This window comes from Phyllobates terribilis, unplaced genomic scaffold, assembly GCF_046119375.1.
Source record: "Phyllobates terribilis strain yellow unplaced genomic scaffold, ASM4611937v1 Scaffold_4419__1_contigs__length_61222, whole genome shotgun sequence".
Taxonomy (NCBI): domain Eukaryota; kingdom Metazoa; phylum Chordata; class Amphibia; order Anura; family Dendrobatidae; genus Phyllobates; species Phyllobates terribilis.
In genome coordinates this window covers 1-61,223 of record NW_027367170.1, presented here as the reverse complement: position 1 = coordinate 61,223, position 61,223 = coordinate 1, and the positions used below count along the sequence as shown (strand labels likewise).

Sequence of the window (61,223 nt, the reverse complement as noted above, 5' to 3'; positions counted from 1 at the left end):
CTTGATGCTCGTTCGAGAAGAAAGGAGAGAGCCATACCGATTGACGTTCAGCGAGAAAGATGTCAATGAATGGGCCACGTGGAGTGCTGACCCACTTGTAATCCATATTCAGCTTGGTACAAAGATGGTAAAGAGAGTGATGGTGGATACAGGTAGTGCGGTTGATATCCTATACTGGGACGCTTTCGAAAAGTTGGGGATCGACAAGAGCCAGTTAAGGCCAACAGAGTGTAACCTGATCGGCTTTACGGGAGATTCAGTAAAAGCTTCTGGTGTGATCAAGCTGAACATGATACTCGGAGATGAGGGTGGCCCGCGAAGGCAATTCTCGGTAGATTTCCTGGTCATCCCCATGACATCTTCGTATAATGTCATCATCGGACGCGATTTTCCTACGCGTTTCGAAGCAACGGTCTCGATAAGCCACTTCTGCGTGAAGTTCCCAACGGTGTGCGGCACGGGGACTGCACGAGGGAATCAAGAAGAGAGTCGAACTTGCTATCACTCAGCAGAAAAAGGCAAACAGAGGGCAGTACACACCAGCCAGGTATACGTGAATTCACCAGGTGACGAAGAAGAAGCGGAGTTAGACCCGCGAACGCCAGATCATTTAGAGAGACTACGCGAAGCGGCAGAGACCATCCCTTGTGACACCATCACGCTGTTCGGGTCAGAACACGAAAAGTTATTTGTCGGGCGCGGCCTGCAGCCGGCAGTTACAGAGGAGATAGTAAGGTTGTTATCAGGATCGCGGGACGTCTTCGCCTGGACCCCTCGCGATCTGAAGGGCATCCCACCAGAAGTTATGAGCCACTCCTTGGCCATCCAGCCAGATTCAGTACCCAGAAGACAACGCAAGAGGAAACAGGCAGGGCCCAAGAACGAGGCCGCATGCGTAGAATTGGCAAAGCTGCTCAAGGCAGGTTTCGTGGAACCTGTCCAGTACCCGAAGTGGCTAGCGAACGTGGTTATGGTACCAAAGAAAGACACGGGCAAGTGGCATATGTGTGTGGACTTCACGGACCTAAACAAGGCATGTCCCAAGGACAGTTACCCGCTGCCAGCCATAGACCAGCTCGTCGACTCTACAGCAAAGCATGAAGCTTTAAGTTTCCTCGACGCGTATTCAGGGTACAACCAAGTCCCCATGAATCCCGCGGATGCCGAGCACACTACATTTATCATGGACAAAGGCACCTTTTGATACAAGGTGATGCCATTCAGATTGAAAAACGCGGGAGCAACCTTCCAAAGGCTGGTAGACAAGATTTTTCAAGGCATGATGGGCGTAACGGTTGAGGCATGCGTGGACGATATTGTGGTAAAGAGTAAGAAACAAGAAAACCATGCGCGTGACTTGGCAGAGGTGTTTGACACGCTACGCAAGTACGGCATGAGCCTGAACCCGGAGTGTGTTTTCGGTGTAACGGAGGGGAAATTCCTGGGTTTTCAAATCAGCAACCGGGGGATTCAGGTAAACCCCGCGAAATTCAAAGCGGTCCTTGAATTGGCGCCACCACGCAGTATCAACGAGGTTCAACGATTTGTAGGGTCAGTGAATTACTTGGGGAGATTCTGCGCGAAGCTCGCTGAACGGAACCTGCCATTCTTTGATATCCTAAGAAGGCCAAAGAACTTCCAGTGGACAAATGAGTGTGAAGAGGCGTTCGCGAAATTGAAAGAACACCTAACCCAGCTACCAACGTTGTCCGCCGGGGGAGAGTTTGCAGTTGTATATCTCAGCCGGGGAAAGGGCGGTGAGCGTGGTCCTTACTCACGAAGCGCAAAGGCCTGTCTACTTCATAAGCAAGGCATTGCTCGCGACCGAAGAGCACTATTCCCCCGTAGAGAAAGCCGCCTTTGCGCTATTCGTAGTAGCACGGAGATTGAGACCATACTTCCACGCCCACACCATTCAGGTACTAACTAACTTACCTTTACACTCTCTCCTTCATAGGCCGACGGCTTCCGGCCGGCTCACGAAGTGGGTGGTTGAGTTATCCGAGTTCGACATCGAGTACAGACCAAGGCCGGCTATCAAAGCACAAGCGCTAGCGGACTTCGCGATCGAGACAAGCTTCCGCGAAGCTGTGAATACATCTGATGAGAAGGAGTGGCAGTTGTACGTTGATGGAGTTGTGAACGCAGAGGGTTGTGGGGCAGGTATAGCCCTCATTTCACCAGAAGGGGTAATTCATAAGCACGCTATCAATTTGAACTTTACCGCAACTAACAACGAGGCCCAGTATGAAGCACTAATAGCGGGAATGGAGATCGCATTAGCTAACTCCATAGAGAAAGTGGAGTGTTTCTGTGATTTTGAGGTCGTGGTATAACAGATGCATGGGCTATACGAAGCCAAAACAGGCAACCTGCCGAGATACCTCGCGAGAGCTGGCGCACTTCGTTCTCTGTTCAAGCAATTCCAACTCATAATCATCCCTCGAGAAAAGAACGACGAAGCTGACAACCGCGCGAAAATCGCGTCCCGCCTGAGAATAAAAGAAGAGAACAAAGGTTCCAAGCCCATCTGGACGCGAAGGAGTGATGAAAAGGCAATAAGGCAACTGTTTGAGATGATGGCCGTTGATATGGCTGTTGATGACTGGCGTAGCCCGATCATGAAATACCTAGCTGATGGCGTAGTACCAGAAAACCCTCGTGAGAAGAGGAAGTTAGAAGTACAAGCTACGCGGTTCTATATTAACCAGGGGGAGCTATACAAACGCGGGTTCATGACGCGGGAACTGCGTTGCCTCTCTGAGAAAGATGGTCAGAATATGATTGTGGAGTTGCACGCGGGGCTATGCGGAACGCATGCTGGATGGAGGGCCTTGGTGTATAAAGCACTACGGCAGGGGCACTACTGGATGACTATGAGGAAGGATGCGCTAAAGTTTGCACGCGAATGTCAGGCATGCCAACGCCACGCCCCGGCCTCCCATCAGCCGGGGGTGGGAATGCAGATCATGGCAGGTCCTTTCCCTTTCGCGATGTGGGGTCTGGATCTGTTAGGACCATTCTCGCCGAAGGCCCCTGGACAGTTGGAATTCATCATAGTGGCGATCGACTACTTCACGAAGTGGATCGAGGCCATACCACTAGCCAATACAACCGTCCCCAACGTAAAGAAATTTTTGTGGCAGAATATCATTTGCCGTTACGGTCTGCCGCAGGAAATCGTCACGGATAGAGGGCCGCAATTCAATACCCCGAAGTTGGTACAGTGGTGCGACGACCTCGGCATTCGCCTAAAGTTTGCGTCTGTTGCACACCCATATTGCAACGGTCAGGTAGAAGCGGCAAACAAAAGCATTGTTAATGACTTGAAGAAACGACTAGACGGAGCGCGAGGAAAGTGGGCAGAAATGCTCCCGTTAGTTCAATGGGCCAACCGAACTACCAGCAAAAAAGCAACAGGCGAGACTCCCTTTGCGTTGGCCTATGGGATTGAAGCAGTTGTCCCAGTAGAGCACCTCTTCCCCAACGATAGAATGCTTCACTTTGACAACAACACGAACAGCGAAAAATGCAGACAGAGCTCCAGCTACGCGAAGAGATCAGAGCCATGGCCGCCATCCGGGCTGCGAACTAAAAAGCTGGAGTCGCCAAGTACTACAACAAATCTATCAAAGCAAGAGGTTTTGCGAAGGCTGACCTCGTCCTCCGCAAAACCGAAGGTGGCAAACTGGACCCAAGCTGGGAACGCCCATACATTATAGACGAAGAAGTCGCCCCAGACGCATACAGGCTGAAGGACTTTACCGGCAACCGGTTCGCGAACTCTTGGAACGTGATGCGGTTGCGAAGGTATTATCCCTAAAGCCACAATCGCCAGGTATAAATTCTCATCTATCAGGTTAAGGAGCTAAAAGCGAGAAACACTTAAAAAGTACTAACCATAACATCATTATCAGAACACGAATAAACCCGTCGAAACGGAAGAATAAGCTAGCCCTAGCGTGCTCCGGTGCGTAGCACCAAGGTACGACACACCTACACTTACGTACACATAATATAATAAGGTGATAATTCTAACGTGGTAAATGTTGTCCTCAGAATAAAAAGCCTTCGCTACGCGAAGCATACTAAAGTCGTGTAAGCCTCCGGGGGAGCAACGCCAAGTAAGCCTCCTCGGCCTAGGAGCATTGCGGGTAAACCTTCGATGTGCGAAGCACCTTTGGAAAAGTCGTGTAAGCCTCCGGGGGAGCAACGCCAAGTAAGCCTCCTTGGCCTAGGAGCATTGTGGGTAAGCCTTCGATGTGCGAAGCACCTTTGAAAAAGTCGTGTAAGCCCCCAACCAAGTTCGAGCAACGCCAAGTAAGCCTCCATTAGGAGCATTGATCAAATAAGCCCTCAAAAGTGAAGCGCAAGTCTCAGTAGGAGCAAAGCTGCCCGGAGATAGCGAGAAAGGTAAACCGAACAATTCATCATTTTAACCCGCGAAGGTTTACGCCAATCTCCTTAAGTAACCAATTCACATACAGGAAGGAAGATAACACCACTCTTGTACGTGAAGTCGCTCGACGGCCAGAGAAAGCTCGAGCAGAAAGGTAAAACCCACGATTCAAAAGAAAAAGCCGATGAACGCGTACTTACCTATTTATCATGCAGAACACGAACGGACAAAGGGAAAAATAACACGAAGCACCTGGTGGCGCAACACCGAGAGTACACCGAGATATCGTGAAAATCAAGCAGAAAGCTAAGCAGGACACGCTTGAGTTAGAAGAAAGAGGAGTCGGGTTATTCATTGTATTTTTCCTTTCTTTTACGAGCAGTGTTTTAAGTCCAATGTAAGGAGTTTTAAGACGATATATATCCAAAGAGGTGCATAATACGTTAAAGGGTAAAAAGTGTTTGATCTTGCTATTTCGTGTGGGACACAGGAAAGAGCAAGGGGGGTGATAAGTACATCAAATAGAAGTGTCCCTTGACAAAATACAAAAACACAGACAAAACAAGCAAAAAACAACACTAGGTAGCCATCAGTCAACGGTTTGGAGGAGAAGCAGGGTCCGCATAGAAGGTAGTCGTGGGATTGGGCAGGCAGTGACTCTTCTCCGGAACCACTCCCTTATCAGAACTTAAGGCACAAACGTCCCAGGCTTCTAAGGGATCTTCGCCATCATCGACAAAAGTCCCAACGGGAGGAGCAATGTAAGGAGAAGGAGTCGGGTCAAAGCCAAGGCGGTCATTCTTATCCAGCACGAAGTCTGTGATCCCTCTACTCTCGAGCTGCGCTTTCGTCATGAGATGGTATAGGGCGAGACGATAGCTACCTTCGTAAGAGGCACGGCAGGCTCCGCGAAATCCACCCACGTAGTCGTTAACAGCCTTAAAGCGGGCATCACGTATTTCCCGCGCACGCTTCTCCTTTAATTCTGCTATATCTTTAGCATGTTGAGATCGCTCAGCCGCCCGCTGGGATCGCTCAGCCTCCAGCTGGGACCGCGCAGCCTCCAAATCCTTCTCAACGCGAACCCTCCTCTCCTTCTCCTCTTTAGCCTTGACAGCAGCCTTCTTCGCTTCTTCACGGAGAGCTTCAGACGCTCCCTGACTCTCCTCGTCAACATCATGAGAAGCCACAGTATAGATTAGTTGCATGGCCTGGAACAGAACGCGTCAGATAGCGAGTATCAGGAATAACATACTAAATAGAAATGAAGTCTTACCAAGAGCATGATCTATTCGCGAGAAACAACAGCGGCATCCAACTCCCCTTGGACTGGCAGAGGCAGAGGAGGAAGTAGCTCCGGAGTCGTAAGAGCTGCGGCGGCCTCAAGAGAAGGGAAGATGTCATCAAAAGAACTCTCTCGTTTGGAGCTAGAACCGGTCTCGCGAATTTTCTTCGGACGAGGAAGCCCCTTTTTAGGAGACGCTTATGTTTTCTTCCTTTTTCTTTCTCGCGAAATCCCGGCACCATCACCAGAAGGCCTAGGCTGGGACGAAGGATTAATGACAAGAGTGTCCCCGCGAGGAGTGTTGTGACCACCTTCAGATTCTACGCGACCAGCAGACTTCGCGGTGCTGGCGGTCTCTTTACCTCGCCTCGCGTCTACGTGAGGCAGAGAGTCAAGGAGGTCAAAATAGTCTGAGCCTGCAAGAGAAAGGAAAACGTGTTAGAAAAACAGTGATGAAGTCACATGAAAACAATTAAGTCAAGATTCAACCAGCAGGAGGATGGTGAGGGCTGAGCCCCCTCTCTTCACGAGGTTTAGGCGTGACCTCGCGTAAGAATACGCGGATGGAAGAAGAAGGATAATCGGTGTAACGAGCAATAAAGTTTGTCTTGAACTCCTTATCAGCAGTAAAGTCAGAAAGATAAACTTATGTTCGGATAACGTACGCGAAAGTGTCCTCGGGTGGAGGGCGGAATAGGAACCACTGCGTCTTCCAGATTGTCTCATTTGTAGGCAGCTTCCACGCCGACACCACCGAGGTTCGCATAGTAATAAGGCCGATGTTGCATGTAATCTTTCGAGGAGAATAAACAAAATTAAAGCGCGAGGCCAAAGGCTTCGACCCGATGTCTTGAGCTCTCATGGTATAAATGGAAACGGCTCGCCAGACCATTGGGTGAAGTTGAGTAGGGCTGAAGCGCGTAGCCCTGAGATAAATCTGAACCCAAGGAGGCAAAGGGAGACGAAAACCAGCTTCCAACGCTTGCTTGCTTATCGCATACCAACCATTGAAGTTGTAGGCCATCTTACAACCTTCTTCGGGAAGCGCTAGGATAGTACCCTTAGGAAAGGGATACTGGTTAGCGATTTTCTTGAGGTCCGCAAGGGAAAACGTAGAGCATCCCCCGGCAAAATCGCTTCCCATACCATTTAGGCGGAGGCCCGGAACGCGCCTCGTGTAAATCTTCACAGGAGGAAATGTGCCTCTGTAACTCTCCGGGATTATCACGCGGGGCTCCGCGAGCGTGGAGTTGCCGGGCCTCAGAGCCGTCAAAGCCTCTTCTCCTTGTGCGAAGACGGTTCGTATAGGGGAAGCTTCAAAATGAGTACTAGACGAAGAGGCGCTGGACGAAGACGTCGAACGCGAGTCACTGGAGGAGCTAGGACCTAGAATGGGCACAAGATAGTTCTTAGGATCATGATAGAAATAATGAATTCTCGCGAAATACGGTTTAGTAAAAAAACCAAAGGTACTCACGGAAAACATTATTGATCTCTCCCAAGAAAAACTGTACCCAGTGTAAAGAAAAGAGGAATTCGAAGGGACAGGGGTAAAAGGGGGTTGTCCTCAGTTGAACATCGAAAAGTGTGACGGAAGTTAAAAGGGCGGAATAGTTTATGTGACAAGGAAGGTGAAACGACGGCCTAGATGTGACATTAATTAAATGAGATACTAACCCAGAATATCAAACGACGAACAGCGGCGGAGGAAAAGACCCCACTCAGGCGGCCGGCGAGAAAGGGGAAGCACCCACCTATCACGCCGCCTCATTATAATGACCTGAGGATGCCTCCCACCGCCGCCCACACGCCGGAATAGTAAAAGCAACAAGCCCAGTTAAGAAAATAAACGACGCCGGAGAACAGAGGTTCTGACCTGACATGGAGGGCGGAGGAGGAAGTGCAAGGAGTTCGATGGATTCACTGAGGGTTAGGGTGCGCGCCAGTGCAATCAGAAAGATCGCCGGAAAACCGCCAAGAGCACCGGTGGACAGCAAAGATCGTCGGAGGTAGGGAGCGGTTGAAGAGAGAGAAGAAACAAGGAGAAAAGCAGAAGGAGGAAATGAGAAATCAGTGTTTCTTCCTCCTTTATATATCGGAAACGATGTCAGAAGAGGCCCAGTAAAATAGTGACACGTGGCAGAGGGTGAAAGGATGGTATAAGCTAAAAGGTAAGGTGAAGGGGCTCCAACGTAAGAGGTATGGTTTACGCGTAAGAACCACGCAAACCCTAAGGGGGTGGATGTTGGACCCCTTCTTACCCTTAGGCCCATATAAGGGTAAAAGGTGCGGCCCATCAGGAAAAAGGCCCAAGGTCCATTCTAAAATCCATCCTATAAATAAAGAATTGGGAAGTTGAAACCGGGTGATCACTGTTCATTCTCGCCACTTTTAGTAATATTGAGAGCTCTCTCTTCTCGCTACGTGTATACCTAATTCCACTCAATCCTCAAACGTCCCTTCGCGAACACACACTCTCTCTCTCTCTCTCTTTATTTAGCCTCACGCATATAAGACTTTTAACTCCGTATAGAAATTCTACACGAATGAATACTGACTTGATCGTCGAAGGATCAAATCCAGAGGCCTCCCTCCTCTGGGTTTGATATGCAGGTACACGAAGCTCATTCTAATAGCTACACAAAGAAGTTAGCGCGCAGGAAGCACTATCTACTACACGAAGAGAAGTCATCATCCCCCAGTCAGAGAACAAAAGTCCACGCGTAGAGTGTTGACTACGCGTTCTTTCCCGGGCTCCAACAATCTCCATCAATCATGGCATCAGTTCACACCTTATGAGCCCAGATCAAATGAATCTGTTGGATGAGGGTATCAAGTTTGGCTCAGAGTTTACGATCAAGCTTAATCAGTCCATTAAAATTGGAGTTGCATAAGCTACATTGAATCCCTTTAATTCATTCCAGAGCTTGTCCCAGCTAGAGAAAAGGTTACCAAAGATATTTTTATTCCACTCCTCAAGTTTAATTGAAAGGCTAGAATGGGCAGTTGAGATCGAAACACCATGCTTCCAATTATTAACCAAAAAGATTTGAAACTTCCAGTGTAAGATCCACGTAACTTGGAATTTGAAGGATTTAGCAGTAACTCTCCAATGGTCGAAGCCTTTAGTGTCAAGAAGAAGGGGAACATGGTCAGACTGAAGAACCAAAAAGTGTTTTATCGAGCCATTCGTGAATATGGATATCCATTCATAGTTGCATAATCCTCGATCAAGTCGGGCACATTTTCGGGTAGACGAGTCAAGCCACGGCTCCAGGTAAACCTTATTCCCGAGAAGCCAAGATCAATGAGGCACATATCATCGATCCATTTTCTGAATTTGGATCACCATCTTATGAGATTATCGGAGTCCCCAATTCTCTCATTACTGGAACTTGTCTCGTTAAAATCACCCATGAGTAGCCATGGAAGGGTTTTGTTGTTGCTAAAGTTCAGTAGACAGGCTGAAAGTTCCTCCCTAGTCGCTGGTTGTGGGATAGCATACACCGCGGACAAGAGGCACTTAGCCTCTTGATCCCTAGATGGACCGGGAGTGACTACCTGTTCATGGGTTTCAATGCGTTCAAGGTGGATTCTCTCTTGGTACTAGAGTACCCAAATACCACTTTTGAATCCAACAACTTCCAAGAAAATTATGCCATCAAATCCGAGATGCCGGTAGAACAAGTCCGTCTGGGCGTCACTAATAAGAGTCTCAAGAATGATAAGGATAGTGAGGTCATTAAGGCGAAAAACTTACGTAGGGAGTTTAGAAAAGCTTAGAAGCCCACACCTTGGGCGTTCCAAGAGATGAGACAAAGAGGGGAACTAATCATTGACAACATTTTTGGTAAGTAGGTTATCATGGGTAAAGCGGGAGGCGAAAGGATAAAGCATTCGACACCTCAATGTTGGTGTCAAAACCCTGACAGCCGGTATTGATTTCCTTCTCTGACTGATATTTTCCAAATATGAATTCTTCATTCGGATGTCCAGCTCTCAACCCAATGGGATATTAATTGTTTCTCCGGGATCAAGTGCCATTGCAGTGTCATCATTGTTGTGATATTGGGATTGATGAGTGATAAGGGGTGGTGTTTCAGTGAGGGAGTTAGTGTTTGGGTCTTGTTTGGATTGCTTAAGGGTTTTTTCTTTTAAAATACCATTTCTTTTAAAATTCATAGTGATTTCACTGGTGTTTCTTTGTTCTCCTTTATGGTCTTTTTCATATCATTTACAAAGATGCATAAATTGATCTTGACGGGAACCTTCTTGTTCATAACGGCTGATCCGGATCTTTCCTTGTTTTGTTGATTAGTTTTTTCATTCCCCTCGATTTTGTGATTTTTCTTCTTAAATTCCTCCGCAACGATCATTTTTGTCTGAGTTACCTTTTTCCCACCCTCTATTTCCATCGTTTTGTCCTCAGTTTCCTTCCTTGTAGATTGAATCATCGGGGGAGAATCCATGTCATTGTTATCTTTGTATCCAGCTGGCTAATTGGATGTGAAATCCGCAATATCTTTCATGTAAAGATTAGCATCCATATCTGGATCCCTAACCAAATTACCACGTGCATTTTGGGTTAGTATCCATATCCGGATTTTCCTCCATGTCCATGAATTTCTCTACTGAATCTTGGAGGATATGGAAACTGGAATCCGAAGAATTCGGGTTATTGTTTTGAATATCCTTTCTTGGCCCTTGAGGAGAGACGGTGGAGCGGTCTGTTTTTTTTTGTGAGCTTGGTTCATTCTTTTTCCTTCAGTTCACATCCTCCCATTCAGGTTTGAGCTTTCTGGATACCTGAGACATGGTTTCTGTTTTTATCGATCGTTGCACCTCCATTTTTCTAAATATGATGAATCGGGGGTGGTCTTTGTGTGGGATCTGTTATCATCCATCTTCCATGCATATGGTTCAAGCTTATCCGGGGGGATAGGTGGAGATGGTGGAAACACCTATTTCCACAGGATCATCAGGAATACATTGTTCCTTTGTGTGGCCTATTTTTCCGCACTTGAAACAAATCATGTGAATGGCTTTGCATTGTATCTTCCCGTCTTTGCCACGCATGTGAATTTCGCAAGTAACGGATTCTGGGTGTCAATTTTGACAGAAAGCCGAGAGTAACGTCCTCGCTCTGCTACGCACGTTCTTTTATCGATCATCTTGACATTCCCTATCTTTGATCCTATCTTTGATCCTATCTTTGCTAGTATCGAGGCATCGAAGTATTCCATGCAGGTATTGGGGATTCTTATCCAAGTTGTAGCGAACCTACTAGGGTTATCCGTGATTATGAAATTTGGCTTCCATCTCTTAATAGTGAGGTAGCTATCACCAATGATCCATGGCCTGACGATAAGTACGTGATTGAAATCGTCACTATTGCTAAACTTGATTACATAGTAGTCTTTGCTTTTATAACCATCATAACAAATTCACCTTCAAGATTCCATTTGAGGATCAAATTTTTCCGAAGGTACATGTATCTTGCCTAGTTTTCGTATTTACTTTGTCAATGCTTGGAAAACTTTCCGTGACTAAATCGAACTTTTTGCTAGAAACTCGTTTCATCTTCTTTATTGACCCCTAGAGCAAATCGGTTTCCTCTGCTGTCGCACAGAGATCAGAACCACGAGGAAGAGAGCGAAAGGAAGTGTTTGTCATGGGAGAACAGCCTAACCAGAATATACTTTTATGTTTTTAACGGCAATCTAAAGAAATAATTTATTGGAGGACTTTTGGCTAGTGATATAAGAGGCTATTACATGAATTATGCTTTATTTAACGGGTGGCTTTTTATAAAAATAAAATAAAATAAATTTTTAAATCCTAGATACAATATCTTAGTTGTATTTTTTGAACATAAATAATTGAGATATATTATTTTTTTAACAGATTGAAATGTATTATTAAGGGTGGTATTAATTTTAAGATATCCTAACCAAACGGATTATCATTATTATTATCTCAAATATTTTTCTCAGATTATATTTAAACATCAATCGGTGACTCTCTGTAGACAGAACTTCCTATAAAACCACCCAAATCTACTCTATGTTGACAAATCCATATTCTTTATCCGTCCTTTCAAGCTTATAGAGTAGAGATCAGATTTGTCGACCAACGATTGACTTTGCTCAAACCCATTTGGTCAAGGTGGGTAAGAGGTATAGAGAAGAGGACGCCATGGGCGTAGATTACTACAGAGTATTGGGGGTTGATAAGAACGCCACTGATGATGATCTCAAAAAGGCCTATAGGAAATTGGCGATGAAATGGCATCCTGATAAGAATCCTACTAATCAAGTGGGTGCTGCATCCAAATTCAAGCAGGTTTCTGAAGCCTATGAGGTACGTTCATTCTTATTCAATTCTCCGATTTGAATTGATCTCTTTCGTTTCAATTTGAGATTTTTTTTTGCTTGATGAGATTCTCCGATCTGAATGCAATCGCTGCTTCAAATACTAACCAGAGTTGATTGATCAATGCAGAAAAAATTGAAATTGAAATTGAAATTGAAACGAAACTCATTGATATAGTTTGACCTAATTTCGCAGGTTTTAAGCGATCCCCAAAAGAAGGCAGTCTATGACCAATATGGAGAAGAAGGTCTAAAAAGTGGTATACCGCCACCAGGAGCCAGCGGTGACGGTGGATTCTCCCACTTCTCCGGCGGTGACGGAAGGAGCTTTAGGTTCAATCCTCGAAACGCAGATGATATTTTTGCTGACTTCTTCCGATCATCAACTCCGTTTGAGGGAATGGGATTTGGTGCTGGTGGTCCTGGCGGAAGCAACAAGGGTGGTGTGTATGGTAATAACAATGGCATGTTCTCTTCATTTGGTAATGGTGGTTCAATGAACCATGGAGCTTCAAGAAAAGCTTCCCCAGTTCAGAGGAATTTGGCTTGTTCTCTTGAAGATCTGTATAAGGGTACAACGAAGAAACTGAAGATACATAGGGAGGTCATGGATTCCAGTGGGTAAGCTGCTAAACTCTATCATCTGATGCTCTGTATTCTGGGTCAATTAATTGAGGTTGATCTATATGGTTTATTACCTGATGCTCTGGATTTATGTGAGTTGAAGCTATATTAGGAAACAAAATAGGATTGCATTGAATGCATTCAGATCACTTTAGCAAGCAACCAGATTTATCCCTACTATATAATCTCATGTGATATTTAATTTCTATATATAATTAATGTAATAAATACCTTCTATGATCCCATTCATTATATGGTATTTACAGATTAATAACTTACTCATTTCAATAAGGGTAAAATAGTCCAAATTTTACTCCCTTAATCCAGATACAAACTTTTAAAAAATCATGTATTGATGAACCTAGAGAGTAGATTGCATAAATTCATCTCGTCCTGTTTTTGTTTTCTTACTAAAAATAGTAGTCTAATACTCCCTCTGTCCCAATTTATTCTTCCTATATTCCATATCGGGCGTCCCGAAATGTTCTTCCCATATTCCATTTTTTGGAAATAAATCACATCCACTTTTACATTTTCCAACCCACTTTCTCTTAACCCAATACAACTTTATCTTCACGCAACACATTCTTTCTCTTTCTCTTTCATCTCTTCTCTATCTCTCTCTTCTACAATCATTAATCTTCATTTTTCCTTAATTCCCGTGTAAATTCTCAAATAGGAAGAACATATTGGGACGGGGGAGTACTCAATAAGCAGATTTAGTATACATTATATCATCTATGCTACTAAGGATTGTTGTTATTCATTTTTTTTGTTGGCCTTTAATTAGATTTTACTGAAACAAATAATGATATCTGAATACTCCCTCCGAATACAAATACATGTCTTTAGACAAAACTTCAGCAAATTAAGGTAGAAATTTCTTTACCTAAATAACTCAAATAAAGTTGCATTGAAAATGTAAAAAACAATGTCTAGAGAAATGAAGTAGTTTTTAATGTAATAATTGCATAGAGATAAACGTGGTAAAAGTAAGGAAAAATTGATAAAATGACATGTGTCTGTATCCAAAAAAGTGACTCTAAAATGACATGTTTTTGTATCCAGAAGGAGTACATGTTTATACTATGCCCCCAAAGAATTAGGAATTAGGTTCTATGTTCACAATTTGAAGCGAAGTTTTCGCATTTTAAGGTCTAATTACAGTATAAACTTCTCATCATCATCATCGTTCTATGATTGCTATCAGGAGAAAAGTAACCGTTGAAGAGATCATAACGGTCGTTATAAAGCCGGGTTGGAAAAAGGGAACCAAAATCACGTTCCAAGAAAAAGGGAACGAAGAGCCCGGAATTACGCCCGCGGATCTCATCTTTATCATAGACGAAAAGCCTCACAAAGTATTCAGTCGCGAGGGTAGCGATTTGGTGACGACTCAGAAGATCACGTTGGCGGAGGCTTTAGTTGGATGCACTGTCGAGTTAACCACTCTGGACGGAAGGAATCTCGCGATTCCGGTTACCAATATCGCGAGCCCGGTGTACGAGGAAGTGGTCGCCAATGAAGGAATGCCGTTGTCTAAAGATCCGTCGAGGAAAGGAAATCTGAGGGTGAAGTTTGATATCAAGTTTCCTTCTAGATTGACTGATGAACAGAAGATGGGGTTTAAGCAGCTTTTGTGCTGATGAGATTTATGATTTGGTGGTATTTATTTGGCGATGTGTGTGTTGTTTATACCGTTCATGGCTTCTTGTCATAACATTTTTATGGGTGAGAATAAATTTGAAAGAGTAGTTAGTTTAAAAGTTTTGAATTCAATATACAGTATTTGTTCGGTTCGTCAATGATGTTAGATGTTGTTACTAGTGCTGGTGCTGATGCTTTTATTTAATACATGTTTATTGTCGATATATAGAAAATGGAGGTAAGTGTGAAATGATAAAAGAAAAAAAATACTTCTAATTTTTAGAAGCATCATTTTACTGTTTCTGTTTTGTAGGCATATAAGTACTTCAAAGTACTTTTAAAAGAAATTGGTTGGACAAATGAAACAAGTCAAATGAGTACTTATTTTCTAAAAAAGAAATGTAAGTACTTTTTACGACGAAACCTTGCATGCAGTTTCTGAATGTGGTAAATTTATGTGTTATATTCTTGTATGATAAGGCTAGTTTCCATATCCATCGATATCTAATACCTAAAGTTTGATTAGGTCACTTGTAAGTCACACAGTACCCTCAAATAATACAAATCAATTGACCAAATTGTTCAAGTAAATTTGTTATGATTTGTTCAGTTGAGGAATATGCTCTTGATTTATATTTGTAGTTAATGAAAAGTAAACTTTAAATTTTGATGCTTACGTATATGGTATCTGGGTGACAAATGTGGGGTCGGATGTGGAGAGTGTGGTTGTCGGCCAAATTTCTCCCGTGTTCGAATTCCGTAACCGTCCAGATGACGCTATTTCCGGATTTACTTTCTCCATTAAAGGGATAGGCTATTAAGGTGGAGGTGGTTTACGTACTCGGTTTGTGCGTAAAATTTAAATTTTTATTTGCTACAATTTTTGTCCCCTTAATATCATTCATGGTTTATTTAGTTTATCAATCCATCAAAATACCAAATCTTCACGTCATACATTATTTTAGATCTTAATAAATTTGTTGAGTCATATTTTCTTAGTTAATAAGACCTCATATACAAATTATTTAAATACCTAAATACCTTTTATTTACGTTCAAAGATGTTGTAACAACCAATGGAGGCCGAGTGCATGTGGAAGTGGACCTACCCTAGCGTTGTCATTTAGAGGCTTCTCTTTTTTATATTTGAATTTTATTTAGTGTAAATTTTTCATAGGATCTACAATTATCTCCCAACTTCCTATTGGTCCTCTTATTTTTTAATTATTAGATTTTTAAATAACTCATAAGACAATTAAATCTAATCTAATTAATCATTAAAATCTTAATTATTATCTAAAACTTAATTAATAATTATATTAATCAATATCTTTTATAAATTCATATTATTTTATATTTTCCAAATTATTTACTATATTAAACATAGATTTCAACATTAAATTCAAAAATTATAAATTATGTTATAACTAGAGATAAAATCATGCAATATTTATTTCATGATCTATTTTTACGCTATATTAAATTGTAATTGTAATTTTGATGTGTTTTTTAACAAAACCAAACAATGACATTAATATATTTTTTTGATATTAAATATATAAAAACAACAAACGATATAACTACATAAATGAAATTTAAATGATGAACTTCATTATTACGATTTAGAATTTATTCGGAATCTAAAAGATCAAAGTTCCATCTATGTCGAATTTGGCTTTCACATATTGTTACTATTATGTCTAACATATTTTAAATTATATTAGTTTTATACATTATTTGTCATAATTTTATATATATATAATCCTATTCACCATCTCCCTCATTAAATCAAATTTTGCCTTAACTTTAAATCTTTTATAAAAATATTATAATATATGCTCTATTTGGATACAAATACATGTCATTTTAGGATAACTTTATTGGATATAAATACATGTCATTTTACCAATTTTTTCCTTCCCTTATGCAATTATTACATTAATTCTACTGAATTTCTTTAGAAATTATTTTTTACATTTCCAACAACCTTTTAGTAGGGGTATTTAAGGAAAGAAAATTCTACCTTAATTTGTGTGAAATTTTTTCTAGTGACAAGTTTTTATATCCATGGATAGTATATTTAAATAATCATGTGTATGGCACGAGACATAGGCTAGTTAATTATTAATCAATTGACAATTATGGATAAAAGAAAGGAAATGTGGTGAACATACCTAAAACTGCAACTATTATTAGACAAAATTTAAAGACTAGAATACATCATTCTAAAAAGGCGAATATTTCTAACCATCTCCTCAAACATTAGTAATTTTATATTTTTTTAACGTATCATTCTACCACATACAATGTCTAGATATTTTATCATAATTGATTGAAAAATCAAGAAGATTTTTATCAATTGAAATTATTATTATGCCATAAGTTTAGACACTTAATTAAAAAATACATTTGCTATCTGTAGATATCTCTATTATAAAAAAAGTTATTTCCTGTTATTATATATCTGAATCAACGTCACATGATTAGAATGCAAATATATGTTTAAATGTCAATAAAAATAGAATAGCTGGTAACAATCTAATAAAATTTTATTTTTTTTCTTGATAAAAGTTTAACACTGAGAATTCTTCTAACCCGAAGGCAATACTGCATTATCACTACTGATAACGCTAACAAAAGAAAAAAGAAAACCAAGGAGAGAAGGCTAATAAACACTTAGTCTCTCTAGCAAAGTCGTGATATATACATCAGGTATATGAGAAATATTAAGAACTTCGATGACTTCTTTCAAGTCTGTTGTTGATGCTATATGAGTAGCAAAAAAAATAGTGCCCTTATTACTTTCAGAAAAGCGGTGATAAACTTGATCTCCGTAAATTTCATCAAATTTTCATCGATATCGGTAACAATAGTCTTTATACTCCAGGTAATGTGCCAAATTTTCTTTAATGCGTTGATGAGCACTAGATTATCTCCTTCAATTATAATTGTGAAAGATATAGAGCTGAAGCTGCTCGAATTGCATCCAACGTTGCCAATCCTTCTGTCTATACAGGGGAAGAGAAATATATTTTTTGAATATTTATAAAAATAATTTTACGTGATGCATTCCAAATAATATATCCAATAAAAGTTGCATCGTTAGGACGTAGTGATGCATCAAAATTTATTTTATACCATTCATCTCGTGGTTTCATCCATGAGGAATGGTTATTACGCTTTCTCTTGACCTATGAAGGAGCATGTGATTTTGAGATCGCGTTGAATTGAACAAAGCTTGTAAATATTGGAATTGAATAAATGCGGAATCAGTAGTAGATGCAGAAGACCTCTTATTTTGGAAGATCTCTCTATTTTTGTTACGCCAAAGTTCATGCCAAGGAAACACATTAATTCGGGATTTCAGTTTTTGACAAGAAATAATCAAAATCTTGATTAAAATAATTTATATCTTGAATATTAAAGATTATTCCAGTAAGGTTTTGTAAATTTTGAATCATAGAGACAGTAACATGACATTTAAAAAAGAAATGAGAAGTAATTTCGATAATGGCTATTAAAATGATGATAAGCGTTTTGTAGTAGTTAAACATTCTGATTATGCTTTTGAGAGAAAATTAAATATTTTTGGTGGAAGATTAAGCTTTTAAAGGATTAATTAATTAATTCTTAAATTTAAATAATTAATTATGTAGGATCAATTTGATAAAATTCTAATAATTATTCTCTATATATATTGGGACATCTCTATTACTAAAATGTGGAAGAACCACTTATGAACAGTAATGGATTTATTAGTGGATTGTATTTTTTGGGCTTACTTTTTCTATGGATTGGGCTTCAAATTAATCAGATATTCTGTTGCTTCTCCGACCATCGTCCCACTCCCTTTCCATCGGTGGTGGCCTTAATCTCCTCCAACTCCTAAGCTAGGTTATGTCCAATTTGGATTTTTTGCCAGCCATCGATTCTGAATTTTGTAGTCTCCTGAGGTAATTTGGCTTCCTAGTTCAAGTTCTTAATTTGATTTATGTGATTCGCACTTATTCATCCCAAATAATTTCTGTGGTTTAATGATGTGTGAATTACCTTCTGGATTTAGGTCGGAAATTCTTGCAGATTCAGTTGTGCATGCAACTCCTGATTCAGCAACCATAGCCAGATTCTCCACACTCATCGAACTCGTGTCATCTCTGATTCAAACCAATTCTTACATTCGACCTCGCTAATCTATACTACTCGCTTCCTCTTTGTCTTCCCCTTCTTTCCATTATTTTGATTTTGGAGATGGAAATGGAAGTACTTCGTTGTTAACAATTGATGAGGCGGTGCTTCAAATTGATCTCATCCTAAAGTATGTGCAGTGACCTCAAACTCGAAGCCTTGGCATCCCCAATCATTGCGCCGATTTCTCTCTTTTCTTCTATTTTCAGTTTTCTCCTCCATCTTCTTCACTTAGAGGTATACTCTACTGCATTCTAAGTATAACCTATTCCTAATAGACTTGATTCTATCTATTTTTTGTTTCAATTTTTTTGAACCCTCTTATTTTTTCGCACTTCTCTTCCCCGCTAAGTGATTCCATCCTTAATTTGTTCCTCGATTCACTGCTGGTGTCGGTATGGTGGTGTATCACTTCATCGTCTCCATCCATCTTCACCACCGTCTTCGTTGAACGCCCTGCTTCTCCTGGTGTCTCTAGAAACACACCATTCTTCGTCAGTTTAATCTCCTTGTTGGCATCCGTGGTACCGGAAGGTAAATTCGTTTTGTTAAGTAATTATTTTTTGAAACTTTTCTTATTGTAGGTCATTTCCATAGAAATTGTGTTGTTCTCTTCATTTCATCTCGGCCATAAGTTATTATAGTTGGAAAAAATCTGATTTTGACCTTCACTAACGCCACAAGTTTCTATAGGATAAGCTAAGATTGGTGATGTGATGAAGATCTTGGAAAGAAGTAAAGGCTCAGATCTGGGACACCGCCGGACAGGAGAGGTTCCGAGCTATCACCTCCGCCTACTACCGCGGCGTTGTGGGAGCACTGGTCGTATATGACATCTCCCGGAGCTCCACTTTTGATACCGTCTCCCGCTGGCTCGATGAGCTCAACTGTAAGAAATCTATTCTCTATCTCATACCATTCAGATCCACATGCCAATTTTGTTCATAAACATGACAAGTAATTAGATTTGAACTCAGATCTTACATGAATTTGGTGAGGTCATATGTCACCTGTTTTACTTAGATTAGAACAGTGTGGATTTGGACTAATTAAAGTTCAATTTCAGTGGGACTTGTACTTGAGCTGAAATTTGAGTATTTGACAGTATATGCGAGCAGAGTTTTCTATACCAAGTACAATATTTTTTGTTTTAACTGAAATCCAATTGCAGAGATGGTAGATCTCTATGATTATAAAATGTGCTCATTCAATCACTGTGGGTTTACTGACTACTTATATTCCGTGTCTCCTTCCTGAAACTTGGGCCACATTTTTGGTTAAAATTGTATATTTGCATAGCTCTATACTGCCTGAACTAAAATATCACCGAGATGTTGTTGGGCTCTAATACAAGAGATGTTACATGTTTGGCTACAGTTCTTGCAGAAGTGGATGCTTATTTTCTAGCCAAAGAAGATGGAGTTATTGCAGGTATTACTCTTGCAGAGATGGTATTTAAGGAAGTTGATACTTCTATAAAGGTACTGACACATTTCAGGTTAAGTATTTGAGGTAGACACTCTTTTATAAGTTCTTACAAACATGGAAGTGGGTGCTTATTTTCTAGCCAAAGAAAATGGAGTTATTGCAAGTATTGCTCTTGCAGAGATGGTATTTCAGGAAGTTCTGATTTTTTTCTCCTCTTCACCTTTGTTCCTTTATTTTACTTGAATTCTTTGGAGTGACGTCAAATAAGGTGATCCAATTTTTTGGAACTGTAGTGCAGTTCTGTACATATTAATTCATTATAGCTTTTAGCTAGAATTGGAAGCTTTTGTACTACTAGAATGTATGTGTATATGATGACATTAACTATGTAGGATTGGAGATGCAATGGGAAAGGATATGTAGCCTTCCGAAATTTCATAAATAAACCGCATAATTGGGAAAGCTTGTATTCTCGAAGCCTCACCAGTAGCACTCCCAATCAAAGGTGGTTGATTCTTTTTTTGCTTAAAACACAGACATAATACTTACACTAGATAAAAAATCCTCCCATTAAATTTACATATTTATTCTAGGTTGGGGAACTCCTAGTTTGAATTGTTCTGTCATGATGCCTCACACTGGTTTTCTGGTTTATGCTTAGTGAACGATGGATGTCATCAGTCATCTCATGCACAACTCTCTCTTTTTCTTGAGGTTGATAGCTTGGGTTCAAGCCGGGTATGTCAATATTATCTGTATGGAGCTATTCTTTCAGATTTCATAAAATTATTGGATTTTTTGTAGCTATTAAGCAACAATGATTATGTGTAAACTTCGATAGTCCATGCAGCAAAGATTGCTTTGGTATTTTGATTATGATCAATTCTTTTGAGATTGACACCCATTTTTTTCTCCAAATCTTTTGCTGGTTGCTTTATATAGGAACTTAGTTGAAGCAACCAAGCCAGAGCAAGTTTTAGCTCAAGTGCAAGTGGGAGTGAGCGATATGATAGGTATCGTAAGCAAGTTGAACCTGCATATTCCTTTGTTGGAATGCACTGCATCTTTGATCAGTGTAAAGTTTCAGGTATAATCTTATAGTTGGTTAATTCCAAGTTTTTTTGGCTCTTATAATGCTCAATTGTGAGTAAGCTGGTCAACTTTATATGCAGTTACGGTTGTTAAATTTGGGCATATGAGCTCAGATTTACTGGCATATGGAGCTGCAGATGGATCAATATAGACAATAATGCAAGCATCACAATCTCCTCATTGTTGTAGACAAATGCATATAACATATGTCACGAAAATATAGACATGATCAATGTTTTTTTTCTATTCAATGTTGCAGGGATCTCTTTCAGCCAAATTCCATGTCCACTTCCTCAGTCTTTTAGTTCCTTCATGGGTATAAAGTCAATGTAAGTATACAAGTACTTTGACCAGATTTTGTTGCTCACAGGTAATTCTTATAATTGCTATTTCTCTGAGCATATACTGAATATAATGCAGGTATCTACAGAACAACCAATTCACATGCACAATTGATGTCCTAGCCAGTCTACCCCTAGAAAACTGTTAGTACTTGTTGTCAAAATTTGATTATTTTTTTGGTCTGTTTTCTCTCATGTTCCTATTTTCGATGTGATATGTATTAAAAAATATTTGTCGTGCATACGCAGATCAAGTAAGCATCCAAAATTCAAAAATAAATACTTTGAGATACTCATTTTGTTATGAAATGCGTAACCAACCAGTATTTACATTTTTTCCACTTGTTCTAATTCAAAACAGTTGATAGAGGAGTTGGTGAAGAAAGAAAATATTTCTTTTGAAAATGGCCAATCAGCTGAGGTATTATTTGGCAGAGACACAAGTCCAAACGAGGAGGCTCTCCTTGAAACTGCAAAACAAGTATTCTTCTTTGCCTCAATTACCCTTATAATATAGTTCATGCACATTATTACTTGTATGAAAACTCATTCTGCTTGCTTTCTAAACTGTTCAATGGAATCAGCTCAGTTGTTGGGACAGTTTTCCATGATATGGGCAGTTTAACCTCACCTCAATTGCATTGGTTGGTTCATGCAAGAAATAAGGGCAGAAATGCAAGTGAACATGATTACTTACAACATTTATCATAATCTATAGGTTTGGATTCTGTATCCATTTTTTAAACAACTATACTCGTGAAAATGAGTTCATTTAGATTGGTACCCTGATATAAAGTTGTATTATTGTTTCAGATGCCTGGTGGGTTCGATCCCTTAAGGTATAGATAAGTAAGAGAATATGAGCATTACAGCTGATTGATAAAGCAGGTGACTTTGTTAGCGATGCCATATGATTCAGAGTGGTGCAATTTGTTACAAACAACGAAGACTTGCAGGTAATTGCTTTTTAAATATCTCTCTTGAAGGTCTATTTGGCAATCAATGTATCATTTCCTTTCTTCTGTATGTTTCAGCCCTATGCAGCAATGAAGGCCACGGAATATCTCGAAAAATCTGTTGTACATGAGACAATGATCAAAGTAAGTTCTTTTTCTTAGTCACTGCTAGATTTTCTTCCATTGAAAGATCTGTGTGCAGTAATTGCTATGACTGATAGGTCTGCTTTAGTCTTAGCTATCTCCATTTCTTTTACAGACCATGACTATGACCTCCTACATATGTGAATCGAATGGCAGGGTATTAAAGAGACTATTACTTAGATTTAGTAGATTACAATATAAACAAGATATAAGTGTGTTTATAAACATGTTCATGCTGTAAATTTTGCTCATACAATACCTGAGAAGATGATTGAAACATGCTGGATACATGTCTTGGACCCAATCCCGAATCATTGTAAATTGTACCTGATTAGCTTTTTTATTTCATATCTTCAATATATTTTCTTATTATCACAGGTGAGCGCTGATCTACTTGGAAAATTCAGACATCTTCTTGGAAGTCGCCATGGATACGGTCCAAGACAACTCTTTACTCTTATACACGAGAAGCTTCAAACAGTTTCGTAAGATCATATATACTAATTACGTTTTAATACCAATTGCATTACACAACTAGATACTCTGTAAAGAACCCTAATGGACTATAAACTTTTCAGGACTTCCACAATCCCTCTTTTCCTCTCCTCATATGCCAAGATATTAATCCATTCTCAGCCCGTTGACCAGGCGCTACAGAATAAAATCTGGGCAGTATTTCTATTTTACAGCTTGTTTATTTCCTATATGAATTCCTGATGAGATAATAGCTTCATGGTACTTTTTCTTCAAGGAAATTGGTAATTGTGATCACAATCATAGTGATAATTCATATATTTGGCTTGAAAGTGAGCATAGTGTATGAAAACAGATAGTGGGTCAGGAGAGATCTTGAACTTCAATCTTATGCAGTTGATATTTTAGGATAACATTGTTAGTGTGTTAGTTTGAGATCTTTGAGAGATTATGAGGTGTTCATGTGGTGTCATATTGCTCTCACTATATGATTGTATATTTCATTTAACTGATGGAGTGAGTTGGAAATGTTGGTGATAGTCATATGGCTAAAATTCTGGACCAGATAGAGGTGGTTTATGGCTTTTCAGTTGTGAGACTCAGAATTAACTTGGATAGCTTAAAATTTTCGGTGGTTTGTGGCTTGTGAGTTGTGAGACTTAGAATTAACTGGGCTAGCTTAAGGTTTTCGTAAATTATCAATGAGCTCAACATTGAGCTTTCCATTACTATATGATTGTATATTTTGATTGAACTGATGGAGTGAGTTGGAAATGTTGGTGATTACAGGTTGCAAGTTCATTTTGTTCTCTCATCATCTTGTCAACTTAGAACTAAAGTTGATGCTGCACAAAGGTGTTAACTTTTGAGATTGAAGCATTGTCAGCAAATTCAATATTTTTTTGGATGGGAGGAATGTCTGCTTTCTAAGATTACTGGTAAAGTATACATAGTCTGAATTCTGCAGAGGAAAAAGAGTTTCATTATTAGCCTCTACTTTGGCAGCTGAAATGTTATCAATGCATGGAGACTGAATCAATTCCCATTTCTCCCCCTCTTTGACCAAACACCGATACAATGTAAACTTAGGTTTCGCCAATTTCTACTACTGTGAGAATGTTATTTTTTTTGATTTGGTTTACCAAATACGAATATTATAAGAATATTCAGTTATATTTTGTTATGTTCTTCGACCACCTTCACACTCTTGCAAATATACTAACCATCAAATTCAGTAAAATAAAACAGTACATAAATAGTAGGAAAATACATCGAACAACACGTGGGCGCTTGCGCCCGCGCCTCACCTAGTTCTTCTAAAAAATGGAAGAATCGGTTGGTATCGTGCCTCCCATATCCCGATTAATGTATAATCAGAAATGTCTAGATGTTCTAAAAATCGGCTCTCCAGGCGGACTATGAGGGTCATAGGAGGGCTAGGTGTGGTCCAGACGGAATAGAATTAGGTCAAATTTATTTTTCCTTTAATTTTTACATATTTTTCAAATTTCCTCCCTTCTTACTTCAAAATTTTCAATTATGTAATCTCTTTCATTAAAGAGTTAATCCGCCTAAAACCTACTTAGGCTCTCGCGCTAGCCACCTAGCTAGGGTCACATCACGGCCCCAGCTTCTACCTAGCGTTTTCTAGAATATTGGATAGGACAATAAGAACCGGTGATACTACCGTGGACAAAATAGCAATGATCTATGCTATGTATGTAGAACGAACACGGAAAGAACATAACACGGAGACACGACAAATCCAAAATATAGAAAAATATAACACGACATAATAATTATATATTCTTGTAAAGGAAAAGTATCAAGTGAGAATGAATGAACTTTATGATGAGAAATGAGAATGAACATGCACCACCCAAATTTGTCACTGCTGACCAACCGTTGACCAGTGTTGACCAAGCATTGACCGACATTGACCATTGAATGTGCACTAATGCATAGAAATCATGCACTATGCAGGAAAAAAATCATACATTTTATCACAAAACTCATGTACTTTATGGTAAATTTAGAACTTTTAAAACACACTCATGCACTTTAAACACTAATTTCTGCACTTTTAACAAAAAGCATGCACTTTACGGTAAAATTTATGCACTTCTAACAAAATTTATGCACTTTTATTGTGAAATTCATGCACTTTTCAGCAAAACTCATGCACTATACATTAAAACTCATGCACTTTACACTAAAACTCGTGAACTTTTTAACAAAAGGCACGCATTTTTCGGTAAAACTTATGCTCTTTACTGTAAAACTCATGCATTTTATGATAAAACTCATGCACTTTTCAACAAAACTCATTCACTAATGCCCATCAACCATGCATTAATGCCAACACACCAATTATGTACTAAAGCAAATAAATCATGCACCAAATCAAAGAAATTATGAACTAATGCTAAAAACACCAACCATGCACTAAAAAACCATTTACTAATCTTAGCACACCAACCATGACCAATAGTGACAGGCGTTGACCGTTTACCATTGATCATGAGTATTGATTTTTTACCACATGCTCAATTCTAGCTATTGGATTAGAAAATGTAATGACTAGGATGTATTCTTATTTCTCATTTAAGTGTTCATTCTCATGTGAATCGGATCATTCTATAAATATATTACTAAAAATAGTATATATCAAACTAAATAAGAGAGAGAATAAGATAATATTCAGTTGTGTAAAAATGATTAATAGCAAACTCATAAATATATTCATACCATTGTACGGAGGGCACTTGTAACACTAAATCATGTCTCTATATTTATTTGGGTTTTTTATACAATCAAAATTCAGTAAATCAAACTGAATAAATAGTTTAATTGACTTTTAGTAAGTTGATGGTATATGAGAGAGGTTGGACGATGTTAACATATGGAACAAAAAGTGAGAAAAAAATATATTAGAAAAGTATAAGTAAAATGAATATCCTAATTTATAAATTCTAATACTTAAATATTCGGGTGTGTACAAAGGCGTGTCCAATATTTTACATGTGTTGGTCACGAAACGACTCTCTTCTAGATATGTCCATGTTTCAAAGACATGTACACATTTTTTAAGACAAAAAATGGAACAAATCGCTAAGAAATGTTAAGCTAACACGTTTAAAAATGTACTCCCTCCGTCCTCTTTTATAAATGACATTTCAAAACGCAACACTATTCATAGTTTATGGTTCATATCCCGATTACTCTCAATGTATAATATAACATAATAATGTGTGGTATAGTTTTATTCATCTCAATAAGCACTTTAATAATGTTAAAACTTTACAATTTTAAAAATTATATTATTTATTAAAAATATTAACAAAACAAAACACATAACTTTACAATTATAAAAATTATATTATTAAAAATATTAACAAAACAAAACACATATATAGAAAATGAGATCTATTACTGGAGTACTATTTTGAGCATGCGTGGTAAGCGAATTACAAAATGGATGATTAGTTAAGGATCCATTTCCAATTCCATAAGTTACTAATTACCAACACTAACAATAGAAAATTTCTACACAAAAGGCTTCGCTATGCAATCATCATATATCTCTACTAGATTACACACCTAAAACTCCTGCATCGTCAACTCTGCTCTCAACCCTAATCACTATATTCCGACGAGCTCGACGTCGACACCATTTCATCATCTTCACCCAAATTCCGGTTCCCAATCACACCTTCATCTTCTTCATCTTCCTCCTCCGAATCCGCATTCAAATAATCTTGATCTTGATCATGATCATACTGATATCCTTTAATCACATATCTATTCACATCCTCTTCCTCCTCCTCATCATCATCTTCTTCTTCCACCTCATCCATATTCTCACCATACCCACCAACATAAACATCTTCTTCATCTTCATCCTTGTCTCTGATCCAGTCTTCATCCTCCTCTGTCAATGGCGATTTACTGAAGCTGTTGACTGGCTCTTCCTCCTCCTCAACAACGGTCAATGTGGGTCCCGGTTTCTTGACTATTTTCTGCTTAGCTGTACCAATGGGTTTGCGGCTCCGTTTGCGGCCGCCGCGTCCACGGCCGCTTTTATTTTTCCAGCCGGTGACGACGGGGACCGCTTTCTGACTGGTGGACGCTGCTAATGCGCTCGGTCTTTTCTGGGATCTGCCACGGGAAGACGCGCTTCGGATTCCTCTTCCACGACCGGTTTTGGTTGGATCAATCCATTGGCTACCGCCTTCGTTCACTTGGGTCTTAACCGCTACGTTGAATTTCAAAGGAATATTCTGATCAAAGGATAGCAAATAAAGTTAGATTTAACTATGGGTGTTTCAAGTTCGTTCGGGTCATTTTCGAGGCAAACTTTTATCTGTTATACGGCTTGACTCGTACGAGTTTACAAGTCAGGGCATCAGCATCAATTCAATTCAGATAGAAGAATCATTTCCAACAGACTCGTAATAGACTTAGTCAAACTCATTGACTTTGAATCAGAAGTCCGCTAAATCGTCCAATTTTGTCAATTCCGGTCCATTTTTTTAATTTTTGAAGGAGGTCCAATTGTTTTCTTTGGTTTTGGAGCTCATATTTGAGTCTAAAACCACAATTCTTATGTTAAGAAGCTTTGTAAAGAAAAATTCATAATTAATTCATTGAAAAACGAGAAAATTGAAATAAACACTATAATAGCTTATTTAATAATTACGCATAGCTAGGAAGATTTTATTAGGTCTTTATTATATACTTTTATATCTTATATTTATATATTTTGTATTTATTTATTAATTTACTATTTCAATAGACTCCTACGAGTCAACGAGTCGAGTTAGGGGGGTCCCTCCGAGTCAATAATAGACTCTCGAGTTTAATAACCTAGGTCACTCCAACAGGTTAGTTGACTTAGGATTGTTCTAGGAAAAAAAGTAATAAAAGCACATTCATATCCTTTATGATTATATTTTTGCCGGGTCTGGGTGTAATATAAGTTTAGAGAATAGGGATACTCACCGAAAACTCTTGCCCTGCTTCAGCTTGTTTCTTGAACTCTTCTTTCTGATGCAAAGTATACGAAATCGCAGAGTCAAGATCCATGAGGCGCAGTGCGACTGCAGCTGTCGTTTGAGGTATCCACGGAAGGACAGGTACGTCCCTTAGGGTTAAGGGACCATGCTTCAGTTTCAATGTATTACTTGACGCCAACAACTCGTTTGTAGTTTGATATTTTGGTGACAAGAAATCCTTTTTAATAGCGCCTTCGAGAGTAGTTACCGCCTGAAGAAGATCATCAGCTGTTGATGACATATGAAGCTGCATTCCCCATGATCTTCTATATCCATTTGACCAATAAGGTTGGAGCCCATCACTTGGAACCGAAACCTGCACAATAAGAAAGTCAGTTAAAATGGTTTCGGATCAGGTAAAAACATATGTTACAATGTGAAATGCGAACAGACTTTAACTGTCAACATTAGTATCTTATATGTGAATGTAGATCTTTGATCCGAATCTATTAAAATCTATTCGTGTCAAAATCTTACCATGGAACTTATTGGGTCTCATAATTTCAGTAGGGTTTTACAATTTTACGATCCATGTACGATCCTAACGTTGAATTTTATGAGACACTAACGCCTATTTAAAAGTCCAATTACTTTAAATTTTACCTTTTGCATGACTCAAATCTCTCTATATGTGCATCTCGCATACAATTATATTAGATCAAAATCCTAATTTTTAGGCATGTGACTCAACAACTAAAACAACCGTAATTGTGATTGTTTATAATACCAAGTCTCATCTATAAATGTCCCGAATCTAGATTTTTTTATATAATTTAGTATACATGACTTGATACTCAAAGAATAATGTCCCTTTGAACCCAATGATTGTAATTTTATTTGTTAAACTTCAAATTTTAATAGATTTTTCATAACACTTTTTATAATTGAACATCAGACAGTCTATTACTAATTGTTAAAATCTTACGACTCTACGATCTGATCACTAATTCGTGAACAAAGAATAATGACTAAGGTTGAAAACCGCTACATTAGACCTAAAAAACGTTACAATAGACCTAATATAGCAGTTTAGGTTCACAAATTAGTAGGTTCACATATAAGATAGTAAAATTCGTAGTTAAAGTTTTGCATCTTTGCAGAAGAAGCATATACCTCGAGAAGTGCCAAGAGAAGCTTGAGCAATCGTATCCTAACGGGAGCTAACGAATCCAAACCCTTAACTTTCCAAACAGGATTGAACTTCAACATCTCATTGCATCGAGCCATGTGTTCTGGAAAATTAATATTGAGATCTGAATCAGGGAAGGTATTATGGCAAGTGGGGCAATGATGATCTTCGACGAAGAACAAATCATGGCAGCACTCACATACACCTAGCAATTCTTCACATCTCTTCTCACCGTACTTTTTGGCACGTAACGATGAAGAAAATGAATACTGTTTCCACATCCATTCCTCAAAGTCTTTGTATCTCTCAACAATATTCTTCAGCTCTGTTTCATTCCTTCCCAACTCGATCTGGAAAGATGATGAAGTTTCTGGTGGTTTTGAGTTTGGAGTGTAAATGATGCTGTTAGGACTGTTTACCACCACAGATGACTCTGTTTTTACAGCGCTTTCATTGGGCTTCGTTGTTTTATTATTGGCTAACCGCCTTCTCTCTAAAGATTCCTTAAACAAAGATTCTACTCTTTGTAGAAGTCCGTACAAATGGGATTCCCTAACACCGCGCACGTCCAACGAGGATAACAGGGCATCAAAATCCTGTAAAGTAGTACCACATAAGTGGTATAGTATAGATTATTAAACAAAACAAAACAAAACAAAAGAAAGAACAAATCTCATTTGGTTAGAGTATGAAAAGGCATCTCCAATGGTAAGTTAAATATAACATGTCACCTAAAAGATTTTAACAACTCTAGTAATTTTCGGCATTAGTCATTTTTAGCAAGTGCAAACCCAACAACAAAATTAAATAGTTTTGCTATTTTAGATTATATTTTTTAAGTAATGCCCAACTACTTCTACAAAATCTCAATAGAAAGTCATTTCGGGTTTGTTTGGTGGAGTGTATTTATATAAAGATTTTTTCATTTATAAAGAGGTTTTTTGTTTGAAAGTGTGTTAGGTTAAAAAAGATTTTTTTATAAAAATCTGTGCATTTTTCTAAAAAAGGTAAAGAGTGTGGAAGAAAAGATAATAGTTAATTTTTTACACGTTTATCAAAAACAAGATAAATATTTATTTGAAAAAAAACTTTATAAGTAATAAAGAGTGCTTGCCAAACAGGACCTTCATCTTTCTAATACTCAAGTTTAAATTTTTGGGCTAATATTAAGTTTGAGGTGAAATATCGAGTTTGAAAGTTTTACTTGGTATCAATACCATGTTAATCATCTAAAGTCCAACTATACTATTTATCCATTTTCGTTCTTCTATAAATGGCTCTAAATCTACATTAATCATTTAATGTTGTGCTTTTTCGCCACCTTAAACCTAGCAAAATACTATTTGAATTGTTAAAATCAAGGAATCTCTTTTACTATTTTTACCATACCAGTGGGGTTGTTTTTTCCTAGAAAAATGCTACAGCTATCTTAAACCTAACTAAGTAAAGGGGAAAAATCATAACATATGAAAGGGAAGAATTTTTACCTCGACAGAATCAATAAGTCTCCAGCCGCCATTGTTCAATTCAACAAATATTCTCCCGGATCCCGGATCATTACACGAAGCAGAAGCAACATACTGCCAATATCTATTACGGCGACGGTCCATTCCAAGAGGCAAAGATCTATAAACATAAATCTGCTCAGCTTTATACCCAATATAAGACTTATACTGAGCGCGCGATCTCTCAGCAGCTGCATACGTGGATTGTTGAAGCGCCGCACTGTCAGCGCCAACAATTTCCTGATCTTGATCATTAACAACAAAAGGGCTTTGATTTCCTCTATTCACAGCAGAAGTCGTATACTTAATCTGTTCCTCCTTTAATCGCCGTTTGTCCAGCTGTGCTTCAGCCCACATTTGCTTTTTCAAACACGTCGCTGCCTCTAGCCGTTCTTCTAGAACATTCCGGATTGAGTTTCCTTCTATAGCCACGCCGATTAATGCAACCAGCGCGTTAACTCGCTCTTCAACGCTAATATCTGAATAATCGCCGTCTACTAGCCCTTGGACCCACGCTTCACAACTTGAGCTTTCGTCGATGTCATTTTCTTCTTCGCTATTATTACTAGTACTCTTTCCATTCTCCATGGACTTTTCCACGTCAGCAGGCTTGGAAGCCAGATCATCAACCTCGGGATCGTCAGCTGTGTCACTCTCTGACTCATCGTCCTTGTCAGCATCGTCAACTTCCACCTCATCCACAACACCACTTTTGAAAACGCGGATTTTTTCTCTCGCGTCGGAAAGTATCGATTCAGCTTCGGCTGGATCTTTTCTGTAAGGTGTTCTTAAACAGTATGTTGAAGGTGCAACTCTTTCGAAAAGTTTAGTGTCTCTTGACAGAGCCGCAGCTATCGAAGCTTCAGGGGTCTTGCTTGTAGTTAGATCGCGCAGTCCAGATTTCTGAAATCAAGAATTAGGTTTTAGAAAGTGTTAAGAAGAAACAAAAGTCAGGTATTAATGCAGCATTAGAAGAAATTCTTACTTGGATTCTATCTGCAACGTCCAATATATTTAAACCGCGGCTACCTTCAAGAGACAAGACATGAAAAGCCGCAAATTTGACAGTGCCAGGTGTCAATCGATGCCTGGATTTGCGAGGATTTCCATAGCCCCTCTCTTTCATAATAGCAACTGCATTTACAGCCGCTGATCCATTTCGTAAGTTTGATATTACAGACCTTCCATCATTTCCCTACACCCATATATAACAAAAATTATTACTTAAACACAATCCATACTTACCCATTTTCACAAATCTTAAGTGTCATCACTTTTTGTAACCATTGATTGTAACTAAATGTGTCAAAACCATCATCTATATATATTTTTAAAGGCTCTTCAAGCTATATATAGTTCCGAAAAATCTCCCTAAATCCAATGAAGAAGATGAGATTCCGTACCTCATTATCATCACACGTATAAATTGGATCAATATTTCTCTTCTTGAGTTTAGGACCAAACCCAGCGGACAAAGCGAACTGCCGTAATATTTCAGGCCACGTGAGAGGACCTAAGTGTTGCTGCCAACTCCTTATGTCAAAACCCCAAGCATATGCCTGTTATAAAAAATAAATAAAAAAATGAATCACATGACATAATAAACTACAATAGAATATTATCGTGCCATATAAACCCACCCCTTCAACTATATGAGGATGACCCCCTCCATGATTGATGGAACTGCTCTGATTTGCACCTAATGCAGTAGGTGTTCGAGCAACATCTTCAATATCCTTAATTACTGTTCTTAAGAGAGCGATGTGTATTTCCCCCAATAATCGAGGTTCCTATAAGAAATACAGATAAAAAGTTTTAGGATTCAGATAGCGTGTACAATCTTGTAGATTTGATTAAAATAATTACATACTTACATAGTCATGAAGAGCTTGTACAAACTCGTCCAGTGTAAATGGCCAGAGCCCGAAAACATCAGCGAAAGTAATGAAGAATCTCCAAAGCTGGAATTAATTTTAATTAACCACAAAAAGTAGTTAGAACTGAATGGACAAGGTGTAGTAATAGAATCATTCTCTGCAATTAATGGATGCAAGAAAGACAAATGAGCTTTCTAGGTATAAGCCCATGATCACAGGACGATTCTTAATGGCCGTTTAGTTGTTAAAAACAAGACCATAATGAAAGAAAAGTTCTCACCATCAATAGTTTGGCCACATTTTCTTCAGAATCAGTCCAAGGTTGAACCGAAAAAGGCCTCTTCAACTGCACAGTCTTTGGTGGGAATTCGCAAAGAAATTCTGAAGACATAAATACCTCAGTTAGAGATGTATGTGAAATAAGCTACACTGCAATAAACTTGATTGACATATTAACTACTCAATTAACATGTAATCAGCACTTTTTTAGAAGTCAACATGTAATACAAAGTTGAATGCTAACACCATGGTTACTTAAAATCGATGTGGTCTGATCCTGACCGTTCATTAAAATCATAAGGCTGTTAAGATCGGAACAAAATCTGTTAAAATCGTAAAAAAATGTAAAATTGTATTAGTTATATCAAAGTTATTAATTCTTGTTTTTTTTCCTCATAGAATATTAGTTATTGGTCAATACTAAGACGTCTTAATTATAAAAAATAGTTATTTGTTTTAATTTCATTGAAATAAACTATTATATATTTTATTTCTTGTGTGTTTTACATTACTATTTATATTATGTTTTACTGAATCTTACAATTTTACGATCCGATCCTAAATCCCCAAATAACCTTGACCAAAACATGAATATAAACAAGAATTACCTCTACAAGAATCAAGATTTTGCAAGGTCTCACTATCTAGAGATAATATAGACGGCAACCCTTTTCTTGAAGCTGCTATCTCCATAAGCTCCAAACGCTCATCTTCGATAAGTTCAGTTGACTCTTTTGCAATTCTGCGAGCAGCAGCTCTGTCATTTGCAGCTTTCTGCCTCGCTGCCTCTCTCTCTTTTCGTAATTCTTCCTTCTGCTTCAATTTCTCAACCTGAAAAAAATATAGTGACAAATGACATGATTAAAAAAATATAGTGAAGAATGACATGATTAAAAAAATATAGTGAAGAATGGTATTTAAGTAGGGTTGTTTTTTTAACTTACTCTAATAGACTCTTTCTGGAGAAATTTCTCCCTGCGTTCATGTTCTCGCTTTTGTTCCCTTTGGCACCGTTCTACTTCACGTTGCCTCTCTCTGAGCATCCTTTCTTCTTCCTTCTTTCTTTCACGATCTTGCCTTTCCATGTCTTTTCGCATCTGTTCTTCCCTCTGTACAAGACAGACATGAAATGTAATATACCGAAAAATATAGATGATAAAAGATAACTGGCCAAGAAGATTGATAATCAAGAAACTAATGATTTGCATTATATAGTAAGATAAGTTTAAAAGTAAATGCAATATGAAATATACATATGGGATTTAGGAAAGAATCATTAGGAATAAATAAGAAAGGTAGATAGGTAAATGCAACAAATTGAATGATGATGTACCACATCTATGATAGACATGTAGGAAAGAGAACTTCAGATTTAGTACTCCTCATAATTTAAGTCTTTAAAGCCTCTTTAAAATTTCTTTCCAAATATGCCCTTACTTCATTTTTACATAGATATCTTAGTAAGGAAAACGTATTAAATGATGTATTTATTTAAGTAGTAATTGATACGTGTGTTATTTCTAATAAGTTAAATAGTGATGTACTCCTTTAATAAAGAAACAGGTTTATTAAAATAGTAAGATTTTCTGGGTAGTTTTTGGCATAGAAAATTATTGTTAATTTCTATCTAAAATGCTGACGTATAGTAGATAGTATTGATTGATTTTGTAGAAAGTTAATACCTTTCTCCTCAACATGTCTTGCTTTTCTAGTTCCTTCTTCATCCTCTTTTCATGAATTTCATTTTCCTTCTGTACTCTAACATCTTCACCCTACCAAACAAAAATTATCGTAAAAACAACAGGAAGAAGAAATACCATACGAAAAAAATGCAATTTTATGCAACGGCACCTTTCGCTTTCGTTCTAGGCGTACAACATCATCATCATGCATGGAGCTTTCAGGTGGTACAAGCCCAATATCAAGCCCTGCACTTGGATGAGAACCAAACGGAGACTCCAATTCAACCGGCAAAGTTTTATACGGTGTTCTTCGCGATATTCCAACAAATTCTCCTGAAGTAGAAGGCATATGAAGGCCATGTTTGCCCAGGCTTAAGCTTGGTACTTGACCCTGAAGGCCATAACCAGTCATTTCTTCTCCACTTTGCATTGAAGAACGTCCACTGGACAATGGAGGAGCTCTAATGATTTGACCTTCTGGTGAGTCATAGTAATGAGGTTGACCTAATCTTTCATATGAATCATTTCGGATACTTGGCTGTTCTGGAAGAAATTGATATTGATGCACTGCTCGCCCAGGCCCCTGAACCAATGTAAATTTGTTAAGTGATTAGTCAGGTACATACAAAAACTAGTAATTTAGAGACTTTAAACGGACCTTAATTGTTTTGACTTCAGGAGAATCGTATAAATTGGATTCGTATACTCGTCCTGGATGCTTCTGTGGACCCCCTGGAAGAACTGAAAGCACATTTAGACTGTGTCATTATAAACAAAATTCAAGCAGATAGAAGATTAACGCTTAAAATTGCATGGTAAATGAAAAGAGAGCAGAGTTGTTCACCAATGGGGGTTCCAAAAGCACCAGGAGGAAGAGGATCAAACTCGATACCAAAAGCAGGACCATCGTCTCTCAAAGGCTCACCCAATAAGCCCTCAATATAAGCAATGGCTCGCACCTCAATCAGTGGTTGGGACGGCGGCTCGTAGAACCTCCCACGGCTGATCCTTGGGACAGCAACCCCGGTCCGAGGGACCCCACCCCGGCGAGCTAACGGGCTTGTACCGGAACCAGACTCATCAGCCACCAGAGGTACTGACGTGGAGAGTGGTGGAGGCGGTGGCGGAGGAGCAGAGGTGGAAGCTAAAGCTTCATCTTTTCTGGCCTTCTTTGAGGAGGAAGAAGGTGGAGTTAAGTTGTTGGTGTTGTCGTTGTTGTTAGTAGTTGTTTTCCTGTCCTTTAATCTCCGGTGGCAAAACCACATTTGCAATTGGCGATCTGAGAGGCCGAGTTTAGCAGAAAGCTCTGCTCTCAAAGCCTCCGGTGGATACGTCTCCACTGCAAAATTGAAACATGAAATCAAAACCTAAACCAAAAACCCGCAGAGAAATACGGATTCAAGTAACCAAATACTCACCTTTGTAGGTATTCTCAAGCACCTCAAGCTGGAAAGGCGTTTTCATCTTCCTTTTAACCCTGGGCTCACCTGTGCCGCCACCCCCGCCGCCGCTATCACCGCCTTCAGGCGGATTTTCCGCATCTCTATCGGAGCTATTGCCGTCCATCGATCCAGAAACCGGCCGCAGAAACACAAATCTAGGGTTCCAAAACCCAAAGCGAGGAAAACCAAAAAAAGAGGGGAAAGGAGAGTTGGGGGTCGAAAAAGAGGAGATAAAGAAGAATTTGTAGGGTGGAGGAAGCGATTGATAAAACAATAATTCAAGTTAGGTATTTTAGACGGAAAAAAAAGGGGATGAAGAATTCGCAAATCACAATCTCGCTCTAGAACATGATGAGAAAAAACATCTCTCTAGAAATCGAAACTCCACCTTCCACAGAAACTAAATTGAATTGAATTCAACCTTTTTTTTGGTTAATAGGATTGGATCAAGGGGGGTGTGCGTGTGACAGAGATGCGGAGGGAGGATTTGGGGAGTAACAAATAAAGATTAAAAATAAAGAACAAACGCAGAAGATAAAAAAGTGATTTGATGATAAATAGTAGCAGTGGTGGCAGAAGGGATTGGAATTGTTGCTTGTTTCAAACATCATGTTTGTTGTTGATTGAAAAAATACTAAAAAATAGGAAAATCAGAGTGGGGATTCTAAGAATTGATTTTCTCTCTCAGTAAGAACAAACGACGAACAGTCTCTCTCTACGCATCTATCTATCTATCTCAATCTCACTTTCGGGAATGAATTTTCGTGCTTTTAATAATCTTCAATCCACCTTTTTTCGATTAATGGATCGCAAACAAATTCCGGAAATTTGGAATTAAAGTCTTTCTGAAAAGAAATTTCTGGTTGGGTGGGTGGTGGGTGGGTTTTGAGAGAGAGAAAGGAAGAAATGTCAGATGCTTTGATGCAGGAGGTAGGCGACTCATCGATCCGTTTCCCGGTTTTTTATTTTCTTTTTCGGTTTTTCTATTACTCATTGGGTTTTAATTTTTTCTATTTTTGTAATGGGTGGGTTAATCCGTTGAACCAATCGGATCCCGGTTTGGCGGGTTTTTTTTTTCTTATGCTGAAGCAGCTAAGTACAATTCAGTAGACCACTACTTCTCGCAGTTGCAGGCTATGAGATTTCCCACGCGCGTAAAAATGGGGTATTTCAATTCACGCGCAAACTGATATACTCTCCGTCTCATTTTAACCCGACACATTCGTCCGAACGTGTTTATTTCGTTAGTATCTCTAATAATATAATTTTAAAAATTATAAAATTTTAATATTATTAAAATGTTTATTGAGACGAATAAAACTAAACCACACATGACTATTTTATTTCTTATACATTAAGAGTAATCGGGATAGAAAGCATAAATTATGAATAGTATTGCGTTTTGAAATGAGATTTATAAAAGAGGATGGAGGAAGTAGGCTATATTGTTGGTTGTAATAACGGATGAGTTTAGGATTTTAACCAAAGTAGCAAACTTTGCGTGTTCTAGGACCTGTGTGCAATAGTCCATGTAGAGTAGAAAAGGTACGATCATTCTTCTCTTTGTACGATCATTTGTAATAACCCTCTATTTCCAAAGGTTATTTTGGTACTTTGATATTCATTTGATTTTATGAATGTTATCGTTTAATTAATTGAGTGAAATAAATACGTTTTGGGGTATTTATTAGACTTTCTAAAAATTAAATTCTTCTTTTTATATTTTGAAAGAATTATGGATGAGATTCATAAATTTCGAAAATTAATTAAATATGAAAAAGTCAATATAAATAATTTATTAGTTATACTCCCTCTGTCCCCATATATAGTTCTTGTTTCTTTTTTTACACTATTCACGTTATTGTAGAAAATTCACGGTATTTCTCAATATATAAAAAATAACATAGTCATGTGGGGTCTTGCTTTATTCGTCACAATGAGTACTTTAATACTATTAAATTTTTACGAATTTTAATAACATATAATTAGAGATATTTGATATAGAAAACGTGCATTGGCAAATGTGCCGGGTCAAAATAGGCACTATAACAGGGATAGAGGGAGTATTTTTTTTATAGTTTCCATAAAAACTAAGATTTAGGTGCCTATAATCCAACTCTGTTACAAAATTTTATATCGTTTCTCGACCGCACAAAACAAACAAAACAGAGTTGTTCTTCATTGACGTTTGCCTTTCTCCTCTGTGCCGATCGTTCTCTACACACCAACTCCGGCGAGCCAAACACCGAACCACTTTATCCCGGCGAGCCAAACACCGTACCTTTCCACCTCCCTCCATCAAGTATTCCGGCGAGACCTTTTCCTTCCTCCTCTGTTTTCCTCTTCCCGGCGAAGTCGACACGCCTCAGTTTCGGTGAAGCCGAACCGCCTCCGACGACGAGCAGTCCGACCACCAGTGAAGCCAGCCATTGTCACCTCCGTCCTCGTCGTCGTCTTCGTCCCCGTAGCCTCTGTTGTGCCGCCGCAAGGCCGCCGCCATCACCTCCGGTGAGTTGCCGAGTGTGTTTCCCCTGTTTTCGTTGTTTTGCCCTGCTATTGTTCATGTACTGTATAAGGTGTACGTAGGTGAAGGCAAAGTCCTACGTAATTTGATTCTTCTAATGATGTGATTAATCTTATATCACATAGTTATAAACGGAGAAGAAGACTTCCTATATAAGTTGACTCTTCTTACTTATAATAGTCATATGTTAATCATATACATTATATTGAGGTGGGTTCCGGTGTTAAGTGTTTTTATGATGTGAAATGTGAAGACCATTGAGTCATTAGATTAGAAAATTGAGGGTTGAGATTAAAAGATGGTTTTTTTAATGAATCCACGTGGTGACATTTTTGTTATTAATGATAAACTTTTTTCCTTTTTTTTTACGTATTCTGGGTGATTTTTTTATCCTCTTAGAACTGAACGATTGCGTGTTATACGTGAATATTAGCGTGTTATATGTGTACCCGAGAAACTTCGCACTTTACACCATAAGGGCATTTCACACCGGATCCTTATTCTACATTATATATGTATATACGAAGAAGAATTCATACATACTTTTAGATTATTTTACTTGATAACTAATGATATGAATAATTATTTATATATATTGAGTATAATAATACTCCCTCCGTCCCAATTTGTTCTTCTTATTTGGAAGAATAACACTATTCACAAATTAGGACGATTTTTTCGATTCTACTCAATCTATAAATAAGAACATTGTCATGTGAGGTTTTGTTTTATTCGTCTCAATGAGTACTACATATATATCAAAACTTTATTATTTTTTGAAATATATAATAGAAAATATAAGCGTTGTAAAACACGTCTCGACAAATGTGTCGGAGTGAAATAGGAAGAACATTTTGGAATAGAGGGAGTATTCAATAAGGTTAGTTTATTTCATTATGAGTACATGACTCTTAATTAGACTGATATAACTTAATGAGATAATTATATCAAATAGAGTCTAATTATAATCTTATCTGTGTGTCTGGGTACCGCGTTGGATCGAAATTCTTAAAGACCGAGTTCATTGACAAGTCTCCAAACTCCATCTTAGATCCCGATCGATCCTCGTAACTAAGGCAAGTGGCGGTTCGCTCTTGCTTATCTATTGTCTTTATTCCATATTTATCTTAATTAACAATGAATCGGTTGTTATATTAAGTTGGGGAAAAATATTTTTCTCTTGTGTTTTGGGAACTTTAATAATCTAAAATAAATGTTATTTAGGTTGTATGCATATAGTGGATATACTATATATATATGATTATATTATTACCTTAGGGTGATAGATGGACTTGTTGTGGTTTATTGTGGATTGTTGTGGATATATTATATAGTTAGAATGAGTATTCGTATAAACACTATGTACCTCGCGAGTTCTACTGATTTCTTTATAACAGTTTTTAGGAGGATTTTGCCCTAATAGCCTTTTTGGTCATGACCATACTCTTATCCTTATATAAGGGTGGTGCACACAGCTGGTGTCGATTATCGGGATTATTTTCTTGTTCTCATTGCGAGACAGCATTAAAAGCTTCAACGTAAATCGTTTTGGAAGTATGAAAGATAAGCAATGTTGTGCATAATTAATGTGTTCCGGACAATTAGTACAACTTGGAAAATTGTCTGGCCTCCCGGTTAAGTAAGTCATCTTTTCAATCTGAATTCACACAACACGTATGTGGTAAGGTTGGTCGTTGACCTAATTATTCATGGGCGGTGACTTCAAAACCTATTGTTGTGAATTATATAAAATGTTCTCACACAGTTATAATATTAATTTATATTAATATTTTCCCATAAGACTCAAATTCTTTGGAGTCTTCTCTTATTATTATTATTATTATTATTATATATAATCTCTTCCTTATTCCGTGGAAGTGTCGGAGTTGTCTCGCTTATCGGCTTTTTATTCGAAAAAATGTTAGGTTTAACTAGATACGACTACATAGAGCATCACATAAATCCCACTGCATAGTCTCTCGACTAAATAACCACTATTTTTCTTTTATAGTTGGTTGGTGTCATCCGTCTCTTTACGGCGCATCAGTTGGTAGCTTCAAGGATTGAAGACTTCAGGGTGCATGGCAGTTGAAGATTATTTCTTTCGTTTTTCAGTTCCAACAAGGTTACGATCTTTCTATGATTAAGTCTTCCGCTACATTTATTATTTTTGGGATTTGGTTTTGCATTGTAAGACAATTATTTATTATTAATATATTGAGTATTTGTTTTTTACATTTAATGTTCTAAGCTTTAGTAACTTCGAGTCGATGATTCGGGATTACTGACGGTAATATTCCCAAAGTAATTTTAGGGTGTTACATCATTCTTCTCTTTGTGTCGTAATTTTTTAAGTCAATTTGAAAGAGTGTCTTATATCTCATATATTCTATCGTTACAAAGAGTTTTATATCAAATGTTTTGCTTCTATGATTCTTCATATCTCAAGTCATTTTCCTTATTGTATTCTATGTTAATTCGTCTACTAACCAATAGTTATTTTTTCTGTATTTTTTTCCATTAAATCATACACTTGGTGTTCTTAAGCATATTATACATTCTCACTATGATAGAGCATATAGTCTTTTATCTGAGGTTTCTAATGATACAAAAAGAGTTGTGGTGTAAAGATTTAGCATCAGCTTCTTCCCTTTGGCAATCGCTGAAATCGCCAAGGAGTTGTCAACAACTTAATCGAGGACGAGCAAGGTTCAAGTGTGGGAGTGTTTGATAGGCGACATTTAGTATGGTGCAACAAGGGGTCGTTAGCATCATCTGTGGGCAATTTAGCATGATTATGGCGCATATTACCGTGATCTGGGCCTCGCGAAGCAAAGGCGTTATTCACAAAGGATTACGGACATTTAGGGAGAAGATTGCCAAAGGGAAGAAGCAGGAGCTGCGCACACACAGGCGCGACCGCGCAGGTTTTCAGAAGGCTTGGCGCGACCGGGTGCTACGGGGCGCGACCGCGCCACTGGACGCGGAGAAACTTGGAGGAATCGGCCCAGACGCAACCTCACCGACACACGCGCGACCGCGCCCTTGTCGGGCCGGAATGGTTGCGAAGTCCATTTCACCGAGATTGTACTTTGGGCTTTGGACTATTTTATGATGGAGCTCGGGTTGGGCCTCTCTAGTTTATATTCTTATGTTAGGGTTAATAAATAGGGTGAGATTGCCTCATCCTTTACATTGTTTTCTAGTTTCACATTTACATAGTTACAATGAGAAAGGAGTAGTCCACTTACTTTGTTCGATTGGTGGAAGTCAACAGATAAATTAATTGTAAAAATTCTATCATTGGTTCTAAAGTATATCCTAGTTGTTTTATCTCTCTTGTGCTTGTTGTTGTTGAATGGATTTACTTGTCTGAATTGGCCACCTAGGTAGATTAAGTCTAATTCATACTGCTAGGTTTGACTTGTCCGAGTTGGAGAGTCTTATCGTCGAGTAGCGAATCAATACATGACCTAGTTGGGATTGTAATTGTGTGGAGAGATAATGATGTGTTAAATATCGGCATTCAACCAGTGGTACTACATGTCCCTATTTATTCTTGAATGCATTGTTGCCTAGGTAATAAATCTTGATAGTTTCAGGGTTGTATTTAGGTAAGGGCTATTAGGACTAGTTGGACTAATAGCTATACAAGAACAAGAATTATGACAAGTAGAGGATATAAACATTAGGATAGAAGCCGAACAGAAGAAGTCAATGATCAATTAATTAGTTTGTTAGGTGGATACTAGTTGGGCAAGGTGTTTTCTCATATTTATTTACAAATCAGTCATTAGTTAGTTAGTTTCACATTTCTCCACCCCCTCCCCCAAGTTAACCTTTTGAGTTTCTTAAATATAATATCACAAGAACTGATTTTCCTGATTTCCTGTGGGATCGACTCTGTCTTACCACTCTACTAGTTGGAGTAGTCGGATAGGTAATTTACTATTATTACTTTGACAGCGGCGGAACGACCATTTTGGCCACCATCAATTTTCAACTAATTCCTGATTTTGCTCTTTTCAATCTTTCTTGCTTTTCTTTATTCATTGTTCTTTTTTACTAAAATATAATAGGCAGAATACCAAACTCTTCTAGCAAACTTGAAATAGACATTGTCCTCAATGTTGTGGACATAATAGATAAGGGAGGAAAAGAATGGTACGTAAAAGCTAGGGTGAAACTCTGAATGGAAGGAACTCGGAAACGTTCCTTGTTGTCTTGTCGTCTTCAATGAACTCTTGTGGTTGTAATGGTTGTTGTGTAGAAGGTGGATTCTACTCGCAATGGATTGGCTGACATAGTGTGAAACCAACTCTATGTAGTGTAGGCGAGTACAAGGATGACGATGTTTGCAATGGCTTCACAACGGTTGTTGAATGTAGATGTCAGTTGGGACAACAAAGGAACCCGCAAGTCTTCAAGATGGTAATTGGTGGTACAAACTCACAATCAGTCGTTCTCACCACTCTCACACTCTATTAATTTTTTTATGGGTTCAGTTCTTTTTCAATTTTCTCTCTAGCGGCTCTTTCTTTTCTTCTTTCGATCCCTCGATTCTTTTAGCTCAACATGTCTCTCGTTTCTTCTCTCAATTTCTTCACTCATTTATTTACTCTCTTTTCTTTTGAAAATGCTCTATCTTTTTGACGAGTGTCGTTTAGCCGCGTCAAAATAATAAAATACCTATCTGACTACTCCAACTAGTAGAGTGGTAAGACAAGGTAGATCCCACAGGTAATCAGGAATCAATTCTTGTGATATCGGCAACTCAAAAGGTAACAAAAGGGAAAATTTGTATTGAAACAAACTAACTAATAATCAATTTGGAAACAATTATAGGAAAGCTCCTTGCCCAACTAGTGTCCACCTAACAGAATAATTGATTGATCATTGACTTCTTATATTCGGGTTCTATCCTAATGTTTATATCCTCTAGTTGTCCTAATCCATGTTCTTATATAGCTAATAGTCCAACTAGTCCTAATAGCCCTCACCTAAATACAACCATGAAACTATCAAGATTTAATACCTAGGCAGCAATGCATTTAGAAATAAATAGGAACATGCAGTACCACTGGCTCAAGACCAATATTTAACACATCATTATCTCTCCACACAATTCCAATCCCAACTAGGTCATGTATTGATTTGCTACCTAATGATGAGACTCTCCAACTCAGACAAGTCAGACCTAGTAATATGAATTAGACTTAATCTACCTAGTTGATCAGGCCAGACAGGTAAATCAATTCAATAAGCAATAAAATCCAAGAGAGATAAACAACTAGGATATAATTAAGAACCAATGATAGAAGTCTTACAATCAATTCATCTATTGACTTCCATCAATCGAACAAAGTAAGTGGATCTACTCCTGGTTCATTGTAAACTACGTAAAAACAAAACCTATAAAACAACGTAAGATAGAAGATGATTAGGGTTGAGGCATACTCAAACCCTATTTAATAACCTAACATAAGAAGATTAAACTAAAGAGGCCCATGCCGAGCTCCATCGGAGAATAAGTCCAAAGCCCAAAGTGCAATCTTGGTCACATGGTTTTGCAGCTTTCTCGGCCCGACATGGGTGCGGTCGCGCATGTGTCGACGCGGTCGTGCCTGGGCTGATTTCTTCACTTTCCTCTGCAAACAGTGGCGCGGTCGCGCACCCTAGCACGCAGTCGCACCAGGCACTCTACAGTCATGCGCGTCTGCGTCCGTGTGTGCACGACTGCGTCCGTATGTGCGCGGCTGCGTTAGTGTGTGTTCGGTTGCGTTCGTGTGTGCGCGGATCCTGCTTTGTCCCTTTGTCAATCTTCTCCTCAATTGTCCGTAATCCTTGTGAATAACGCCTTTGCTTCACGAGGTCCGGATCACGGTAATATGCGTCATAATCATGCCAAATCACCCATAAATGATACTAACGAACACTTGTTGCGACATACTAGATGTCGCCTATCACTTTCCCTTACCAAACCTCACGCTCACTCGTTCTGGGCAAAAGCGCCGGTCACCGCTACTTCAAGGGAGGTCACCCCACGGAATCTGAAATATGGAGACGGTCACCTTTTGTTGGGATGCTCTCCGTTAGTGGGCTTAAAGAATCATTCCGTCAAAAGGCAGGCGCCATTTTGGAGGGATGGTCGCATTTCTTTCATCCTTTTTTTCCAATAGAACAACTACGTTTGAACGACAGTCACCCTTATGATAACGAGATTCACCTTTTGAATGAAACATTCCTTTCTCTTCACTTGCAGCTTAGAACTCGACCAAATTCTACTAGCTAGGAATTGGAACCATTCTAAGCAAAACTAATTATGTAAAGAAAGAAATTACCTACATTGGGTTGCCTTCCGATAAGCGACTTGTTTAAGGTCGTGGCTCAAATCATTCTTTCTCAATTGGTTGCCTTGGATTCCTCCAATGTGATTTCTTCAATGGTATCTTTGTTGAACACTTCATAATACTTCTTGACTCCCTGTCTATTCACTTTGAACACATTATGGGTCTCCTCATCATATAGGTCAATGGCACCACGAGGATATACCTTGGATACTATGTACGGTCCCGCTCAACATGATCTCAACTTTCCTGGGGAACAATATGAGACGAGGTTGAAATAAGAGTACCTTTTCACAAGTTTTTAATTTCTTCCTCAAAATGTTTTTTTTCATGCCAAGCCTAGTTCTCTCCTTGTAATGAAAGACATTATCATAGGCTTCTATCATGCTGCCCTCCAACTGACTCAATTGTTGTTTTCTAAGCTCCCCGGCTTCATCTAATTCATGTTACACTTCCAATCAACCCAATATTCTTTGTGCTCAAGCTCATATGGGAGATGACAACCCTTACCAAATACAAGTTGATATTGTGATATACCAATAAGTGTCTTGTAAGTAGGACAAGATTTAGTTAAGTGAAACTCATCATGGAATAATTTTCAAGCCTTAATCTACTATGGCACACTTTTCAACCTCAAGCATCTCACCTCGTCTTTCAAAATAACGTAATCATCCTTGTCAAAATCGTTGGCACTAGACACATTCCTCTTATCTCCCAAGATGTTCTATTGCCCAGAATCTTCTTTTAGTGTAGAAATATGCCTAGAGTCTCCTCATGTGTCTTCCTCAGGATGTTACCCCACACGCCGAATTGACCATCCGACGATCATCTTTGCATAGCCCACCATGAAAATACATATCAGATCATGTTCAACATAGCCATGGTAAGGAAAACTCGATTCTAGCTTCTTAAAACCCTCATAGTAGTCATATAGTGATTGCTCTGCAGATTGCTCTATGATGCATATCTTTTTCTTAAGCAGACTTGACTTTGTAGTTGGGAAATATTTATCCAGGAAAAGGTCCTTCAATGCTACCTAGGTGGTAGAACTTCCTGGTAAGAGATTATAAGATCAGTTCTTTGTCGACTCTTTAAAATAAAAGGAGAAGATTTAGAACATCATCTGATCAACTGGAATATCAACTGGCTTTGTGGTTGTAAAAATTTTGAGGAACTCATCCAAGTGTTTAATAGGATCCTCTTGCTCTATTTCACTGAAATTTGGGAGTAAACGAATTATTCTTGGCTTAAGCTCATATTTTACCCCCTCTACAAGATCGGGGAACTGCACACCTCTTCATTCTATCTCCAAGTTAGGAGCATTCAAGGACGCTAAAGTACGACCAACCATTGTACAATCCTTCAGAGTTGATGTAAGTCAGTTCTTGTGATGAACACACTACAAAAGTTGTCAGTAGCAAAAATGTGAGTTGTCAGATAGACTCACACCACAATTGAAACAAAAATATAATGCAACATATATAATTGCCTCCTGGAAACGACGCCAATTTAACAACATGTGTTTGGCAGGTCGTTATTCCACCAAATCCCGACTATGTAAAAATGAGTAATGGATCTCTTAATTCCAACTATCCTATAAACTAACAAACGTAGTTCAGGAAAGTACGGGTTGAACCCTTAGAATGGTATAAATGCTTTGCAATTATAGTCTTACGTCAATCAAGTAACCAAAGATTACAGGGATTTCAGGATTTGTATGTAACCATCTACTCAAGTAATATTCAAGTGAAGTAATGATACGGAGATAATAATTAGCCAAACACTATCCATCTCTAGATGATTGATAATCAAAATTCATTCTTCATATTGGACTGGAACAACGGTCGCGGCATGAGTAGTGGCAATCACTGTTTGACCTCTTTCGCTCCTTCAACTTCTTCCAATGATCTTCAATATGCCTCTGTCTTCAATCTTCATCTTCAATTCTCTGTAGACCTCATAAACCATCAAGAATCACATAAATGGATAATACATATGATGGACTAAATACGTAATAATGTATCTCTAATAACAAATAAAATGATGCTAAAACTATGCTTATATACACCTCGTAAATGCATATATCAATGGTTGACTAAGGCATTGTGTTAGGTCATATACTGTCTTCTAAGGGTATTGAGTTCAATAGGGAGAAATTTGAGGTAATGAAATCTTTTCCTTATCCTCTAATGTGCACGAAGTTTGTTTTTTTCAAGGCCATGCAAGTTTCTATTACAGTTTCATTAAAAACTTCTCCAAGATTTCCTCACCCTTATGCGAGTTGTTGAAGAAAGACATTGGATTTTATTTCATCGAGTATTGTAAGGTGACGTTTGATGACTTGAAATCCCGCCTCACATGAGCAACTATTATCCAAGCTTCTGATTGGAACCAACCCTTTGAGCTCATGTTTGACGCTAGAGATTATGCAGTGAGTGCGGTCCTAGGCCATAAGGAGGTGCGCACGCCTCCTTTGTGATCTAGTATGCATCCACCACTTTGAATGATGCCCAGAGAAATTACACCAATAAGGAGAAAGAGCTTCTTGATTTGTTTTTTTCTCTAGAGAAATTTAGGCAATACCTTTTAGGTACCAAGCTAATTATTTATACTTGTCATGTAGCACTCCGTTATTTGATGGCCAAGAAATATGTCAAGCCAAGGTTGATAAGTTCAATCCTTCTTTTGAATGAGTTTGGTATTATGATTAAGGACAAGAAGGGCGTTGAAATCTTGTAGCTGGCCACCTTAGTAGACTTGTCCATGAAGAAAGCACCCGGCAGGCACCGATCAACACTACTTTCCTTATGAGTGTCTGATTAAGATTACCCACGTTGAGCCCTGGTATGTTGACTTGGTGAATTATCTCACCACAGGTGCGTTTCCTCATCTATTTAATAAACTTGCAAAAGACAGAATGCGCAATTGGCCTAAGAATTTTGTGTGAGAAGACCCATACTTATGGAAACACGGAGCTGACCAAGTGGTCTGTCGCTGCATCCAAGAACATGAGGTAAACCCTATACTTAAATTTTGTCATAATGCTGCATGTAGGGGATATTTTCGGACTCAAAGAACTGCTAGGAAAGTGCTTGAAATAGGATTTTGGTGGCCAACTCTATTTAGAGATGTGGCTAACTTTTATAAAGCTTACGATAAGTGTCAAAGAGTTAGGAATATGTCCCAGAGGGATGAAATGCCACAATCATCAATGATTTTTTGTGAGATTTTTTATGTTTGTGATATTGACTTCATGGGACCATTTCCTAATTCTATCGATGATGTTTACATAATGCTTGTAGTGGACTACGTTTCCAAGCGGGTGGAAGAGAAGACCACTAGGACTGATGATTCTAGAGTTGTTTCAGAGTTCTTAAAGTCCCACATTTTTGCTAGATTCGGGATTCCTAAGACTGTCATAAGTGATAGGGGAACCCATTTTTTCAATAGAACAATCACTGCGTTGTTAAAGAAATATCATGTGGAACAACAAGTTTCTACTACATATCACCCCAGACTAATGGCATGACTGAAGTGTCAAATAGAGAAACCAAGACCATATTGGAAATGATTGTCTCTCCCAACAGAAAAGATTGGAGCCAAAAAGATTAGATAATGCTCTTTGGCCTTATAGGACGGGCGTACAAGACAACTATTGGTATGTCACCAGATCGACTAGTGTTTAGTAAGGCATATCATCTCCACGTTGAGCTTGAGCATAGAGTATATTGGGCTGCCTGAAAGTGCAACATGAATTTAGATGAAGCTGGAGAGTTTAGAAAACTCCAGTTGAGTTACTTAGAGGAGGCCAGGCTAGAGGCCTACGATAATTCCATACGTTACAAAGAGAGAACCAAGGCTTGGCATGACAAGGGTATCTTGAGGAAGGAGTTCAAAACTGGTGAAAAGGTTCTCTTATTCCAATATTGCCTAAAATTGTTCCCAAGGAAGTTGAGATCATGTTGGTTGGGACCATACATAGTTTCCAAGGTCTATCATCATAGTTCCATTGATCTATATGATGAGGAGACCTATAATTTCTTTAAAATGTATGGGCAGTGAGTAAATAAGTATTATGAAGGTTTCTCCAGAGATGCTAACAAAGATTTCACATTGGAGAAAACCAACGAGCAAAATCAATCAAGCACGAAGTCGAGCCATAAATTTAACCAAAGCGCTTATCGGCATGCAACCTGATAGAGTTAATTATTTCCTTAGATAGTTAGTTTAGCATAGAATAATTTCAGTTCCCAGTTAGAAGAATTCTGGGTTGAATTCTAAGCTGCATGTGAAGAGATTGGAATTTTATGATTGAAAGGCGACCCCCCTTACCTTAGGGGCGACTGTCGATTAATCTTATTAATTCCTAGAAAATGGAATTTGAGTTAACGGGGACCGCCCCTCCACAAGAGGAGGCCACTGTTCAATTCTAGGTGTCACTTAACCATTTCACAATGACCACTCCTCCAAAAGGGTGACCGTCTTCGTGAAAGTTCATTCACCATGTGTGACCGTCCCTGATTAGCAGTTGCCGCCAATTTGTGTCAGAATCACTATGAGATATAAATTCTAAACCTCTTGAAATTCTTTTTGAAAATAATTAAAAGTGAGGTTTGGAAAGGAAAAGAAAAGAGAGTAAAGAAATGAGTGAAAAGAAATTGAGAGAAGAAACAAGAGATGTGCCGAGCTAAAAGAATTGTTGAAGTGAAGGCAAAAAAGAAAGAGCTACAAGACAGAAAATTGAATGGAGAATGAGCCCTCGAAACAAGAATGGAGCGTGAGTGATGTACGCAAGAGTGATTGTAAGATTTCACCACCAAAGACCATCTTGAAGACCGACGAGTTCTTTTGTTATCCACTCTACTCAGGGATAACCAACATCTACATTCAACTTGTTTGTGATGAAGTTTCCTACATTGCCACCCTTGTACTCGCCTACACGACAAAGATCCGGATCCACTTCACATCCAATATTCCATTGCGAGTCCTAATCCACCTTTAACAAACCTTTGCAACCATAAGACTTCATTGAAGATGACGAGACAACAAGGGGCATTTCTGAGTTCCTTTCATCCAGAATTTCACCATAACTGTTAGGTCCTTTCTTTCTCTTTCCTTATCTATTATGTTTATAACATTGAGGACAATGTCTATTTCAGGTGGGGTGGAGGAGTTTGGTGTTCTACCTATCATTTTTGAAAATAAATAAATATGAAAAGAGCAAAAAATTAAATCATAGGATGAGTTGAAAACCCTTCAGAATGACTTAGGTGATAAGCAGGTAATCTAGCAGACAATATACATGGCAATATGAGATCAAAATGTTAGTGAGATGGTGGGCACATTTAATGTGAGTGTTAGATGAAAACCCAAAAGGGCGCCTAAGCAAGAAATATAGTGTAACAGAATTGAGTGTCCTAGGATGTTTGATTTTATCTAGTGTCGAGACGTAAGTGTAGGTTTTCACTTGAAAGAATAAGGTGTAGTCTATGAGTTCACTCTCGTTCTTGATCTTGTTGAAGGAGATTAGTTTGTTCCGTAAATTTTGTTGTGGTTGTGGAAGTTTATTGACACGTTTTGGTGCACATTTGATGGTATGTAGTAGCCTAGGTTAGATTTGTTCTTATTGTGTTTTGTGCATATTTTTGTTGTTGAACTATGTCAATTTTTCCTACAAATTGGTGGTTGATTATGATGAGATGTGATGACATTGGTGTTGAGATGATTTTAGTGGAAGTTAGGATTATTTTATTCATGTTTTGAGCTTTAGTGAGTATGCTTACTTGTGATTATTGATATACTCTTTGAGTGACCATTTTGTGGGCATGAGAGCTTTGAAAAGGTTTTCTATTAGGTTAGGTTGGTTTGGGGATGAAGTACATTGGGTCTTATTTTTGTTAAGCGATCTTGTACTTGGATGTCTACCTGATTTTACATTTGAAGATGAGTGGTAGTTAGATTCCATTCAAGAAGAGTAGAGTTCAAGTATGGGGGAGTTTGATATACATGCTTATGATGTGTGTATATGGAAGTATTTGACGGTATTTTGGTGTGTTTTTGAGATACTTTTGAGCAGCTTTGTGTTATTCAAGTATTCTGCATGAAGTGTGCTATTTCAAGAAATTATAAGACATTTATCCATGTTTGGAAACTCACTAAGGAAGGGGAGGGGGGGGGATTTTTAAAAGAGTGGAGAGAGAGGATAAGATGGGAAAAGAAAGTATTTTAAATTAATGGCGTTTAGTTAGAATAGAAAGGAATTAAAAGACCCCAGTCTGGGGTCTTTTAATTTATTTAAAATTTTAACAGCAAGACGAAAATTATATAGTTTCGGCATAACTTGGTCCGAGATGTTTTGGGTGATATTTGCTCTCAGGCTGGGGTCTTTGTACAGAAAGAAGTGTCGATGGGGTTCTTATCTGAGGATGGAAGGGATCTTCGCCCTGCTGACCTACTTGTCCATTGTTGGGACAATGGGAAAGACGTATGTTTGGATGTTACTGGCGTTTCCCCCTTCACGGGAGTAGGGGTTCCCGCTTTTGTTCCTGGGGCTGCTGTCTCGTCTATTGTCACTAGGAAAAAGAAGAAGTATGAGGTTAAGTGCGTGGAGAATGAGTATAGGTTTATCGCTTTTGCTTTCTCTACCTTTGGTGAGTTAGGAAGTGATGCTATTGATTTCCTTACTAGGGTTACTCGAGTTGCTCAAAGCAACACTGTTAATGCCAATATGCGCTCTTTTATTTTTCATAGATTGGGCTTTGCTTTAACATTTAATTACATTTTCTTAATATTTAGAAAATTTATAATTTATGCTTAATATAAGGTTATTTATTTTAGAAGCTTAAATAATATGGAATAAAGGTACTAAAATTCGACAGCATTAAATTAAAAATGATGCCAGTGATAGAATATTTAATACAATAATGTATTAGAGATGATCTACATGAAGAAGCTAAAGGAGTGACAGACTGATCGAGGGGAAACCACTACTAAAGTAGTCGTGTCGTCGTTTGGGTATTGTGCTGACCAATTAGTGATGCAACGAGGAATGTACATCCCTGACTAACGACGGTTGCTCGTTAGCTGTAAAGCTGTTCGAGAATTCTTCTTTTATTTTCTTATTTTTGGAGCTATGTTTCTTATTTCTGGTAATTCCTCTTTTAATTGTTTTAATTAATTTTATTTGGTAGAAACAAGTTTTCTAGGTTTATGTTAGCTTGGAGAGAAAACAATTGCAATTCTTGCCTCCATCCTAGTTTGCTTGGAGAGTTTTTACAATGATCATAAACTAAGCTTCCATTGCTTAGTCGGACCTTGAAGTTTCTAGTTTGATTTAAGTTATGAGATCTTATATTCCTTACCTTATGTTATTGTGTATATTTTCTCTTGCACTTGAATTAAATTAGGGTTTGATTGATATAATTGCTAGTTTGGCAATTAGCTTTTGTGTTGATTTCATCCATTGCTAGGAAGATCGTATGGGGTTGGTCGTATCTATTTTCTTTGAAGCATCTATGTCGTGCATGTATCGAGTTGAGCTAGCCTATCATAAAGAGAATTGATTTGGGGACTAGCTTAGTACCTATTTGTGCAATGCTACCACCATATCTTGATATTCCTTACTTAATGCATCTAGTAGTTTGAATCACCAATGGATTCATGGTTAAATGTGTAGTCAGGATCAATAGGCCAGGTTTTTCTATTAATTATATTTAATTGGGAATAGGAACACATTGCATTGTTGGTATTGAATGAATTTCTATGATCAACTTGTCATCTAGAGATGGATAGTGTTTGACTAAGTCTTTTCTCTCCATTGCATTAATCCTTCAGTTATTTGTTCGTTTGTTGAGTGATAATTCCTTAAACCCCTTTTCTTGGTTACTATATTGACATAAGTTTATAGTTGCAAAGAATTTATACCTCCCCGAGGATTCAACTTGTACTTCCATTACCTACCTGTTTGTTAGTTTAAAGGATAGTCGGAATTTAGAGATCTATATCTCGTTTTTGCATACTGTGGATTTTAACAAACTAATGACCCGGTAAAAAAACCTTGCTAGCGAGCTCGGACATGGCTAGACACGTCTTCATATCTTCAATCTTCTTCAATCCTCAAGCCGGGCTCCATCACATGAACACTTCTCGATACACTCCCCCATAGGTTCTCCAAAGATGGAAGCGACTATGGCTCCTGCTCGGATCTTTCCTATCACATTGCCTTATAGTCTTCTACGAATCTATGAAATGTAACTCCAACTTAAAATTCCAGAATTTCACACAAACATCACCTAAACTTCACTAATCCTAGGGCAATAACCGCTATACACCATATGAAATCACTACATTGAATTCCCCCATTCTTAAACCTTGCTCATCCTTGAGTAAGCTAAAAGTGAACTCACTCCTCCAATAAGAACAAATGTATCAGTAAGTATGAAATGAATATACTAGCGGTTATATCTCCAAACACCAAGTAGTGTAATGTGAAAAAATCTAATCCTAACTCCCATCTAGCTTCTTATCGCTCCAAAATGACCTACCCTACCTCCTTATATCACCTCTTTTTATGACGTCAAGTCCAACAGAAATAATGATCCTAATACTCTTTTGCTCATTTTGCCATGACATCTTGTAGCACTAGTACAAATGTTGGCTCTTATACCACAAAATCGATACCGGTTATTAAAAAGCGGTATAAAAACTATACATGGATATCGGTTTTGTTTAAAAACCGGTATAAGCGGGTCGTAGGGTGGAAAAAAGTTCAAGGATACCGGTTTTATAAAACGTCGGTATCCTTCTTTCCATTTAAGCACATGGATACCGGTTTTTAAAAACGGTATTAAATGGTAAAATCTTAAGGAGACCGTTTTAAAAAAAACGGTATTAGTGTCTAATTATTTAACCAAACCAATTAATCTAATTGGTTTTTAAATTTCCAATTCCTTCCGACGTGCAGAACTATCGACATCCTCGCCAAGCTACTTCTTCCCAAATCTTCCATGGCTCAATTATTCACAAATCTAGCCTCTATCTTCCAATTCAGACTCATCCTGACTCTCTTTCACATCAACAACAACTTTTTAAGCCCAGTTAGCAACATCACTTACTCAAGAAATCGATTAACCCAAATAATAAATTAGGGTTTCAATTTGGATCGGTGGTTGCTCCGAATCTACCTCCACCCCTATGTAAGAATTGGTCAGAAATGGAGAACTACTTCTTAATTCTTCTTTATTCTCTATTCACGGTCACCTACATCCCTTTGATTAGTCTCTGTAACAGGTTTGGCTCCCATTTTATTATAGCCTCTAACAATCCTGACTACCCTATACAATGGACTGCCTTTCCCAATTTCAAGTAAGCGGAATCCTAAAACCCTAGTTGTAGATATCAATACAAATCAGCGTCTTTTACTTTTGCTGAGTGGTGTTTAGAGACAGAAAGATCAGAGAAGTCATAATCGCCGGATCCCTCACGCATCTCGGAAACAATTCAAGGTGAGTCTTCCTCTTCCGCCGACCTCCCGTTACATGTTTGTGTTTGGCTTCAGAAATCTTCAAAAAACTTGCTATGAAGATACTGAGACCCGAAGCCTTAATTTTATATCCGACCAATTGAAGATTTCTGCTTTTAATGTCGATCAAGTTAAATTAGGGCTGATTAGTTCTGAAATGTTAGGTGCGCTTTTTTATTCTGGATGTGCTTTACATTAACAGCGAATTTTGTTCAATTGAGATAGTCGAAGAGAAAGACAAGAGAGCCTAAGGAGGAGACTGTAACTCTTGGCCTAACTGTGAAGCCCGGGGAGCATGTCTTTTGTGTTGCTTACATTTTTGCTTCCTTCAACGATACCTTCATCCTAATTCTATAATTCAGCTGATGTTATTTCTCTGCTATCTGCTCTGAATGTTCTTTTCTTTTTCTTTTTTGTAAATTCAGAGCGTTACTGATTTGTCTGGAAGGGAAACAATGGTTCGCATCACCGGTTAGTCTAATCCTTATTAACTTAAGCATGGCAATATCAATATAGATAATGATGGTACACTATGTGTTATTCGATTTAAATTTTTGCATTTATCTGGTTTTGAAGGCCTTATGTTAGACTTGTAAGTTCTCATGCCTGAAGCTTTTAACTATTGATCATTATTGATTGCAAAACATCATTTTATAACTGCATTTCATGACCTCTTGATAGGTTTCTGCAAGCTCTATCACTGAATTTTGTATGTTTATGTTTCGAGAATAGTGCAAACCTCAGAGTTTACACTTTGAATTGTTCCACTTTTACGATCTATATTTTCTTACACGTTTATTCACTGTTACTCTTGACTATATTTGGACTAAATGGCTCCTAATTTTGTTGATAGTGATGTTGTTAAACCATTCAAATTTGGCCTATATAAACACTTATTATATCATTCGCAGTACTCTCTGTCTTTTACAGCATTCTCTGAGATTTTTTTCCTAATTCCATCTCTATGCTTACTTTTTGGTGTGTATTATCCTGCACTGTTAACATGGAGATTGAGAAAAATAAAAAGACATTTACTATTGATCATTCTACCAGAGAAAACTTCTTAAAAACTAATGTAGATTACTATTTAATTATCTATGGTCCAAAAGTCATAAGAAGAACAAATAAAAGATGCTGATATTTGATTTATTTTGTGGTTATGAAATGACTGTTGCAAAACTCATGGATATTGGAAGTACAACTTGACCTTATATCGAATAAGAGCATTTTATGTACAAATTTTGATATTCGCTCCCTCGCCAAAACAAGGTAACTTTTCTTGTTTGTATAATGTGCTTATGGACTTTGCTGAAGGAAAAGGGATATTGATACATAGCTTATCAGTACTTACATAGGTGAGCCCTTACATTGTTCAAGTTCAATGACATTTTCACTTCTGTTTATTTTCTTGCAATCAGATAACTGCTCCCTTACAATATTTAGATGATGACTAGTCCCCAATTTGATTTATATAGCATTAACCTAAGCCTGCTGGTAGACTTATATCACATACAACACAAGGTAGGTAGTTGTAAAAATTGGGTCTAATTGCTTTCTAATTGTTCAATTTAGGTCTAAAGTTTATGGTTTTGGTTTAGTTTGAAGTTTGATTTAACCTATTTCTGATTAGATTTAGACCTGATTTGTGAGTTCGTCCTGTTCCAATATCTGAGCTTTTTTTCGAATGTGTTCGATTAGGAGCAGCTAACTATTCTTGTCAATTGATTTGCTTGCTGAATTCTATCTTGGTTGATTTTCTGGACTGAATGATTGAATTTCCGCTTGACTTAGACTTTTTCCTGATTTGTTCTACTTCTGATTGGTGTGCTTTTTCATGATTAACGTAGGTTTTGCTCTCCAAGTCAAATACTCCAAACTGATCAAATCTAGATAGTAGGTGAGGTCCGGAGGAACTTATCAAATACCGTTACTGAAACATGTATAACACAGGGGACACAAAGACAACCTACATTAGGAGAAATTACACTGGAGGAGTTTCTGGTTAGAGCTGGGGTTGTAAGGGAAGATGCACAGGTAGATGAGAAGCCTAATAATGGACCTGGTGGGTTATTAGCAAACAACACAAGTTTTGGAATTGATTTTCAGCAATTCTTCGTCTAGATTATATATATATATATATATATAGTATTTGATGTTCGATGATCTATATAATTTTTATATATTATAGCTTTTGTAGACACTTTGTTGATTTTCAATATTAATAATATAGTATTTGATATTGGATAATTTATTGTCAATCATTTTAATGCACAATTAAAAAAAACTAAATCAACAATCATACCGGTTATTCTAAAACTGATATCTATCATAATCATACCGGTTATATAAAACCGGTATCCATGTCCAAATATCATTATGCAAACTGTTTTTGGTCTTAGAAAACCGGTATCTTCGTCAAAAATGTGTGCCAAGCATACCGTTTTTTTATATAAAAAACTGGTATCCACATGCCAAAAGTCGTTTTGAGCATACCGGTTATTCATAAAACCGGTATCCATGTGTATGTGCATACCAGTTGTAAAAAACCGGTATCTACCCTTTTAGATCCGTAGAATAGATATCACTTGAAAAACCGGTATCCTTAGTGTAAAAAAAACGGGTATAAAAGCCTCTTTTTATACTTGTGTAGGGTTTTGTCAAGACACTTAATTTTTTCTAGATGGTCTCACATGTTATTACATCACTCAAGTCCCATATTGTACCATCCTAGAGCCATTTGGACTACATGCTTATTGCCTGGGATGTCACATAAGATTTAGAATCCATCACAAGATATTATATGCCTTTTTTCATTTGTGACTCTTTTCTTTTTTCCTACTTTATCATAAAAACAATCCTCATAATCACATACTCGATAAATCAAATAAACCTCAATAAACTGAAACAAATACTACCAAATAACTATACAATCTTAACAACCTCAAACCAATAAAAAAACTCAACTCCAAACAAGATTCAAACATCAACTACAAGACTCAATCTAAACCAACTCTCAAAATGACCCAAAAACTAAAAAATAACCCAAAATCAAGCTAATATACAAGATAGATGAATCAACTAATCTATCCTCCCCCCATACTTGAACATTGTACAATCCTACGATCCAAAATTTGCAAAACGATCCCGATCCTATGTAGGATTGGACCTATGCCAGGATCGGACTCGGGATCGTACAAGATCGGGCAGGATCGCACATGATCGCGTAGGATCGGACAAGATCGAACATGATCGGGCAGGATCGTACATGATCGTGTAGGATCGGACAGGATCGAACATGATCGGGCATGTAGGATCGTAAGATCCTACGATCCCATTCTCAATTGTTGATTTTTCTTCATTTAAGTTAATTTTTTGACTTAATTGCTTATATAATTGAACTTTTTTACCTAAATTTATTTTCCAATGATATTTAGGTGCATACAGAGAAGAGAAATCATTTCCACACCCAAAAGACAATAGATTTGACATTCGTATTGCATAACCTTAAACTGAAATAAGACTACAATGTACAACTTTTTTTTGGAAAATTTTCAACCTTCAAATAACCCTCCTACAATCGATTTAACAATGCACGAATCTAATACCGATCTTATGTGATTAAAAGTTGGTGTTTTAACATTATTTTTCATAGAAATACATATCATAGTCATATTTTATCATTTTATATCGTTCAGAATCTTATGATTCTACGATCCGATCCTACCAATCCGATCCTACCCCCCTCTTCGATCCAAAGTAGGATCTTGATCTTAACAACCATGGAATCACAAATATCAAATTTCACAATCTCCACATCAACCTCAAGAGTAAGGAACTCATCAGCTAAGTCAATCTTAGTTCTGACAGTTTTCATAGATGACCTACCTAACAGAATATGTGCAACCTGATCCTCATTACTCCATATCCAAAACAAATAAATCAACATGAAATATAAGTTTATCAACCTTGACAAATACATCCTCAACCACCCCTTCGGATAGACTGTAGACGTATGAACAAGTTGAATACTAGTCGTGTCTCATGCAAAGGTCCAAAAGCAAGAAGCTTATATAGAGAGTAAGGAATGGCATTAATTAGATGCACCCATGTCAAGAATTGATTTATCAAATATAGACTCACCTATAACACAAGGGATCTCACCATCCCAGGATCGCTGCACTCGTATGCATACGCCTTTGAAACACCGCGAATACCCATTCACTTACCTTAACCTTATTTCCCCCCTTCAATTTTTGATTTCTCTATATAGCGCATAACTCCTTCAAGAATTTGGCATATGTAGTAATGTCTTGATGAGCTTGAGTAAAGGGATGTTTACCTCACATTTGCTGAATGTCTCAAATAGTTCCTTGTCATTCTACGACCTTCTCGTAACTTTCAATGCTTCATGGATTGGTGCGAGAGGCTTTTCAGACCCAAGAGGTGGGAATTTAAGATGAATATAGCTTTCTTGCCTCGAATTGATCTCTCCCCGATCTTCGTACTCCTTTTCATCACTTTGTAAGATCTTGGTAGTTTTCTTGGTTGTTGAAGCATATCCACGAGTGAGGGCATAGAAGGGTGCGGTCTCAGGGTCATCATCAAGGAAATCTGGTTCACGGAGCTCCAAACTGCGAGCACAAAAGTCACCAGGCGTAGTTGCACCGAAACCGCGATCACGGTTATTTGAAAACACGGGCGTGGTCGTATAATTGTTTGAAGTTTGTTTGTAACACTTATAGTATTCATATATTGTCTCCTCATCTCTTTTCTCAATGTTGAAGATTACTTTCTTCAAATCATTCGCCTTCTTTCAGGGACAATAATTGTCAAGGACTGCTTTCGGACGCTTTGCCCAGGTATAAATAGTCACGACCAACAAAGGATAGTACCAAGCTTTAGCTGTATCTTTCGGAGTAAACCCAAAATCTCTCATCTTAATCTACTCTTCAGTGACATTAGACGGCTTAGTATCCATGCAGACCTCGTGGAACTCAATCATATGTATGATTGGATCTTCACTAGCAAATCCATGGAATTACAGGAGCAGATGGATGACACCAGATTTGAATTCAAAGGTCACTCCATTCCCTAGGGGTGGGGCTGTTACAACAAGAGAGTGTTGCATTAGATTCAGAGTTGTCATCTCCTAGAGAGTGTGCTCAGCCATTTCTTCAGTAATAGTTTTTAGCACAAATTCAACTTCTTCCTCAAGTTGAGCGTCTCTCAAGTTCTTGTGCAAAATTCTCTCGATCTCTGAATCACAATAAAAAATAGGTAAGAGTCAGTAGCACGGGTGTGGACTATAAGATAGGTCCACATAGAAGTCAATTAGAAGAAAATTTACAAAATAGATTAAAAATGAGTGCCAAACAATGGCGACCAAATTTGACAGACTGAAAAACACTATGCCTAATCAAAGTAATTATGAATTAGCAAATTATAGTAATGTAGCACACAAGTACGGGTTGAATCCCAAGAGAGTCAAGTAATCTATTTCTTAACAAATTAATGATCAACTTAAGTAAGTGAAGGGGGGATTTGTATTGTGATGCCGTAACAACTAAGAATGATTATGATTGGATTCAAAAGAGAGAAAGCGTTTCACTTATCAGATATCCACACAACATAAATTCAGGTTGATCATAACAATCTATTAACAATAATTTTAATCAATCCAATTATTGAAATATTACCCTAAAACTATCCAGATTCAATAAATCAATAACAATAAGCTCATGAATAGATACGTGCAGGCAATACCATGGAAAAATCTTTGGATACTTGACATGCAATTAGTTCTTCACACAATAAGTGATCACAACTAGTCCATGCAATCATCCTTGCTACCTACAGATAAGATATTCTACTCGAACAATCAAACCTAAGCAATTTAAAGAATATTGATAAACCTAGGTGGTCAATGTAGATAAATCAACACAACTAAGTAATATTTAAGCACATAGAACCTGAAACAACCATTAAGATTAGAAAGAAAGGTAGAAAACTCACATCCAAAACAATCTGAAGGCTTCAATTATGAAAACAAAACAAGGATGAAGTTAACTGATTCATAGAGAGAGAAAAAAGAAATAAAAGATGAATCCAAAAGTTAATTCTACAAAATAGAACAAAGACTTCAATAGTAATAGAAGTCTTAGGATAAAATAAAGGACAAGAAATAAAATAATTTAGAATTTATTTGAACAAGTAACGTAGAGAATAGGCAAAGGATGGCGCATCAATGAAAGGCACTTCGTAGACATGGACAAGGGTCGGCCGCAAGTGCGTTGTTGGGTTATATGAACTAGGCAACTCAATTCATATCCCTCTTCTCCTTAGTTTTAATAATAACAAATACTTATTGCTTTTAATATCTACCTTGAGTGAGTCATTGCAGGATTATGATAGAGCTTCTATTGGAATCATTCTCAAGGTTAAGTAGTTGATTTATAAGGAATAAAAGCAAAGGAACTAAGGAGCTTGGATAGCGGTGATAGCGCTCAAGAGAACCGCAGAGAATAACACAAGGAAGAGCAACTCGCTGGTATTGATCAAGGGAACCGACGAGATTATTGGAAGTTTCTGTACGCGAAGGGAACCGATGAATAGAGCTCAAGGGGACCGAGCGTGCATATAAGGAAAGGATCTTCCTGTAGTTCCTATATTGGGAAAGCAACTTCTTTTAACAAAACGGTTGAGATTTCATTAGATATTACAGTTTAGATTCATTATATCTTGCAGATTTCGAATATTCTAGTTTAGGAAAACCATTCTAGCATTCACCTATGTAAGGTTTTGTTTTAGGGTTTTGCAAAGGTTGTTCAGTATGTGTTAAGTCTATTGAGAGAGAGAGAGTCTGTACAGGTCTAAATAGAGAATAATGTGTCAAGTCTAAGAACTCTGTGTGTTTGACTTA

General features: G+C 38.0%; 1 protein-coding gene and 1 pseudogene across 1 annotated transcript; one reads left to right on the top strand and one right to left on the bottom strand.

Annotated features, from left to right (window-relative positions):
* The first annotated feature begins 11,879 nt into the window (after positions 1-11,879).
* Positions 11,880-14,325, top strand: LOC141249222 (dnaJ homolog subfamily B member 13 pseudogene; annotated as a pseudogene).
* A 9,511-nt stretch (positions 14,326-23,836) lies between these two features.
* LOC141249221 (uncharacterized) lies at positions 23,837-36,037 on the bottom strand. Its single transcript, XM_073669565.1, has 20 exons — positions 35,890-36,037; positions 35,316-35,810; positions 35,130-35,203; positions 34,641-35,054; positions 34,472-34,561; positions 33,734-33,898; positions 33,398-33,620; positions 32,791-32,891; positions 32,508-32,594; positions 32,274-32,423; positions 32,037-32,192; positions 31,619-31,828; positions 30,616-31,536; positions 29,113-29,724; positions 27,947-28,315; positions 26,589-27,225; positions 26,379-26,461; positions 24,583-24,653; positions 24,253-24,381; positions 23,837-23,906 (listed from the first exon to the last, which is right to left on the bottom strand). Exons 1-20 carry the CDS (start codon positions 36,035-36,037, stop codon positions 23,837-23,839), a joined length of 5,205 nt encoding a protein of 1,734 aa, XP_073525666.1.
* Between the last annotated feature and the right edge of the window lie 25,186 nt (positions 36,038-61,223).

Bases quoted from the DNA above. Each gene is read 5' to 3' on its own strand.
- LOC141249221 (XM_073669565.1), bottom strand. From the start codon at position 36,037: ATGGACGGCAATAGCTCCGATAGAGATGCGGAAAATCCGCCTGAAGGC. The intron at 35,811-35,889 runs GTGAGTATTTGG...TCAATTTTGCAG, and splicing joins GCTTGAGAATACCTACAAAG to TGGAGACGTATCCACCGGAG. The intron at 32,193-32,273 runs GTGGGTTTATAT...TTTTTATAACAG, and splicing joins ATCCTCATATAGTTGAAGGG to GCATATGCTTGGGGTTTTGA.